The sequence below is a fragment of the Tripterygium wilfordii genome, chromosome 19, assembly GCF_013401445.1.
Source record: "Tripterygium wilfordii isolate XIE 37 chromosome 19, ASM1340144v1, whole genome shotgun sequence".
NCBI classification, from domain to species: Eukaryota; Viridiplantae; Streptophyta; class Magnoliopsida; order Celastrales; family Celastraceae; genus Tripterygium; species Tripterygium wilfordii.
In genome coordinates, this window is record NC_052250.1 from 6,027,441 (window position 1) to 6,099,529 (window position 72,089).

Here is a 72,089-nt window from a genome sequence, read left to right on the forward strand (position 1 = left end):
AAGCTCGTCTAAAAAGAGAGTTGAGCGATCCCAAAGCTTTAAAGTGGACCGTTGTACTCTATTTAGTGTCCTTAAAAGTCTAACATGCTAGTTTAGCCTTCGTGCAATGTTTCATAGGGTAAACATACGAATTGATCAATTAATGTTTAAAATTGCACGAAAACGTGAATCGCTAGTCTATGGAGAGAGTTGAGCAATTCCAAAGCATCAAATTGGACCATTGTACTCTATTTAGTGTTCTTAGAAGTCTAACATGCGAGTTTACCCTTCGTGCAAGGTTTTGTGAGGTAAAGATGCGAATAGACCAAGTTATGTTGAAATTGCACAAAAAAGTGAAAAGCTCGTCTATGGAGAGAGTTGAGCAATTCCAAAGCATCAAAGTCCACCACTGTACTCCATTTAGTGTTCTTAGAAATCTAACATGCTAGTTTAGCCTTCATGCGTTGTTCCGGAAGGTAAAGATGCGAATGGACCAAGTTATGTTTGGAATGGCACAAAAACATGTAAAGCTCGTCTATGGAGAGAGTTGAGCAATTCCAGAGCTTCAAAGTGGACCGTTGTACTCTATTTAGTATCCTTAGAAGTCTAACATGCCAGTTTAGCCTTCGTGCAATGTTTCGCAAGGTAAAGATACGAATAGATCAAGTAATGTTTGAAATTGCAAAAAAACGTGTAAATCTCGTGTATCGAGAATGTTGAGCAATTCCAAGGCATCAAAGTGAACCCTTGTACTCTATTTAGTGTTCTTTGAAGTCTAACTTGCTACTTCAGCTTTCATGCAACGTTTCGTCAGTTAAAGAAGCGAATAGACCAAGTTATGTTTGAAATTGCTCAAAAACGTAAATCGCTCGTCTATGGAGAGAGTTGAGCAATTCCAAAGCATCAAAGTGGACTGTTGTACTCTATTTTTTGCTCTTAGAAGTCTAACTTGCTAGTTTAGCGTTCGGCAACGTTTTGCAAGTTAAAGATGCGAATAGAGCAAGTTATGTTTGAAATGGCACAAATGCGTGAATCGCTCCTCGATGGAGGGAGTTACGCAATTGCAAACCATCAAAGTGGACCGTTGTACTCTATTTTGCGCTCTTAGAAGTCTAACTTGCTAGTTTAGCGTTCAGCAACGTTTCGTAAGTTAAAGATGCGAATGGACCAAGTTATGATCGAAATGGCACAAAAACGTGAATTGCTCGTCTATGGAGAGAGTTGAGCAATTCCAAAGCATCAAAGTGCACCGTGGTATGCTATTTTGTGCTCTTAGAAGTCTAACATGCTAGTTTAGCATTCGTCAACGTTTCGTAAGCTAAAGATGTGAATGGACCAAGTTATGACTGAAATGGCACAAAAACGTGAATTGCTCATCTATGGAGAGAGTTGAGCAATTCCAAAGCATCAAAGCGGACCGTTGTACTCTATTTTGTGCTCTTAGAAGTCTAACTTGCTAGTTTAGTTTTCGTGCAATGTTTGGTAAGGTAAAGATGCAAGTAGACCAAGTTATGTTTGAAATGGCACAGAAACGTGTAAAGCTCGTCTCTCTCGAGAGTTGAGCAACCCCAATGCATCAAATTGGACCGTTGTACTCTATTTTGTGTTCTTAGAAGTCTAACATGCTAGTTTAGCCTTCGTGCAATGTTTCGTAAGGTAAATATGTGAATAGATCAAGTAATGTTTGAAATTGCACAAAAACGTTTAAATCTCGTCGATGGAGAGTGTTGAGCAATTCCAAAACATCAAAGTGGACCGTTGTACTCTATTTAGTGTTGTTAGAATTCTAACTTGCTAGTTTTGCTTTCTTGCAATGTTTCATAAGTTAAAGATACGAATAGACGAAGTTATGTTTGAAATTGCACAAAAACGTGTAAAGCTCGTCTATGGAGAGAGTTGAGCAATTCCAAACATCAACTTGGACCATTGTACTCTATTTATTGTTCTTATAAGTCTAACATGCTAGTTTAGCCTTCGTGCAAGGTTTCGTGAGGTAAAGATGCGAATAGACGAAGTTATGTTGAAATTGCACAAAAACGTAAAAAGCTCGTCTAAAAAGAGAGTTGAGCGATCCCAAAGCTTTAAAGTGGACCGTTGTACTCTATTTAGTGTCCTTAAAAGTCTAACATGCTAGTTTAGCCTTCGTGCAATGTTTCATAGGGTAAACATACGAATTGATCAATTAATGTTTGAAATTGCACGAAAACGTGAATCGCTAGTCTATGGAGAGAGTTGAGCAATTCCAAAGCATCAAATTGGACCATTGTACTCTATTTAGTGTTCTTAGAAGTCTAACATGCGAGTTTACCCTTCGTGCAAGGTTTTGTGAGGTAAAGATGCGAATAGACCAAGTTATGTTGAAATTGCACAAAAAAGTGAAAAGCTCGTCTATGGAGAGAGTTGAGCAATTCCAAAGCATCAAAGTCCACCACTGTACTCCATTTAGTGTTCTTAGAAATCTAACATGCTAGTTTAGCCTTCATGCGTTGTTCCGGAAGGTAAAGATGCGAATGGACCAAGTTATGTTTGGAATGGCACAAAAACATGTAAAGCTCGTCTATGGAGAGAGTTGAGCAATTCCAGAGCTTCAAAGTGGACCGTTGTACTCTATTTAGTATCCTTAGAAGTCTAACATGCCAGTTTAGCCTTCGTGCAATGTTTCGCAAGGTAAAGATACGAATAGATCAAGTAATGTTTGAAATTGCAAAAAAACGTGTAAATCTCGTGTATCGAGAATGTTGAGCAATTCCAAGGCATCAAAGTGAACCCTTGTACTCTATTTAGTGTTCTTTGAAGTCTAACTTGCTACTTCAGCTTTCATGCAACGTTTCGTCAGTTAAAGAAGCGAATAGACCAAGTTATGTTTGAAATTGCTCAAAAACGTAAATCGCTCGTCTATGGAGAGAGTTGAGCAATTCCAAAGCATCAAAGTGGACTGTTGTACTCTATTTTTTGCTCTTAGAAGTCTAACTTGCTAGTTTAGCGTTCGGCAACGTTTTGCAAGTTAAAGATGCGAATAGAGCAAGTTATGTTTGAAATGGCACAAATGCGTGAATCGCTCCTCGATGGAGGGAGTTACGCAATTGCAAACCATCAAAGTGGACCGTTGTACTCTATTTTGCGCTCTTAGAAGTCTAACTTGCTAGTTTAGCGTTCAGCAACGTTTCGTAAGTTAAAGATGCGAATGGACCAAGTTATGATCGAAATGGCACAAAAACGTGAATTGCTCGTCTATGGAGAGAGTTGAGCAATTCCAAAGCATCAAAGTGCACCGTGGTATGCTATTTTGTGCTCTTAGAAGTCTAACATGCTAGTTTAGCATTCGTCAACGTTTCGTAAGCTAAAGATGTGAATGGACCAAGTTATGACTGAAATGGCACAAAAACGTAAAAAGCTCGTCTAAAAAGAGAGTTGAGCGATCCCAAAGCTTTAAAGTGGACCGTTGTACTCTATTTAGTGTCCTTAAAAGTCTAACATGCTAGTTTAGCCTTCGTGCAATGTTTCATAGGGTAAACATACGAATTGATCAATTAATGTTTGAAATTGCACGAAAACGTGAATTGCTAGTCTATGGAGAGAGTTGAGCAATTCCAAAGCATCAAATTGGACCATTGTACTCTATTTAGTGTTCTTAGAAGTTTAACATGCTAGTTTAGCCTTCATGCAATGTTTCGTAAGGTAAAGATACGAATAGATCAAGTAATGTTTGAAATTGCACAATAATGTGTAAATCTCATCGATGGAGAGTGTTGAGCAATTCCAAAATATCAAAGTGGACCGTTGCACTCTATTTAGTGTTCTTAGAATTCCAACTTGCTAGTTTAGCTTTTGTGCAATGTTTCATAAGTTAAAGATACGAATAGACGAAGTTATGTTTGAAATTGCACAAAAACGTGTAAAGCTCGTCTATGGAGAGAGTTGAGCAATTCCAAAGCATCAAATTGGACCATTGTACTCTATTTATTGTTCTTAGAAGTCTAACATGCTAGTTTAGCCTTCGTGCAAGGTTTCGTGAGGTAAAGATGCGAATAGACCAAGTTATGTTGAAATTGCACAAAAACGTAAAAGGCTCATCTAAAAAGGGAGTTGAGCGATTCCAAAGCTTCAAAGTGGACCGTTGTACTCTATTTAGTGTCATTAAAAGTCTAACATGCTAGTTTAGCCTTCGTGCAATGTTTCGTAAGGTAAAGATACGAATAGATCAAGTAATGTTTGAAATTGCAAAAAAACATGTAAATCTCGTCTATGTAGAGGGTTGAGCAATTCCAAAGCATCAAAGTGGACTGCTGTACTCTATTTTGTGTTCTTAGAAGTCTAACTTGCTACTTTAGATTTCCTGCAATGTTTCGTAAGTTAAATATGTGAATAGACCAAGTTATGTTTGAAACGGCACAAAAACGTGTAAAGCTCGTCTATCGAGATAGTTGAGCAATTACAAACCATGAAAGTGGAACGATGTACTCTATTTTATGTTATTTGAAGTCCAACTTGCTAGTTTTGTTTTCGGCCAATGATTCGTAAGTTAAAGATGCGAATAGACCAAGTTATGTTAGAAATTGCACAAAAACTTGTAAAGCTCGTCTATGGAGAGAGTTGAGCAATTCCAAAGCATCAAAGTGGACCATTGTACTCTGTTTTGTGTTATTAGAAGTCTAAGTTGCTAGTTTAGCTTTCATGCAACGTTTCCTAAGTTAAAGATGCGAATAGAACAAGTTATGCTTGAAAATGCACAAAAACGTGAATTGCTCGTCTATGGAGAGAGTTGAGCAATTCCAAACCATCAAATTGGACCATTGTACTCTATTTATTGTTCTTAGAAGTCTAACATGCTAGTTTAGCCTTGGTGCAAGGTTTCGTGAGGTAAAGATGCGAATAGACCAAGTTATGTTGAAATTACACAAAAACGTGAAAAGCTCTTTGATGGAGAGTGTTGAGCAATTCCAAAGCATCAAAGTGGACTGTTGTACTAACTTGCTAGTTTAGCTTTCGTGCAACGTTTCAGAAGTTAAAATTCGAATAGACCAAGTTATGTTTGAAATTACACAAAAACGTGTAAAGCTCGTCTATGGAGAGAGTTGAGCAATTCCAAAGCATCAAAGTGGACCGTTGTACTCTGTTTTGTGTTATTAGAAGTCTAAGTTGCTAGTTTAGCTTTCATGCAACGTTTCCTAAGTTAAAGATGCGAATAGAACAAGTTACGTTTGAAAATGCACAAAAACGTGAATTGCTCGTCTATGGAGGGAGTTGAGCAATTCTAAAGCATCAAATTGGACCATTGTACTCTATTTATTGGTCTTAGAAGTCTAACATGCTAGTTTAGACTTGGTGCAAGGTTTCGTGAGGTAAAGATGCGAATAGACCAATTTTTGTTGAAATTACACAAAAACGTGAAAAGCTCGTTGATGGAGAGTGTTGAGCAATTCCAAATCATCAAAGTGGACCGTTGTACTAACTTGCTAGTTTAGCTTTCGTGCAACGATTCGGAAGTTAAAATTCGAATAGACCAAGTTATGTTTGAAATTGCACAAAAAGGTGTAAAGCTCGCCCATGGAGAGAGTTGAGCAATTCCAAAGCATCAAAGTGGACCCTTGTACTCTATTTAGTGTTCTTAGAAGTCTAACTTGCTCTTTTTGCTTTCGTGCAATGTTTCGTCAGTTAAAGATGTGAATAGACCAAGTTATGTTGAAATTACACAAAAACTTGACAAGCTCGTCTGTGGAGAGAGTTGAGCAATTTCAAAGCATCAAATTGGACCATTGTACTCTATTTATTGTTCTTCAAAGTCTAACATGCTAGTTTAGCCTTGGTGCAAGGTTTCATGAGGTAAAGATGCGAATAGACCAAGTTATGTTGAAATTGCACAAAAACGTGAAAAGCTCGTCTATGGAGAGAGTCGAGCAAGTCCAAAGGATAAAATTTGTCCATTGTACTCTATTAACTGTTCTTATAAGTCTAACATGCTAGTTTAGCCTTCGTGCAAGGTTTCGTAAGGTAAACATGCGAATAGACCAACTTATATTAAAATTGCACAAAAACGTGAAAAGCTCGTCTATGGAGAGAGTAGAGCGATTCCAAAGCATCAAAGTGTATCATTGTACTCTATTTTGTGTTCTTAGAAGTCTAACTTGCTACTTGAGCTTTCGTTTAACGTTTCGTAAGTTAAAGATGCGAATAGACCAAGTTATGTTTGAAATTATACAAAAATGTGTATTGCTCGTCTATGGAAAGAGTTGAGCAATTCCGAAGAATCAAATTGGACCATTGTACTCTATTTAGTGTTCTTAGAAGTCTAACTTGCTACTTTAGCTTTCGTGCCACGTTTGGTAAGTTAAACATGCGAATAGACGAAGTTATGTTGGAAATTGCACAAAAACTTGTAAAGCTCGTCTATGGAGAGAGTTGAGCAATTCCAAAGCATCAAAGTCCACCACCGTACTCTATTTACTGTTCTTAGAAATCTAACATGCTAGTTTAGCCTTCGTGCAAGGTTTCGTGAGGTAAAGATACGAATAGGCCAAGTTATGTTGAAATTGCACGAAAACGTGAAAAGCTCGTCTATGGAGAGAGTTGAGCAATTCAAAAGCTTCAAGTTGGACCATTGTACTCTATTAAGTGTTCTTAGAAGTCTAACATGCTAGTTTAGTCTTTCTGCAAGGTTTCGTGAGGTAAAGATGCGAATAGACCAAGTTATGTTGAAATTACATAAAAAAGTGAAAAGCTCGTATATGGAGAGAGTTGTGTTGGGATTATGTCCTAAAAACATACCATGTATGACAGTTCTGAGGTTTATTGATGAATATTTAATATTGCATTATGTGTATTAGATGTCTTTTCATTTATGTATGAATGTTCCATCAATGTCTAGAGATGTTATTTATAGTAATCTTGGATACTCAGATACATTTTATGTGTGAGTGCAGACAGACACAAGATTCACTATTACATCCGAAATAAATTAGTCACAACCAGATTAACAAAGTTAGGCACTTTGTTGATATAGGTTGTAGTGCATGGACATCTCCAAATAGGGGAGTGGTTTGTCTTGATCACTCGAGAGGAGTCTCGGATTGGTGCACTGGTGTATGTAAGGAAACATACATTGACGGACTTACATAGGAAAGAACAACCAGAAAAGTACTATCAATGAGTTGTTCATCCTATAGCTGTGAGAGTACGATATCTCTTAAGCTTGAGTAGGTCAATACTTTCATACTTATAGCGTGTGCGTTTTGATTCATCAATGAGTGAGACACACACTATTGTCAATATACTCGATGGATTGGATGTATGCCACTAGGGTGTGGGAGCATACCTACAAAATAGTCATTCATGTACTTTCGGGATACGGAAGTGTAAGCACCCACCTGAGAGGTTCAAATTAATCTACCCAGAAACTCTGTAGAGTGATCCTTATGGATCAAGCGTTGGCATCTAGATTGATCGACGGGTCAATCTAATACGCTTAGTGGATAGATATAAGGGAACTGAGAACTCAGGGGAAATATGAACTTTGCAGTGTTTGATAGTACACAAACTCTCACTTCAACTTACCGGGTGTTGCATGGAGGATATATTCGTACACATCTCACAGGTCAGGGACAGGTTTCTAATAAGGAAAAGCCTCGATGTAAGTATCGTACATCTCTGGGAGTTCATCCATAGTTCAGGTGGTGTCAGACGAACATTGGATTGAAGTATTATTCCTAGTCATAGGGCTTGGCGGTAAAGAATAATATTTTGGGAGCCTAGATTTGTATGTCCTGTGGAGTCCCCTTGGTAGCCTCATTTTAGTCTCTCGTCCTATTAAAGGAAGATCGGCAAATTTCACCATATCACAATGGTCATTGGGATATTTACAAGAATAGAATTTGTATGACAAATAGATATAATTTTATTGGGTTTTGGATTTCCAAAGATAACCCTAAGATGAAATTATTTTTGTTAAGATATACAAAATTCTTGTAAGTGTATTTATGATAAAATAATAAGTCCCGAATTCTTGAATTCTTGAAGTATACAAAATTATTTTTGTTAAGATATACAAAATTCTTGATTTTAATTGTAAAATAAATATTTTACATAATCAAAATTAAAGTCAAGAATGGACTAAGGATCAAAATAATATTTGAGCCTTGAATTCTTGAAGTATTGGGCCAAGCATGCTTTGCATTGCAAAAACATGGACAGCCCAATGAGAAGTAAAAGAGGCGTCAATTATAAGTAGTTGACAAGGTCTCCTTTATTGGTTTTCCTAATTCCCATTGGATTAGTAAAACTAAACCTAATAGGGACTCTATTATTTTTATATAAATACAACATGTGCTCTACGATTTACTCAATTCTTAGGCAGCACAATTGTGGCACAACCGTGTCCTATTAAATACAAAGAAAAACAAAGTATTGAGTTTTAAAAAAGGTGTTGGCCGTATAGTTGATTTTTGGTTCACCACCAATCGGTGATTCTTTGCTTTGCACGTTCGCAATGAGATTAAGGGGAATACCAAGGAAACGACGTAGCCATTCCAAGTTGGTAGAGATCAAGCCGGTGGTTCGTGCGTTCAAGAAAAGAAGAAAGCTTAGGACCTCGATTTTGAAGAGGTTGGTTAATCCATAACTTTCTTGATGCCATGTTGTGTGTGCTTGATCTTGTTTTAATAATTGCTAGGATATAAACCTAGAAGCATGCTAGGATTATTTACAAAGATTAAAACTTGATCTTGTGTGTTTGATTAACATGTTAAAATAAGATTTGAGATCAAATAAATTTTTAGAAGCATGTTAGGCAAAAACACGCTATGGCCGTAGGGCATCGTTTCTTAAATTTTGATTTATACCTATGCTAAGACGATCCTAGTTAGCTTCCGCTGCATGTCTAAAATTAGTTTTAGCAACCAACAAATGGTATCGGAGCAAACTTAGTATGTATTAAGTCAAGATTAACACAAAGATTCATAAGAAAAACAATTGCGCGCTAGATTGGTGCCTAGGGTGTGCGATTGATTTTGTGAATTTTTGGATGCCACTAACACTTGTTTTGCAGCCTTGAGATACTGTGCTAAGCTGGTATTAATTTATTTAATTTTATTGTTTTGGGTTGTAACCCATAGGCTCGCGTTTAGAGTCTATGGGATATTTTTTGTAAAGCTGCTTTTTTTTTTTCAGATTTGTAGTTTCCATGCTTTGTAAATTCATTAGAATCACTTGTAAGCCTTCCCCAAGGCATAGGATTTTTGTACTAGTACTTAGTGATGTTATGAATAGAAAAGCATGAATAAATCGCGAAGAAACACCGCTGAAAAATTGCAGCAGCCAAGACAAGTTGTGTGCGCGACAGATTTTCCAGATTTGTGCTTGGAGTGTTCCTAAGGGGTATTTCGGGTTGTACCTCAATTTTTTTGGGTAACCAAAATATTTCTGGACTAGGGACACCCCTGGACAGCCTCTGGAAGTCGCGAACGCAGGTTCGTGATGGAGTTCGACACAAAGAAAATTCCCGAAAGTGAAGCAGACTCACGGCCCACGGCTAGGGTTTCTCCCTAGTCTTCGAGTCACGATTGGAGATGGATATCTGCATGTTGGACACCATGAAGAACAGCTTAGATACAGTATCATATGTGTTTATTATGTTTGTTTATTTTGCTTTATTCAATTATGCTTTTACTTATGTGAATGGATGTATGATTAAATTGGCATATAAACAAGCCTTGGCACCGGGCTTATTAGGAATCACCTTTCGACATCTTATAAGCTACATGTAATTACATGATTAGATGAACTTTCGTGGCATAATTTAATAGATTAAAGATTTAGGTTAATCACCTAATTAACTATTGGGAATAATTATGAGTTTAATCACGTGGAATTACATAATTGGTTAACGATTAAAGGTTGATTCGAGCCACTAGGATCTAAGGTAATCTTCAACCAGAAAAACCCTAATAATAAATTATTGAGTGGGAGAGGGTTATATCTAATGACATGACCCACGGCTTCCCAAAGGTTAATCCTCACTAGGGTATATAAACTTACTCGTGTTGCATGCGCAACCCCCCTCTGGGATGGAGTTTATATGCCAGGTCTAGTGGGAGGATTTCAAGTGGAAATTTTGATTCTTACTTGTAGATGGGTACTTACTCATGTTGCATGCGCAACCCCCCTCTAGGATGGAGTATCCATTAGTTGCAATAGTAGAATTGAAAGCTGATAACTTATGACACGCTTGTATGAAAGCTTACTCGTGTTGCACGCGCAACCCCCCTCCGGGATGGAGTTTTCACATGAGCAAGTTCCAGTAGGTTAAACCTTGGTTTACACTCAACCTACAAAGGAGCCAAATAAATAGTGATCAAGAAATTCAAGAGGCCCAAAAGGCTAGACGCTTGAATTTATTTGACTGAGTTAGACTTGGGTCAACTAGGCAAGCAATTGTTGTTGGTTGATATGCTATTACATTTTATTTAGTAAATGTTTGGGTTTTTATTACTTAGTAGATATGTAAAAAGATTAAATAATTGGAGCATTCATCTGATGCATTTTAAATGTTCTAAATTTCAGATGTCGTTTTCTCCACTTATTTCCATATTGAATGAAAACAAACTATCTGGACCGAATTATGTTGACTGGAAACGAAACTTGGACATAGTGCTCACCTCAGGTGGGTACAAGTATGTTCTGATCGAGGATTGTCCTGAGTTGGGCCCTGACCCAACAGATGAGGACAGATTGGCTCGGCAAAAATGGATCAATGCCAATGACATGGCCAAGTGCTATATCTTAGCGTCTTTATTGCCAGTCTTACAGAAACAACATGAGAGCATGCAGACAGCTGGAGACATGATCTTCAGTCTGCAAGAAATGTTCCAACAAAGCACTCGTCCTGCAAGGCAGCAAGCGATAAAGAAGTTGATGAACGCCAAGCAGGCCGAGGGTACTCCCGTGAGAGAGCATATGCTCAAGGTCATGGAGTACCTCTATGAAGCCTTGGATCTTGGTGCTGAAATCGATGGACAAACACAGATGGATATGGTCTTGGAGACCTTGTCAAGCTCATTCTCCCAGTTCAAGTTGAACTTCAACATGAACAAGATGGAGATGTCTCTTCCAATGCTTATGAAGGAACTTCAATCCGCTGAGCAGATAATGGGAAAGGAGAGGCAAGTCCATTTTGTTAAAGTTTCTAATTCTGGGCCCAAAAAGCCTAAGAATAAGAAGAAGCAAGCCACTGCTGCCAAAGGCCCAAAGATAAAGAAAAAGGGCAAGGTTGTGAAGGGGAAAGGCAAATGCTTTCATTGCAACCAGAAAGGGCACTGGAAAAGTGATTGCCCAAAGCTTCTAGCAAAGAAGCAGATTGAGGGTAATATTCTATTTATTGAGACTTGTTTAGTGGTTGATTCTACTGTATCCTGGATTGTAGACTCTGGAGCCACTAATCATGTTTGCAATTCATTGCAGGGGTTTCAGGAAACCAGGAAACTTAATAAAGGGGAAATCACTTTGAGGACTGCTTCAGGAGTCATAGTAGAAGCTACTAAAGTATGAATAGTTAATTTATATTTTGGATGTAATAAGATTTTAACATTGAATGATTGCCTTTATGTTCTGGATATTAGACGAAATTTAATTTCAGTTTCAAGTTTAATGTCAGAAGGGTATCATTTATCTTTCCTTTCTAATGTTACAATTAGTAGATATGGAAAGGAAATATGCTCTGGAACTATGAATGGAAATCTGTTTTATTTACATCCAAATTCCTACTCTGGTAATAATTGTGATATTATGCATGCTGAATCTAGAAAGAGAAAGGCCATATCCAATGAGGAAACCCTTTGGCACTTACGACTTGGCCATATTAACCAAACAAGAATCAATAGGCTAGTTCATGATGGGTCACTCGGCCCATTAGATATGAACAGTATGCCACAATGTAGGTCTTGTTTAGAAGGTAAAATGACTAAGAGGTCGTTCAAGTCCAAAGGCCTTAGGGCTAATGATTTGCTTGCGTTGGTGCATACAGACGTATGTGGACCGATGACGGTACAAGCCCGAGGAGGTTTTGAGTACTTCATTACTTTTACTGATGATTACTCTAGGCATGGATGAATTTATCTAATGCGCCGCAAGTCTGAGGCTTTTGACAAGTTCAAAGAGTTTAAGGCTTTTGCGGAGTACCAATTGGATAAACGCATCAAAGCTATACGGTCTGACCGTGGTGGCGAATACATGCCAGATGAGTATAAACAGTATCTCACGGATAATGGCATTGTTACTCAGCTTTCTGCACCTAGAACGCCTCAACAAAATGGGGTAGCAGAAAGGAGAAACAGAACTCTACTGGATATGGTAAGATGCATGATGTGTCATGCAACTCTTCCTGAATCTTTTTCGGGATATGCCCTAGAAACTGCCATGCACATCTTGAATTTAGTACCGTCTAAGTCAGTATCAAAGACACCTCATGAGATGTGGACTGGACGCAAGTCTGATCCTAGAAATCTAAAAGTTTGGGGATGTTCGGCTTTTGTACTGGCAGATAAGACAACTAAATTTGGACCAAGATCTGTGTTGTGCTATTGGGTTGGATTTCCTAAAAGGACTCGTGGTGGCTATTTTTACAATCCTGATAGTCAAAAAGTATTCATTAGCACGAATGCTAGATTCTTAGAAGAGGATTGTATCAACAGCAGTGAACCAAGGAAGATAATCCTTGAAGAACAAAATCTTGATGGTTCAACTTCCGGTCCAACAGAAAATGTTGAGAATGAACAAATAACCGAAACAATTTTGGATGAACACTAGAGCTTCGTCGTAGTGGGAGGGTCTCACGACCTCTTGAAAGGTTCATGTACTTTGGAGAGTCAGTTTTGGTAGTGTCTGACGAACTTGAACCAGATCCCACTAGTTACGAAAAAGCAGTTTCTGATGTTGATGCAGATCATTGGCTCAAAGCGATGGAATCTGAATTAGAGTCTATGTATTCTAATGAAGTGTGGGATCTTGTAGACATACCCGACGGAATAAAACCCATAGGGTGCAAATGGGTCTACAAAAGGAAAAGAGGAGTAGATGGAAAGGTTGAAACCTTTAAAGCAAGGTTGGTGGCGAAGGGCTATACTCAGAAAGAGGGTATAGACTATGAGGAGACTTTCTCACCTGTAGCCATGCTTAAGTCCATCAGAATACTTCTCGCCATATCAGCTCATTTTGATTATGAGATATGGCAGATGGATGTCAAGACGACTTTCCTCAATGGCCATCTAGACGAAAGCATTTATATGATGCAACCCACTGGATTCGTTACTGAAAGTCAGCAAAATATGGTTTGCAAGCTTAAATCCTACGGATTTGATCAAAACCCTGATGAACCGTGTGTATACAAGAGATTGGACGGCGGGATAATTGTGTCCTTAATTCTCTACGTTGATGACATATTGCTCATCGGAAATGATACTGCAACTTTATCAGCGGTCAAGATATGGTTATCCAATCAGTTTAACATGAAAGACCTAGGAGAAGCAAGCTATGTTCTAGGCATCAAGCTTATGCGAGATCGCGGAACTAGAACATTAGCTCTCTCCCAAGCCACATACATAGAGAAGATTCTAGTCAAGTACGCATTGCATGACTCCAAGAAAGGTCTTTTACCTTTTAGACATGGAGTACCTCTTTCGAAGGACAACTGTCCTAAGACGGAAGAAGAGAAGCGTGAAATGAGTAAGGTGCCATATGCTTCCGCAGTTGGCAGTCTCATGTACGCTATGCTTTGTACTAGGCCAGACATCTGCTATGTAGTAGGATTGGTTAGTAGATATCAATCTAACCCTGGCTTGCATCACTGGACGGCGGTCAAACATATATTCAAGTATCTTCGTAGAACGAAAGATTATATGCTTGTTTACCATAGTGATGAAATCGTTCCAGTGGGTTATACTGATTCGGATTTCCAAGCAGACAAGGACTCTAGAAGGTCCACATCCGGTTACGTGTTTACACTTGGTGGTGCAGCCATAAGTTGGAGGAGTGTGAAGCAAACTTGCATCGTAGACTCCACCATGGAAGCCGAATATGTGGCAGCTTCAGAAGCCGCTAAAGAGGCAATTTGGTTGAGAAAGTTCCTTATGGAATTAGAGGTAGTCCCTAGCGTTGAGAGACCTATCACTTTATATTGTGACAATATGGGTGCAATAGCTCAAAGCAAGGAACCTCGTTACCACAGTAAAGGAAAACACATAGAACGTAAGTTCCATTTGATAAGGGAGTTCGTGCAGCGAAAGGAAGTGGAGATACTAAAGATTGCGTCATTACACAACTTGGCGGATCCATTCACCAAGGCCCTTACTGGAAAGAGTTTCAAAGCTCATGTAGAGGGAATGGGTGTTAGGATGCTTTAGGGAGTATGTTCTTTAGTCCAAGTGGGAGTTTATTGGGATTATGTCCTAAAAACATACCATGTATGACAGTTCTGAGGTTTATTGATGAATATTTAATATTGCATTATGTGTATTAAATGTCTTTTCATTTATGTATGAATGTTCCATCAATGTCTAGAGATGTTATTTATAGTAATCTTGGATACTCAGATACACTTTATGTGTGAGTATAGACAGACACAAGATTCACTATTACATCCGAAATAAATTAGTCACAACCAGATTAACAAAGTTAGGCACTTTGTTGATATAGGTTGTAGTGCATGGACATCTCCAAATAGGGGAGTGGTTTGTCTTGATCACTCGAGAGGAGTCTCGGATTGGTACACTGGTGTATGTAAGGAAACATACATTGACGGACTTACATAGGAAAGAACAACCAGAAAAGTACTATCAATGAGTTGTTCATCCTATTGCTGTGAGAGTACGATATCTCTTAAGCTTGAGTAGGTCAATACTTTCATACTTATAGCGTGTGCGTTTTGATTCATCAATGAGTGAGACACACACTATTGTCAATATACTCGATGGATTGGATGTATGCCACTAGGGTGTGGGAGCATACCTACAAAATAGTCATTCATGTACTTTCGGGATACGGAAGTGTAAGCACCCACCTGAGAGGTTCAAATTAATCTACCCAGAAACTCTGTAGAGTGATCCTTATGGATCAAGCGTTAGCATCTAGATTGATCGACGAGTCAATCTAATACGCTTAGTGGATAGATATAAGGGAACTGAGAACTCAGGGGAAATATGGACTTTGGAGTGTTTGATAGTACACAAACTCTCACTTCAACTTACCGGGTGTTGCATGGAGGATATATTCGTACACATCTCATAGGTCAGGGATAGGTTTCTAATAAGGAAAAGCCTCGATGTAAGTATCGTACATCTCTGGGAGTTCATCCATAGTTCAGGTGGTGTCAGACGAACATTGGATTGAAATATTATTTCTAGTCATAGGGCTTGTCGGTAAAGAATAATATTTTGGGAGCCTAGATTTGTTTGTCCTGCGGAGTCCCCTTGGTAGCCTCATTTTAGTCTCTCGTCCTATTAAAGGAAGATCGGCAAATTTCACCATATCACAACGGTCATTGGGATATTTACAAGAATAGAATTTGTATGACAAATAGATATAATTTTATTGGGTTTTGGATTTTCAAAGATAACCCTAAGATGAAATTATTTTTGTTAAGATATACAAAATTCTTGTAAGTGTATTTATGATAAAATAATAAGTCTCAAAATTTTGATTTGGATTGTAAAATAAAGATTTTACATAATCAAAATTAAAGTCAAGAATGGGCTAAGGATCAAAATAATATTTGAGCCTTGAATTCTTGAAGTATTGGGCCAAGCATGCTTTGCATTGCAAAAACATGGACAGCCCAATGAGAAATAAAAGAGGCGTCAATTATAAGTAGTTGACAATGTCTCCTTTATTGGTTTTCCTAATTCCCATTGGATTAGTAAAACTAAACCTAATAGGGACTCTATTATTTTTATATAAATACAACATGTGCTCTACGATTTACTCAATTCTTCGACAGCACAATTGTGACACAACCGTGTCCTATTAAATACAAAGAAAAACAAAGTATTGAGTTTTAAAAAAGGTGATGGCCGTATAGTTGATTTTTGGTTCACCACCAATCGGTGATTCTTTGCTTTGCACGTTCGCAATGAGATTAAGGGGAATACCAAGGAAACGACGTAGACATTCCAAGTTGGTAGAGATCAAGCCGGTGGTTCGTGCGTTCAAGAAAAGAAGAAAGCTTAGGACCTCGATTTTGAAGAGGTTGGTTAATCCCTAACTTTCTTGATGCCATGTTGTGTGTGCTTGATCTTGTTTTAATAATTGCTACGATATAAACCTAGAAGCATGCTAGGATTATTTACAAAGATTAAAACTTGATCTTGTGTGTTTGATTAACATGTTAAAATAAGATTTGAGATCAAATAAATTTTTAGAAGCATGTTAGGCAAAAACACGCTATGGCCGTAGGGCATCGTTTGTTAAATTTTGATTTATACCTATGCTAAGACGATCCTAGTTAGCTTCCGCTGCGTGTCTAAAATTAGTTTTAGCAACCAATAAATGGTATCGGAGCAAACTTAGTATGTATTAAGTCAAGATTAACACAAAGATTCATAAGGTTAGCCTTGGTGCAAGGTTTCGTGAGGTAAAGATGCGAATAGACCAAGTTATGTTGAAATTACACAAAAACATGTAAAGCTCATCTATGGAGAGCGTTGAGCAACTCCAAAGCATCAAAGTGGACCGTTGTACTCTATTTAGTGTTCTTTGAAGTCTAATGTGCTAGTTTAGCCTTGGTGCAAGGTTTCGTGAGGTAACGATGCGAATAGACCAAGTTATGTTGAAATTACACAAAAACGTGTAAAGCTCATCTATGGAGAGTGTTGAGCAATTCCAAAGCATCAAAGTGGACCGTTGTACTCTATTTAGTGTTCTTAGAAGTCTAATGTGCTAGTTTAGCCTTCGTGAAAGGTTTTGTGAGGTAAAGATGTGAATAGAAAAAGTTATGTTGAAATTGCACAAAAACGTGAAAAGCTCGTCTATGGTGAGAGTTGAGCAATTCCAAAGCATAAAATTTGACCATTATACTCTATTAACTGTTCTTAAAAGTCTAACATGCTAGTTTAGCCTTCGTGCAAGGTTTCGTAAGGTAAAGATGCGAATAGACCAACTTATATTAAAATTGCACAAAAACATGAAAAGCTCGTCAATGAAGAGAGTAGAGCAATTCCAAAGAATCAAGGTGTATCATTGTACTCTATTTTACGTTCTTAGAAGTCTAACTTGCTACTTAAGCTTTCGTTTAACGTTTCGTAAGTTAAAGATGCGAATATACCAAGTTATGTTTGAAATTATACAAAAACGTGGATTGCTCGTCTATGGAAAGAGTTGAGCAATTCCAAAGCATCAAATAGGACCATTGTACTCTATTTAGTGTTCTTAGGAGTCTAACTTGATACTTTAGCTTTTGTGCAACGTTTTGTAAGTTAAAGATGCGAATAGATGAAGTTATGTTCGAAATTGCACAAAAACGTGTAAAACCCATCTACGGAGAGAGTTCAGCAATTCCAAAGCTTCAAAGTGGACCGTTGAACTCTATTTGGTATTCTTAGAAGTCGAACTTGCTACTTTAGCTTTTGTGCAACGATTAGTAAGTTAAAGATGCGAATAGATGAAGTTATGTTTGGAATTGCACAAAAACTTGTAAAGCTCGTCTATGGAGAGAGTTGAGCAATTCCAAAGCATCAAAGTCCACCACCGTACTCTATTTACTGTTCTTAGAAATCTAACATGCTAGTTTAGCCTTCGTGCAAGGTTTCGTGAGGTAAAGATGCGAATAGACCAAGTTATGTTGAAATTGCACAAAACGTGAAAAGCTCATCTATGGAGAGAGTTGAGCAATTCCAAAGCTTCAAGTTGGACCATTGTACTCTATTTAGTGTTCTTAGAAGTCTAACATGCTAGTTTAGTCTTTCTGCAAGGTTTCGTGAGGTAAAGATGCGAATAGACCAAGTTATGTTGAAATTACATAAAAAAGTAAAAAGCTCGTCTATGGAGAGAGTTGAGCAATTCGAAAGCTTCAAAGTGGACCGTTGTACTCTATTTAGTGTTCTTAGAAGTCTAACTTGCTACTGTAGCTTTCGTGCAACGTTTCGTAAGTTAAAGATGCGAATAGACGAAGTTATGTTTGAAATTGTCCAAAAACGCGTAAAGCTCGTCTATGGAGAGAGTTGAGCAATTCCAAAGCGTCAAGGTCCACCACTGTACTCTATTTAGTGTTCTTAGAAATCTAACATGTTAGTTCAGCCTTCGTGCATTGATCCGGAAGGTAAAGATGCGAATAGACCAAGTTATGTTTGGAATGACATAAAACGTGTAAAGCTCATCTATGGAGAGAGTTGAGCAATTCCAAAGCATCAAATTGGACCATTGTACTCTATTTATTGTTCTTTGAAGTCTAACGTGCTAGTTTAGCCCTGGTGCAAGGTTTCGTGAGGTAAAGATGCGAATAGACCAAGTTATGTTGAAATTACACTAAAACGTGTAAAGCTCATCTATGGAGAGCGTTGAGCAACTCCAAAGCATCAAAGGGGACCGTTGTACTCTATTTAGTGTTCTTTGAAGTCTAACGTGCTAGTTTAGCCTTGGTGCAAGGTTTCGTGAGGTAAAGATGCGAATAGACCAAGTTATGTTGAAATTACACAAAAACGTGTAAAGCTCATCTATGTAGAGTGTTGAGCAATTCCAAAGCATCAAAGTGGACCGTTGTACTCTATTTAGTGTTCTTAGAAGTCTAACGTGCTAGTTTAGCCTTCGTGCAAGGTTTTGTGAGGTAAAGATGTGAATAGAAAAAGTTATGTTGAAATTGCACAAAAACGTCAAAAGCTCGTCTATGGAGAGAGTTGAGCAATTCCAAAGCATAAAATTTGACCATTATAATCTATTAACTATTCTTAGAAGTCTAACATGCTAGTTTTGCCTTCGTGCAAGGTTTCATAAGATAAGGATGCGAATATATCAACTTATATTAAAATTGCACAAAAACGTGAAAAGCTCGTCAATGGAGAGAGTAGAGCAATTCCAAAGAATGAAGGTGCATCATTGTACTCTATTTTGCGTTTTTAGTAGTCTAACTTGCTACTTAAGCTTTCGTTTAACGTTTCGTAAGTTAACGATGCGAATGTACCAAGTTATGTTTGAAATTATACAAAAACGTGGATTGCTCGTCCATGGAAAGAGTTGAGCAATTCCAAAGCATCAAATAGGACCATTGTACTCTATTTAGTGTTCTTAGAAGTCTAACTTGATACTTTAGCTTTTGTGCAACGTTTTGTAAGTTAAAGATGCGAATAGATGAAGTTATGTTCGAAATTGCACAAAAACGTGTAATACACATCTATGGAAAGAGTTGAGCAATTTCGAAGCTTCAAAGTGGACCGTTGAACTCTATTTGGTGTTCTTAGAAGTCGAACTTGCTGCTTTAGCTTTTGTGCAACGATTCGTAAGTTAAAGATGCGAATAGATGAAGTTATGTTCGGAATTGCACAAAAACTTGTAAAGCTCGTCTATGGAGAGAGTTGAGCAACTCCAAAGCATCAAAGTCCACCACGTACTCTATTTAGTGTTCTTAGAAATCTAACATGCTAGGTTAGCCTTCGTGCATTAATCCGGAAGGTAAAGATGCGAATAGACCAAGTTATGTTTAGAATGGCACAAAAACGTGTAAAGCTCATCTATGGAGAGAGTTGAGCAATTTCAAAGCATCAAATTGGACCATTGTACTCTATTCAGTGTTCTTAGAAGTCTAACATGCTAGTTTAGTCTTCGTGCAAGGTTTCATGAGGTAAAGATGCGAATAGACCAAGTTATGTTGAAATTACATAAAAACGTGAAAAGCTCGTCTATGGAGATAGTTGAGCAATTCCAAAGCTTCAAAGTGGGCCATTATACTCTATTTAGTATCCTTAGATGTCTAACATGCTAGTTTAGCCTTCGTGCAATGTTTCGTAAGGTAAAGATACGAATAGATCAAGTAATGTTTGAAATTGCTCAAAAACGTGCAAATCTCGTCTATGGAGAATGTTGAGCAATACCAAAGCATCAAAGTGGACCCTTGTACTCTATTTAGTGTTCTGAGAAGTCTAGCTTGCTACTTTAGCTTTTGTACAACGTTTTGTTGTCAGTTAAAGATGCGAATAGACCAAGTTACGTTTGAAATGGCACAAAAACGTGTAACGCTCGTCTATCGAGAGAGTTGAGAAATTCCAAAGCGTCAAAGTGGACCGTTTACTGTATTTTGTGTTCACAGAAGTTTAACTTGGAACTTGAGCTTTCGTGCAACGTTTCGTAAGTTAAAGATGTGAATAGACCAAGTCATGTTTGAAATTATACAAACACGTGAATTGCTCGTCTATGGAGAGAGTTGAGCAATTGCAAAGCATTAAATTGGAGCATTGTACTCTATTTAGTGTTTTTAGAAGTGTAACACGCTAATTTAGCCTTCGTGCAAGGTTTCGTGAGGTAAAGAAGCGAATAGACCAAGTTATGTTGAAATTGCACAAAAACTTCAAAAGCTCGTCTATGGAGAGAGTTGAGCAATTCCGAAGCTTCAAAGTGGACCGTTGTACTCTGTTTAATGTCCTCAGAAGTCTAACATGCTAGTTTAGCCTTCGTGCAATGTTTCGTAAGGTAAAGATACGGATTGATCAAGTAATGTTTGAAATTGCACAAAAACACGAATTGCTAGTCTATGGAGAGAGTTGAGCAATTCCAAACCATCAAATTATACCATTGTACTCTATTTAGTGTTCTTAGAAGTCTAACGTGCTAGTTTAGCCTTCGTGCAAGGTTTCGTGAGATAAATATCCGAATAGACCAAGTTGTGTTGAAATTGCACAAAAACGTGAAAAGGTCATCTATGGAGAGAGTTGAGCAATTCCAAAGCATCAAATTGGACCATTGTACTCTATTTATTGTTCTTAGAAGTCTAACATGCTAGTTTAGCCTTGTTGCAAGGTTTCGTGAGGTAAAGATGCAAATAGACCAAGTTATGTTGAAATTACACAAAAACGTGAAAAGCTCGTCTATGGAGAGTGTTGAGCAATTCTAAAGCATCAAAGTGGACCGTTGTACTCTATTTAGTTTTCTTAGAAGTCTAACTTGCTAGTTTAGCTTTCGTGCAACGTTTCGTAAGCTAAAGATGCGAATAGACCATGTAATGTTTGAAATTGCACAAAAATGTGAAAAGCTCGTCTATCGAGAGAGTTGAGCAATTCCAAAGCATCAAAGTGGACCGTTGTACTCTATTTAGTATTCTTAGAAGTCTAACATTTTAGTTTTGCCTTCGTGAACGGTTTTCTGAGGTAAAGATGCGACTAGACCAAGTTATGATGAAATTGCACAAAAACGTGAAAAGCTCGTCTATGGAGAGAGTTGAGCAATTCCAAAGCATAAAATTTGACCATTGTACTCTATTAACTGTTCTTAGTCTAACATGCTAGTTTAGCCTTCGTGCAAGATTTCGTAAGGTAAAGATGCGAATGGACCAAGTTGTATTAAAATTGCACAAAAATGTGAAAAGCTAGTCTATGGAGAGACTAGAGCGATTCCAAAGCATCAAAGTGGATCGTTGTACTCTATTTTGTGATCTTAGAAGTCTAACTTGCTACTTGAGCTTTCGTTCAACGTTTCATAAGTTAAAGATGCGAATAGACCAAGTTATGTTTGAAATTATACAAAAACGTGGATTGCTCGTCTATGGAAAGAGTTGAGCAATTCCAAAGAAATTGGACCATTGTACTCTATTTAGTGTTCTTAGAAGTCTAACTTGCTACTTTAGCTTTCGTGCAACGTTTCGTAAGTTAAAGATGCGAATAGACCAAGTTATGTTTGAAATGCCACAAAAACATGTAAAGCTCTTCTATCGAGAGAGTTGAGCAATTCCAAAGCATCAAAGTGGACCGTTGCACTCTATTTAGTCTCCTTAGAAGTCTAACATGCTAGTTTAGCCATCGTGCAATGTTTCGTAAGGTAAAGAGACGAACAGATCAAGTAATGTTTGAAATTGTACGAAAACGTGTAAAGCTCGTCTATGGAGAGAGTTGAGCAATTCTAAAGCATCAAATTGGACCATTGTACTCTATTTAGTGTTCTTAGAAGTCTAACGTGCTAGTTTAGCCTTCGTGCAAGGTTTCGTGAGATAAATATGCGAATGGACCAAGTTATGTTGAAATTGTACAAGAATGTGAAAAGGTCATCCATGGAGAGAGTTGACCAATTCCAAACCTTCAAAGTTTACCGTTGTACTCTATTTAGAGTTCTTAGAAGTCTAACATGCTAGTTTAGTCCTCGTGCAATGTTTCCAAAATTAAAGATGTGAATAGACCAAGTTATGTTTGAAAATGCACAAAAATGAGAATTGCTCGTCTATGTAGAGAGTTGAGCAATTCCAAAGCATCAAATTGGACCATTGTACTCTATTTATTGTTCTTAGAAGTCTAACATGCTAGTTTAGCCTTGGTGTAGGGTTTTGTGAGGCAAAGTTCCGAATAGACCAAGTTACCCTGAAATTACACAAAAAGTGAAAAGCTCGTCTATGGAGAGTGTTGAGCAATTCCAAAGCATCAAAGTGGACCGTTGTACTCTATTTAGCGTTCTTCTAACTTGCTAGATCAGCTTTCGTGCAACGTTTCATAAGTTAAATTGCGAATAGACCAAGTTATGTTTGGAATTGCCCAAAAAGTGTAAAGCTCATCTATGGAGAGAGTTGAGGAATGCCAAACCATCACAGCGGACCCTTGTACGCTATTTAGTGTTCCTAGAAGTCTAACTTGCTACTTTAGCTTTCGTGCAACGTTTCGTCAGTTAAAGATGCGAATAGACTAAGTTATGTTTGAAATGCCACAAAAACGTGTAAAGCTCTTCTATCGAGAGAGTTGAGCAATTCCAAAGCATCAAAGTGGACCGTTGCACTCTATTTAGTCTTCTTAGGAGTCTAACATGCTAGTTTAGCCTTCGTGCAACGTTTTGTGAGGTAAAGATGCGAATAGACCAACTTATGTTGAAATTGCCCAAAAACTTGAAAAGCTCATCTATGGAGAGAGTTGAGCAATTCCAAGGCTTCAAAGTGGACCGTTGTACTCTATTGAGTATCCTGAGAAGTCTAACATGCTAGTTTAGCCATCGTGCAATGTTTCGTAAGGTAAAGATACGAATAGATCAAGTAATGTTTGAAATTGTACGAAAACGTGTAAAGCTCGTCTATGGAGAGGGTTGAGCAATTCTAAAGCATCAAATTGGACCACTATACTCTATTTAGTATTCTTAGAAGTCTAACGTTCTAGTTTAGCCTTCGTGCAAGGTTTCGTGAGATAAATATGCGAATAGACCAAGTTATGTTGAAATTGTACAAAAACAAGAAAAGGTCGTCCATGGAGAGAGTTGACCAATTCCAAACCTTCAAAGTGGACCGTTGTGCTCTATTTAGTGTCATTAGAAGTCTAACATGCTAGTTTAGTCCTCGTGCAATGTTTCCTGAATTAAAGATGCGAATAGACCAAGTTATGTTTGAAAATGCACAAAAATGAGAATTGCTCGTCCATGGAGAGAGTTGAGCAATTCCAAAGAATCAAATTGGACCATTGTACTCTATTTATTGTTCTTAGAAGTCTAACATGCTAGTTTAGCCTTGGTGCAAGGTTTCGTGAGGTAAAGATGCGAATAGACCAAGTTATGTTGAAATTACACAAAAACGTGAAACTCTCATCTATGGAGAGTGTTAAGCAATTCCAAAGCATCGAAGTGGACCATTGTACTCTATTTAGTGTTCTTCTAACTTGCTAGTTATGCTTTTGTGCAACGTTTCATAAGTTAAAATGCGAATAGGCCAAGTTCTGTTTGAAATTGCACAAAAACGTGTAAAGCTCATCTATGGAGAGAGTTGAGGAATTCCAAAGCATCACAGTGGACCCTTGTACTCTATTTAGTGTTCTTAGAAGTCTAACTTGCTACTTTAGCTTTCGTGCAACGTTTCGTCTGTTAAAGATGCGAATAGAGGAAGTTATGTTTGAAATGGCACAAAAACGTGTAAAGCTCTTCTATCGAGAGAGTTGAGCAATTCCAAAGCATCAAAGTGGACCGTTGTACTCTAGTTAGTCTTCTTAGGAGTCTAACATGCTAGTTTAGCCTTCGTGCAACATTTTCTGAGGGAAAGATGCGAATAGACCAAGTTATGTTGAAATTGCACAAAAACGTGAAAAGCTCGTCTATGGAGAGAGTTGAGAATTTCCAAAGCATAAAATTTGACCATTGTACGCTATTAACTGTTCTTCGAAGTCTAACATGCTAGTTTAGCCTTCGTGCAAGGTTTCGGAAGGTAAAGAAGCGAATAGACCAAGTTGTATTAGAATAGCACAAAAACGTGAAAAGCTCGTCTATGGAGAGAGTACAGCAATTCTAAAGCATCAAAGAGGATCGTTGTACTCTATTTTACGTTCTTGGAAGTCTAACTTGCTACTCGAGCTTTCGTTCAATGGTTCGTAAGTTAAAGATGCGAATAGACGAAGTTATGTTTGAAATTGCACAAAAATGTGTAAAGCTCCTCTATGGAGAGAGTTGAGCAATTCCAAAGCTTCAAAGTGGACCATTGTACTCTATTTAGTGTTCTTAGAAATCTAACATTCTAGTTTAGCCATCGTACAATGTTTCGTAAGGTAAAGTTACGAATAGATCAAGTAATGTTTGAAATTGCACGAAAACATGCAAATCTGGTCTATGGAGAATGATGAGCAATTCCAAAGCATCAAAGTGGACCCTTGTACTCTATTTAGTATTCTTAGAAGTCTAACTTGCTACTTTAGCTTTTATGCAATGTTTCCTCAGTTAAAGATGCGAATAGACCAAGTTATTTTTGAAATGGCACAAAAACGAGTAAAGCTCGTCTATCGAGAGAGTTGAGAAATTCCAGAGCATCAAGGTGGACCGTTGTACTCTATTTTGTGTTCTTAGAAGTATAACTTGCTACTTGAGCATCGTGCAACGTTTCGTAAGTCAAAGATGCGAATAGACCAAGTCATGTTTGAAATTATACAAAAACGTGAATTGCTCGTCTATGGAGAGAGTTGAGCAATTCCAAAGCATCAAATTTGACGATTGTACTCTATTAACTATTCTTAGAAGTCTAACATTGGACCATTGTACTCTATTTAGTGTTCTTCTAACTTGCTAGTTCTGCTTTTGTGCAACGTTTCATAAGTTAAAATGCGAATAGGCCAAGTTCTGTTTGAAATTGCACAAAAACGTGTAAAGCTCATCTATGGAGAGAGTTGAGGAATTCCAAAGCATCACAGTGGACCCTTGTACTCTACTTAGTGTTCTTAGAAGTCTAACTTGCTACTTTAGCTTTCGTGCAACGTGTCGTCTGTTAAAGATGCGAATAGAGGAAGTTATATTTGAAATGGCACAAAAACGTGTAAAGCTCTTCTATCGAGAGAGTTGAGCAATTCCAAAGCATCAAAGTAGACCGTTGTACTCTAATTAGTCTTCTTAGGAGTCTAACATGCTAGTTTAGCCTTCGTGCAACATTTTCTGAGGGAAAGGTGCGAATAGACCAAGTTATGTTGAAATTGCACAAAAACGTGAAAAGCTCGTCTATGGAGAGAGTTGAGAAATTCCAAAGCATAAAATTTGACCATTGTACCCTATTAACTGTTCTTCGAAGTCTAACATGCTAGTTTAGCCTTCGTGCAAGGTTTCAGAAGGTAAAGATGCGAATAGACCAAGTTGTATTAGAATAGCACAAAAACGTGAAAAGCTCGTCTATGGAGAGAGTAGAGCAATTCCAAAGCATCAAAGTGGATCGTTGTACTCTATTTTGCGTTCTTGGAAGTCTAACTTGCTACTCGAGCTTTCGTTCAACGGTTCGTAAGTTAAAGATGCGAATAGACGAAGTTATGTTTGAAATTGCACAAAAACGTGTAAAGCTTGTCTATGGAGAGAGTTGAGCAATTCCAAAGCTTCAAAGTGGACCATTGTACTCTATTTAGTGTTCTTAGAAATCTAACATTCTAGTTTAGCCATCGTACAATGTTTCGTAAGGTAAAGTTATGAATAGATCAAGTAATGTTTGAAATTGCACGAAAACATGCAAATCTAGTCTATGGAGAATGATGAGCAATTCCAAAGCATCAAAGTGGACCCTTGTACTCTATTTAGTGTTCTTAGAAGTCTAACTTGCTACTTTAGCTTTTATGCAATGTTTCCTCAGTTAAAGATGCGAATAGACCAAGTTATTTTTGAAATGGCACAAAAACGAGTAAAGCTCGTCTATCGAGAGAGTTGAGAAATTCCAGAGCATCAAGGTGGACCGTTGTACTCTATTTTGTGTTCTTAGAAGTTTAACTTGCTACTTGAGCATCGTGCAACGTTTCGTAACTCAAAGATGCGAATAGACCAAGTCATGTTTGAAATTATACAAAAACGTGAATTGCTCGTCTATGGAGAGAGTTGAGCAATTCCAAAGCATCAAATTTGACCATTGTACTCTATTAACTGTTCTTAGAAGTCTAACATTGGACCATTGTACTCTATTTAGTGTTCTTAGAAGTGTAACTTGCTAGTTTACCATTCGTGGGGTAAAGATGCGAATAGACCAAGTTATGTTGAAAATGCACAAAAACGTGAAAAGCTCGTCTATGGAGAGAGTTGAGCAATTCCAAAGCTTCAAAGTGGACCGTTATACTCTATTTAGTGTTCTTAGAAGTCTAAAGTGCTTGTTGAGCCTTCGTGCAATGTTTCGTGAGATAAATATGGGAATAGACCAAGTTATGTTGAAATTGCACAAAAACGTGAAACGGTCATCTATGGAGAGATTTGACCAATTCCAAACCTTCGAAGTGGACCATTGTACTCTATTTACTGTTCTTAGAAGTCTAACATGCGAGTTTAGCCTTCGAGCAAGGTCTCGTGAGGTAAAGATGCGAATAGACCAATTTATGTTGAAATTACATAAAAATGTGAAAAGCTCGTCGATGGGGAGAGTTGAGCAATTCCAGAGCTTCAAAGTGGACCGTTGTACTCTATTTAGTATAGTATCCTTAGAAGTCTAACATGCTAGTTTAGCCATCGTGCAATGTTTCGTAAGGTAAAGATACGAATAGATCAAGTAATGTTTGAAATTGCACAAAAACGTGTAAATCTTGTCTATGGAGAATGTTGAGCAATTCGAAAGCATCAAAGTGGACCCTTGTACTCTATTTAGTGTTCTTAGAAGCCTAACGTGCTACTTTAGCTTTCGTGCAACGTTTCGTCAGTTAAAGATGCGAATAGACCAAGTTATGTTTGAAATTGCACAAAAACGTGTAAAGCTCGCCTATCGAGAGAGTTGAGAAATTCTAAAGCGTCAAGGTGGACCGTTGTGCTCTATTTTGTGTTCTTAGAAGTTTAACTTGCTACTTGAGCTTTCGTCCAACGTTTCGAAAGTCAAAGATGCGAATAGACCAAGTCATGTTTGAAATTATACAAAAACGTGAATTGCTCGTCTAAGGAGAGAGTTAAGCAATTCCAAAGCATCAAATTTGACCATTGTACTCTATTTAGTGTTCTTATAAGTGTAACATGCTAGTTTGGCCTTCGTGCAAGGTTTCGTGAGGTAATAATGCGAATAGACCAAGTTATGTTGAAATTGCACAAAAACGTGAAAAGCTCGTCTACGGAGAGAGTTGACCAATTCCAAACCTTAAAAGTGGACCGTTTTGCTCTATTTAGTGTCCTTAGAAGTCTAACATTCTAGTTTAGCCTTCGTGCAAGGTTTCGAAAGGTAAAGATGCGAATAGACCAAGTTATATAAAAATTGCACAAAAAGTGAAAAGCTCATCTATGGAGAGAGTAGAGCAATTCCAATGCTTCAAAGTGGATCGTTGTACTCTATTTTGCGTTCTTAGAAGTCTAACTTGCTACTTGAGCTTTCGTTCAACGTTTCGTATGTTACAGATGCGAATAGACGAAGTTATGTTTGAAATTGCACAAAAACGTGTGAAGCTCATCTATGGAGAGAGTTGAGTAATTCCAAAGCATCAAAGTCAACCACCGTACTCTATTTAGTGTTCTTAGAAATCTAACATACTAGTTTGGCCTTCGTGGAAGGTTTCGTGAAGTAAAAATGCGAATAGACCAGTTATGTTGAAATTCCACAAAAACTAGAAAAGCTCGTCTATGGAGAGAGTTGAGCTATTCCAAAGCTTCAAATTGGATCATTGTACTCTATTTAGTGTTCTTAGAAGTCTAACGCACCAGCTTAGCCTTCGAGCAAGGTTTCGTGAGGTAAAGATGCGAATAGACCAAGTTATGTTGAAATTACATAAAAATGTGAAAAGCTCATCTATGGAGAGAATTGAGCAATTCCAGAGCTTCAAAGTGGACAGTTGTACTCTATCTAGCATCCTTTGAAGTCTAACATGCTAGTTTAGCCATCGTGCAATGTTTTGTAAGGTAAAGATACAAATAGATCAAGTAATGTTTGAAATTGCACAAAAACGTGTAAATCTCGGCTATGGAGAATGTTTAGCAATTCCAAAGCATCAAAGTGGAACCTTGTACTCTATTTAGTGTTCTTAGAAGCCTAAGATGTTACTTTAGCTTTCGTGCAACGTTTCGTCTTTTAAAGATGCGAATAGACCAAGTTACGTTTGAAAAGGCACAAAAACGTCTAAAGCTCGCCTATCGAGAGAGTTGAGAAATTCCAAAGCGTCAAGGTGGACCGTTGTGCTCTATTTTGTGTTCTTAGAAGTTTAACTTGCTACTTGAGCTTTCGTGCAACGTTTCGAAAGTCAAAGATGCGAATAGACCAAGTCATGTTTGAAATTATACAAAAACGTGAATTGCTCGTCTAAGGAGAGAGTTGAGCAATTCCAAAGCATCAAATTTGACCATTGTACTCTATTTAGTGTTCTTATAAGTGTAACATGCTAGTTTGGCCTTCGTGCAAGGTTTCGTGAGGTAATAATGCGAATAGACCAAGTTATGTTGAAATTGCACAAAAACGTGAAAAGCTCGTCTACGGAGAGAGTTGACCAATTCCAAACCTTAAAAGTGGACCGTTTTGCTCTATTTAGTGTCCTTAGAAGTCTAACATTCTAGTTTAGCCTTCGTGCAAGGTTTCGAAAGGTAAAGATGCGAATAGACCAAGTTATATAAAAATTGCACAAAAAGTGAAAAGCTCATCTATGGAGAGAGTAGAGCAATTCCAAAGCTTCAAAGTGGATCGTTGTACTCTATTTTGCGTTCTTAGAAGTCTAACTTGCTACTTGAGCTTTCGTTCAACGTTTCGTATGTTACAGATGCGAATAGACGAAGTTATGTTTGAAATTGCACAAAAACGTGTGAAGCTCATCTATGGAGAGAGTTGAGTAATTCCAAAGCATCAAAGTCAACCACCGTACTCTATTTAGTGTTCTTAGAAATCTAACATACTAGTTTGGCCTTCGTGGAAGGTTTCGTGAAGTAAAAATGCGAATAGACCAGTTATGTTGAAATTCCACAAAAACTAGAAAAGCTCGTCTATGGAGAGAGTTGAGCTATTCCAAAGCTTCAAATTGGATCATTGTACTCTATTTAGTGTTCTTAGAAGTCTATCGCGCCAGCTTAGCCTTCGAGCAAGGTTTCGTGAGGTAACGATGCGAATAGACCAAGTTATGTTGAAATTACATAAAAATGTGAAAAGCTCATCTATGGAGAGAGTTGGGCAATTCCAGAGCTTCAAAGTGGACCGTTGTACTCTATCTAGCATCCTTAGAAGTCTAACATGCTAGTTTAGCCATCGTGCAATGTTTTGTAAGGTAAAGATACGAATAGATCAAGTAATGTTTGAAATTGCACAAAAACGTGTATGGAGAATGTTTAGCAATTCCAAAGCATCAAAGTGGAACCTTGTACTCTATTTAGTGTTCTTAGAAGCCTAAGATGCTACTTTAGCTTTCGTGCAACGTTTCGTCTGTTAAAGATGCGAATAGACCAAGTTACGTTTGAAAAGGCACAAAAACGTCTAAAGCTCGCCTATCGAGAGAGTTGAGAAATTACAAAGCGTCAAAGTGGACCGTTGTACTCTATTTTGTGTTCTTAGAAGTTTAACTTGCTACTTGAGCTTTCGTACAACGTTTCGTAAGTCAAAGATATGAATAGACCAAGTCATGTTTGAAATTATACAAAAACGTGAATTGCTCGTCTATGGAGAGAGTTGAGCAATTCCAAAGCATCAAATTTGACCATTGTAATCTATTAACTGTTCTTAAAAGTCTGACATTTGACCATTGTACTCTATTTAGTGTTCTTAGAAGTGTAACATGCTAGTTTAGCCTTCGTGCAAGGTTTCGTGAGGTAATGATGCGAATAGACCAAGTTATGATGAAATTGCACAAAAACGTGAAAAGCTCATCTATTGAGAGAGTTGAGCAATTCCAAAGCTTCAAAGTGGACCATTGTACTCTATTTAGTGTCCTTAGAAGTCTAACATGCTAGTTTAGACTTCGTGCAATGTTTCGTCGGCTAAAGATACGAATTGATCAAGTAATGTTTGAAATTGCACAAAAACGTGAATTGCTAGTCTATGGAGAGAGTCGGGCAATTCCAAAGCATCAACTTGGACCATTGTACTCTATTTAGTGTTCTTAGAAGTCTAACGTGCTAGTTTAGCCTTCGTGCAAAGTTTCGTGAGATAAATATGCGAATAGACCAAGTTATGTTAAAATTGCACAAAAACGTGAAAAGGTCGTCTATGGGGAGAATTGACCAATTCCAAAACTTAAAATTGGACCGTTTTGCACTATTTAGTGTCCTTGGAAGTGTAACATGCTAGTTTAGCCTTCGTGCAATGTTTCGTAAGGTAAAGATACGAATTGATCAAGTAATGTTTGAAATTGCACAAAAAGTGAATTGCTAGTCTATGGAGAGAGTCGAGCAATTCCAAAGCATCAACTTGGGCCATTGTACTCTATTTAGTGTTCTTAGAAGTCTAACGTGCTAGTTTAGCCTTCGTGCAATGTTTCGTGAGATAAATATGCGAATAGACGAAGTTAAGTTGAAATTCTACAAAAACGTGAAACGGTCGCCTATGGAGAGACTTGACCAATTCCAAACCTTCAAAGTGGACCATTTTACTCTATTAACTGTTCTTAGAAGTCTAACATGCTAGTTTAGCCTTCGTGCAAGGTTTGAAAGGTAAAGATGCGAATAGACTAAGTTATATCCAAATTGCACAAAAAGTGAGAAGCTCGTCTACGGAGAGAGTAGAGCAATTCCAAATCATCAAAGTGGATCGTTGTACTCTATTTTGCGTTCCTAGAAGTCTAATTTTCTACTTGAGCTTTCGTTCAACGTTTCGTAAGTTAAATATGCAAATAGACGAAGTTATGTTTGAAATTGCACAAAAACGTGTAAAGCTCATCTATGGAGAGAGTTGAGCAATTCCAAAGCATCAAAGTCCACCACCATACTCTATTTAGTGTTCTTAGAAATCTAACATACTAGTTTAGCCTTCGAGCAAGGTTTCGTGAAGGAAAAATGCGAATAGACCAAGTTATGTTGAAATTCCACAAAAACTTGAAAAGCTCATCTATGGAGAGAGTTAAGCTATTCCAAAGCTTCAAATTCGATCATTGTACTCTATTTAGTGTTCTTAGAAGTCTAACGCGCCAATTTAGCCTTCGAGCAAGGTTTCGTGAGGTAAAGATGCGAATAGACCAAGTTATGTTGAAATTACATAAAAATGTGAAAAGCTCGTCTATGGAGAGAGTTAAGCAATTCCAGATCTTCAAAGTGGACCGTTGTACTCTATTTAGTATCCTTAAAAGTCTAACATGCTAGTTTAGCCATCGTGCAATGTTTTGTAAGGTAAAGATACGAATAGATCAAGTAATGTTTGAAATTGCACAAAAACGTGTAAATCTCGGCTATGGAGAATGTTGAGCAATTACAAAGCATCAAAGTGGACCCTTGTACTCTATTTACTGTTCTTGGAAGCCTAACATGCTACTTTAGCTTTTGTGCAACGTTTCGTCAGTTAAAGATTCGAATAGACCAAGTTATGTTTGAAATGACACAAAAACGTGAAAAGCTCGCCTATCGAGAGAGTTGGGAAATTCCAAAGCGTCAAGGTGGACCGTTGTACTCTATTTTGTGTTCTTAGAAGTTTAACATGCTACTTGAGCTTTCGTGCAACGTTTCGTAAGTCAAAGATTCGGATAGACCAAGTCATGTTTGAAATTATACAAAAACGTGAAATGCTCGTCTATGGAGAGAGTTGAGCAATTCCAAAGCATCAAATTTGACCATTGTACTCTATTAACCATTCTTAGAAGTCTAACATTGGACCATTGTACTTTATTTAGTGTTCTTAACAGTGTAACATGCTAGTTTAGCCTTCGTGCAAGGTTTCGTGAGGTAATGATGCGAATAGACCAAGTTATGTTGAAATTGCACAAAAACATGAAAAGCTCGTCTATGGAGAGAGTTGAGCAATTCCAAAGCTTCAAAATGGACTGTTGTACTCTATTTAGTGTCCTTAGAAGTCTAACATGCTAGTTTAGCCTTCGTGCAATGTTTCGTCAGTTAAAGATACGAATTGATCAAGTAATGTTTGAAATTGCACAAAAACGTGAATTGCTATTCTATGGAGAGAGTCGAGCAATTGCAAAGCATCAATTGGGACCATTGTACTCTATTTAGTGTTCTTAGAAGTCTAACGTGCTAGTTTAGCCTTCGTGCAATGTTTCGTGAGATAAAAATGCGAATAGACCAAGTTATGTTGAAATTGCACAAAAACGTGAAACGGTCGTCTATGGAGAGAGTTGACCAATCCCAAACCTTCAAAGTGGACCATTGTACTCTATTAACTGTTCTCAGAAGTCTAACATGCTAGTAGTCTAACATGCTCGTTTAGCTTTCGTACAGGGTTTCGAAAGGTAAAGATGCGAATAGACCAAGTTATATCAAAATTGCACAAAAAGTGAAAAGCTCGTCTATGGAGAGAGTAGAGCAATTCCAAAGCATCAAAGTGGAACGTTGTACTCTATTTTGCGTTCTTAGAAGTCTAACTTGCTACTTGAGCTCTCGTTCAACGTTTCGTATGTTAAAAATGCGAATAGACGAAGTTATGTTTGAAATTGCACAAAAACGTGTAAAGCTCATCTATGGAGAGAGTTGAGCAATTCCAAAGCATCAAAGTCCACCACCGTACTCTATTTGGTGTTCCTAGAAATGTAACATACTAGTTTAGCCTTCGTGCAAGGTTTCGTGAAGTAAAAATGCGAATAGACCAAGTTATGTTGAAATTCCACAAAAACTTGAAAAGCTCATCTATGGAGAGAGTTGAGCTATTCCAAAGCTTCAAATTGGATCATTGTACTCTATTTAGTGTTCTTAGAAGTCTAATGCGCCAGCTTAGCCTTCGAGCAAGGTTTCCTGAGGTAAAGATGCGAATAGACCAAGTTATGTTGAAATTACATAAAAATGTGAAAAGCTCGTCTATGGAGAGAGTTAAGCAATTCCAGAGCTTCAAAGTGGACCGTTGTACTCTATCTAGCATCCTTAGAAGTCTAACATGCTAGTTTAGCCATCGTGCAATGTTTCGTAAGGTAAAGATACGAATAGATGAAGTAATGTTTGAAATTGCACAAAAACGTGTAAATCTCGGCTATGGAGAATGTTGAGCAATTCCAAAGCATCAAAGTGGACCCTTGTACTTTATTTAGTGTTCTTAGAAGCCTAACATGCTTCTTTAGCTTTCGTGCAACGTTTCATCTGTTAAAGATGCGAATAGTCCAAGTTACGTTTGAAATGGCACAAAAACGTGTAAAGCTCGCCTATCGAGAGAGTTGAGAAATTCCAAAGCGTCAAGGTGGACCGTTGTACTCTATTTTGTGTTCTTAGAAGTTTAACTTGCTACTTGAGCTTTCGTACAACGTTTCGTAAGTCAAAGATGCGAATAGACCAAGTCATGTTTGAAATTATACCAAAACGTGAATTGCTCGTCTATGGAGAGAGTTGAGCAATTCCAAAGCATCAAATTTTACCATTGTACTCTATTAACTGTTCTTAGAAGTCCAACATTGGACCATTGTACTCTATTTAGTGTTCTTAGAAGTGTAACATGCTAGTTTAGCCTTCGTGCAAGGTTTCGTGAGGTAATGATTCGAATAGACCAAGTTATGTTGAAATTGCACAAAAACGTGAAAAGGTCGTCTATTGAGAGAGTTGAGCAATTCCAAAGCTTCAAAGTGGACCGTTGTACTCTATTTCGTGTCCTTAGATGTCTAACATGCTAGTTTAGCCTTCGTGCAATGTTTCGTCAGGTAAAGATAAGAATTGACCAAGTAATGTTTGAAATTACACAAAAACGTGAATTGCTAGTCTATGGAGAGAGTCGGGCAATTCCAAAGCATCAACTTGGACCATTGTACTGTATTTAGTGTTGTTAGAAGTCTAACGTGCTAGTTTAGCCTTCGTGCAATGTTTCGTGAGATAAATATGCGAATAGACCAAGTTATGTTAAAATTACACAAAAACGTGAAAAGGTCGTCTATGGGGAGAGTTGACCAATTCCAAAACTTAAAAGGGGACCGTTTTACTCTATTTAGTGTCCTTAGAAGTCTAACATGCTAGTTTAGCCTTCGTGCAATGTTTCGTAAGGTAAAGATACGAATTGATCAATTAATGTTTGAAATTGCATAAAAAGTGAATTGCTAGTCTATGGAGAGAGTCGAGCAATTACAAAGCATCAACTTGGACCATTGTACTCTATTTAGTGTTCTTAGAAGTCTAACGTGCTAGTTTAGCCTTCGTGCATTGTTTCGTGAGATAAATATGCGAATAGACCAAGTTAAGTTGAAACTGCACTAAAACGTGAAACGGTCATCTATGGAGAGACTTGACCAATTTCAAACCTTCAAATTGGACCATTTTAGTAGTCTAACATGCTAGTAGTCTAACATGCTAGCTTAGCCTTCGTGCAACGTTTCGTAAGTCAAAGATGCGGATAGACCAAGTCATGTTTGAAATTATACAAAAACGTGAGTTGCTCGTCTATGGAGAGAGTTGAGCAATTCCAAAGCATCAAATTTGACCATTGTACTCTATTAACCGTTCTTAGAAGTCTAACATTGGACCATTGTACTCTATTTAGTGTTCTCAGAAGTCTAACATGCTAGTTTAGCCTTCGTGCAAGGTTTCGAAAGGTAAAGATGCGAATAGACCAAGGTATATCAAAATTGCACAAAAAGTGAAAAGCTCGTCTATGGAGACAGTAGAGCAATTCCAAAGCATCAAAGTGGATCGTTGTACTCTATTTTGCGTTCTTAGAAGTCTAACTTTGTACTTGAGCTTTCGTTCAACGTTTTGTAAGTTAAAGATGCGAATAGACGAAGTTATGTTTGAAATTGCACAAAAACGTGTAAAGCTCATCTATGGAAAGAGTTGAGCAATTCCAAAGCATCAAAGTCCACCACCGTACTCTATTTAGTGTTCTTTGAAATCTAAGATACTAGTTTAGCCTTCGTGCAAGGTTTCGTGAAGTAAAAATGCGAATAGACAAAGTTATGTTGAAATTCCACAAAAACGTGAAAAGCTCGTCTATGGAGAGAGTTGAGCTATTCCAAAGCTTGAAATTGGATCATTGTACTCTATTTAGTGTTCTTAGAAGTCTAACGCGCCAGTTTAGCCTTCGAGCAAGGTTTCGTGAGGTAAAGATGCAAATAGATCAAGTTATGTTGAAATTACATAAAAATGTGAAAAGCTCGTCTATGGAGAGAGTTGAGCAATTCCAGAGCTTCAAAGTGGACCGTTGTACTCTATCTAGCATCCTTAGAAGTCCAACAAGCTAGTTTAGCCATCGTGCAATGTTTCGTAAGGTAAAGATACGAATAGATGAAGTAATGTTTGAAATTCCACAAAAACGTGTCAATCTCATCTATGGAGAATGTTGAGCAATTCCAAAGCATCATAGTGGGCCCTTGTACTCTATTTAGTGTTCTTAGTAGCCTAACATGCTACTTTAGCTTTCGTGAAACGTTTCGTCAGTTAAAGATGCGAATAGATCAAGTTATGTTTGAAATGACACAAAAACGTGTAAAGCTCGCCTATCGAGAAAGTTGAGAAATTCCAAAGCGTCAAGGTGGGCCGTTTTACTCTATTTTGTGTTCTTAGAAGTTTAACTTGCTACTTGAGCTTTCGTGCAATGTTTCGTAAGTCAAAGATGCGAATAGACCAAGTCATGTTTGAAATTATACAAAAACGTGAATTGCTCGTTTATGGAGAGAGTTGAGCAATTCCAAAGCATCAAATTTGACCATTGTACTCTATTAACCGTTCTTAGAAGTCTAACATTGGACCATTGTACTCTATTTAGCGTTCTTAGAAGTGTAACACGCTAGTTTACCCTTCGTGCAAGGTTTCGTGAGGTAATGATGCGAATAGACCAAGTTATGTTGAGATTGCACAAAAACGTGAAAAGCTCGTCTATGGAGAGATTTGAGCAATTCCAAAGCTTCAAAGTGGACCGTTGTACTCTATTTAGTGTCCTAAGAAGTCTAACATGCTAGTTTAGCCTTCGTGCAATGTTTCGTCAGGTAAAGATACGAATTGATCAAGTAATGTTTGAAATTGCACAAAAACGTGAATTGCTAGTCTATGGAGAGAGTCGAGCAATTCCAAAGCATCAACTTGGACATTGTACTCTATTTAGTGTTCTTAGAAGTCTAACGTGCTAGTTTAGCCTTCGTGCAATGTTTCGTGAGATAAATATGCGAATAGAACAAGTTATGCTAAAATTGCACAAAAACGTGAAACGGTCGTCTATGGAGAGAGTTGACCAATTCCAAACCTTCAAAGTGGACCATTGTACTCTATTAACTGTTCTCAGAAGTCTAACATGCTAGTTTAGCCTTCGTGCAAGGTTTCGAAAGGTTAAGATGTGAATAGACCAAGTTTTATCAAAATTGCACAAAAAGTGAAAAGCTCGTCTATGGAGAGAGTAGAGCAATTCCAAAGCATCAAAGTGGATCGTTGTACTCTATTTTGCGTTCTTAGACGTTTAACTTGCTACTTGAACTTTTGTTCAACTTTTCATAAGTTAATGATGCGAATAGACGAAGTTATGTTTGAAATTGCACAAAAACGTGTAAAGCTCATCTATGGAGAGAGTTGAGCAATTCTAGAGCTTCAAAGTGGACCGTTGTACTCTATTTAGCATCCTTAGAAGTCTAACATGCTAGTTTAGCCATTGGGCAATGTTTCGTAAGGTAAAGATACGAATAGATCAAGTAATGTTTGAAATTGCACAAAAACGTGTAAATCTCGTCTATGGAGAATGTTGAGCAATTCCAAAGCATCAAAGTGGACCCCTGTACTCTATTTAGTGTTCTTATAAGCCTAACATGCTACTTTAGCTTTCGTGCAACGTTTCGTCAGTTAAAGATGCGAATAGGCCAAGTTATGTTTGAAATGGCACAAAAACGTGTAAAGTGTTGGTTGCTAAAACTAATTTTAGACACACAGCGGAAGCTAACTAGGATCGTATTAGCATAGGTATGAATCAAAATTTAACGAACGATGCCCTACGGCCATAGCGTGTTTTTGCCTAACATGCTTCTAAAAATTTATTTGATCTCAAATATTATTTTAACATGTTAATCGAACACGTAAGATCAAGTTTTAATATTTGTAAATAATCCTAGCATACTTCTAGTTTTATATCCTAACAATTATTAAAACAAGATCAAGCACACACAACATGGCATCAAGAAAGTTAGGGATTAACCAACCTCTTCAAAATCGAGGTCCTAAGCTTTCTTCTTTTCTTGAACGCACGAACCACCGGATTGATCTCTACCAACTTGGAATGCCTACGTCGTTTCCTTGGTATTCCCCTTAATCTACTTGCGAACGTGCAAAGCAAAGAATCACCGATTGGTGGTGAACCAAAAATCAACTATACGGCCATCACTTTTTTTTTTTAAACTCAATACTTTGTTTTTCTTTGTATTTAATAGGACACGGTTGTGCCGCAATTGTGCTGCCTAAAAATTGAGTAAATCATAGAGCACATGTTGTATTTATATAAAAATAATAGAGTCCCTATTAGGTTTAGTTTTACTAATCCAATGGGAATTAGGAAAACCAATAAAGGAGACCTTGTCAACTACTTATAATTGACGCCTCTTTTATTTCTCATTGGGCTGTCCATGTTTTTGCAATGCAAAGCATGCTTGGCCCAATACTTCAAGAATTCAAGGCTCAAATATTATTTTGATCCTTAGTCCATTCTTGACTTTAATTTTGATTATGTAAAATATTTATTTTACAATCCAAATCAAAATTTCGAGACTTATTATTTTATCATAAATACACTTACAAGAATTTTGTATATCTTAACAAAAATAATTTCATCTTAGGGTTGTCTTCGGAAATCCAAAACCCAATAAAATTATATCTATTTGTCATACAAATTCTATTCTTGTTAATATCCCAATGACCGTTGTGATATGGTGAAATTTGCCGATCTTCCTTTAATAGGACGAGAGACTAAAATGAGGCTACCAAGGGGACTCCGCAGGACATAGAAATCTAGGCTTCCAAAATATTATTCTTTACCGCCAAGCCCTATGACTAGGAATAATATTTCAATCCAATGTTCGTCTGACACTACCTGAACTATGGATGAACTCCCAGAGATGTACGATACTTACATCGAGGCTTTTCCTTATTAGAAACATGTCCCTGACCTATGAGATGTGTACGAATATATCCTCCATGCAACACCCGGTAAGTTGAAGTGAGAGTTTGTGTACTATCAAACACTCCAAAGTCCATATTTCCCCTGAGTTCTCAGTTCCCTTATATCTATCCACTAAGCGTATTAGATTGACCCGTCGATCAATCTAAATGCTAACGCTTGATCCATAAGGATCACTCTGCAGAGTTTCTGGGTAGATTAATTTGAACCTCTTAGGTGGGTGCTTACACTTCCGTATCCCGAAAGTGCATGAATGACTATTTTGTAGGTATGCTCCCACACCCTAGTGGCATACATCCAATCCATCGAGTATATTGACAATAGTGTGTGTCTCACTCATTTGTTGAATCAAAACGCACACGCTATAAGTATGAAAGTATTAACTTACTCAAGCTTAAGAGATATCGTACTCTCACAGCTATAGGATGAACAACTCCTTGATAGTACTTTTCTGGTTGTTCTTTCCTATGTAAGTCCGTCAATGTATGTTTCCTTACATACACCAGTGCACCAATCCGAGACTCCTCTCGAGTGATCAAGACAAACCACTCCCCTATTTGGAGATGTCCATGCACTACAACCTATATCAACAAAGTGCCTAACTTTGTTAATCTGGTTGTGACTAATTTATTTCGGATGTAATAGTGAATCTTGTGTCTGTCTATACTCACACATAAAGTGTATCTGAGTATCCAAGATTACTATAAATAACATCTCTAGACATTGATGGAACATTCATACATAAATGAAAAGACATCTAATACATATAATGCAATATTAAATATTCATCAATAAACCTCAGAACTGTCATACATGGTATGTTTTTAGGACATAATCTCAACATAAAGCTCTCCTATCGAGAGAGTTGAGAAATTCCAAAGCGTCAAGGTGGACCGTTGCACTCTATTTTGTGTTCTTAGAAGTTTAACTTGCTACTTGAGCTTTCATGCAACGTTTCGTAAGTCAAAGATGCGAATAGACCAAGTCATATTTGAAATTATACAAAAACGTGAATTGCTCGTCTATGGAGAGAGTTGAGCAATTCCAAAGCATCAAATTTGACCATTGTACTCTATTAACTGTTCTTATAAGTCTAACATTGGACCATTGTACTCTATTTAGTGCTGTTAGAAGTCTAACGTGCTAGTTTAGCCTTCGTGCAATGTTTCGTGAGATAAATATGCGAATAGACCAAGTTATGTTGAAATTGCACAAAAACGTGAAACGGTCGTCTATGGAGAGAGTTGACCTATTCCAAACCTTCAAAGTGGACCATTGTACTCTATTAACTGTTCTCCGAAGTATAACATGCTAGTTTAGCCTTCGTGCAAGGTTTCGTGAGGTAATGATGCGAATAGACCAAGTTATGTTGAAATTGCACAAAAACATGAAAAGCTCGTCTATGGAGAGAGTTGAGCAATTCCAAAGCTTCAAAATGGACCGTTGTACTCTATTTAGTGTCCTCAAAAGTCTAACATGCTAGTTTAGCCTTCATGCAATGTTTCGTCAGGTAAAGATACGAATTGATCAAGTAATGTTTGAAATTACACAAAAACGTGAACTGCTAGTCTATGAAGAGAGTCAAGCAATTCCAAAGCATCAACTTGGACCATTGTACTCTATTTAGTGTTGTTAGAAGTCTAACGTGCTAGCTTAGCCTTCGTGCAATGTTTCATGAGATAAATATGCGAATAGACCAAGTTATGTTGAAATTACACAAAAACGTGAAACGGTCGTCTAAAGAGAGAGTTGACCAATTCCAAACCTTCAAAGTGGACCATTTTAATCTTTTAACTGTTCTCAGAAGTCTAACATACTAGTTTAGCCTTCGTGCAAGGTTTCGAAAGGTAAAGATGCGAATACACCAAGTTATATCAAAATTGCACAAAAAGTGAAAAGCTCGTCTATGGAGAGAGTAGAGCAATTCCAAAGCATCAAAGTGGATCGTTGTACTCTATTTTACGTTCTTAGAAGTCTAACTTGCTGCTTGAAATTTCGTTCAACGTTTCGTAAGTTAAAGATGCGAATAGACGAAGTTATGTTTGAAATTGTACAAAAACGTGTAAAGCTCATCTATGGAGAGAGTTGATCAATTCCAAAGCATCAAAGTCCACCACCGTACTCTATTTAGTGTTCTTAGAAATCTAACATACTAGTTTAGCCTTCGTGCAAGGTTTCATGAAGTAAAAATGCGAGTAGACCAAGTTATGTTGAAATTCCACGAAAACTTGAAAAGCTCGTGTATGGAGAGAGTTGAGCTATTCCAAAGCTTCAAATTGGATCATTGTACTCTATTTAGTGTTCTTAGAAGTCTAACGCGCCAGTTTAGCCTTCGAGCAAGGTTTCGTGAGGTAAAGATGCGAATAGACCAAGTTATGTTGAAATTACATAAAAATGTGAAAAGCTCGTCTATGGCGAGAGTTGAGCAATTCCAAAGCTTCAAAGTGGACCGTTGTACTCTATTTAGTGTCCTCAGAAGTCTAACATGCTAGTTTAGCTTTCGTGCAATGTTTCGTCTGGTAAAGATATGAATTGATCAAGTAATGTTTGAAATTGCACAAAAACGTGAATTGCTAGTGTATGGAAAGATTCGAGCAATTCCAAAGCATCAACTTGGACCATTGTACTCTATTTAGTGTTCTTAGAAGTCTAACGTGCTAGTTTATCCTTCGTGCAATGTTTCGTGAGATAAATATGCATATAGACCAAGTTATGTTGAAATTGCACAAAAACGTGAAACGGTTGTCTATGGAGAGAGTTGACCAATTCCAAACCTTCAAAGTGGACCATTGTACTCTATTAACTGTTCTCAGAAGTGTAACATGCTAGTTTAGCCTTCGTGCAAGGTTTCGTGAGGTAATGATGTGAATAGACCAAGTTATGTTGAAATTGCACAAAAACATGAAAAGCTCATCTATTGAGAGAGTTGAGCAATTCCAAAGCTTCAAAGTGGACCGTTGTACTCTATTTAGTGTCCTGAAAAGTCTAACATGCTAGTTTAGCCTTCGTGCAATGTTTCGTCAGGTAAAGATAAGAATTGATCAAGTAATGTTTGAAATTGCACAAAAACGTGAATTGCTAGTCTATGGAGAGAGTCGAGCAGTTCCAAAGCATCAACTTGGACCATTGTACTCTATTTAGTGTTCTTAGAAGTCTAACGTGCTAGTTTAGCCTTCGTGCAATGTTTCGTGAGATAAATATGCGAATAGACCAAGTTATGTTGAAATTGCACGAAAACGTGAAACGGTCGTCTATGGAAAGAGTTGACCAATTCCAAACCTTCAAAGTGGACCATTGTACTCTATTAACTATTCTCAGAAGTCTAACATGCTAGTTTAGCCTTCGTGCAAGGTTTCGAAAGGTAAACATGCGAATAGACCAAGTTATATCAAAATTGCACAAAAAGTTAAAAACTCGTCTATGGAGAGAGTAGAAACCACACTGATTGTAAGGTTTTGGTGTTTGGCTTCAAAACACTAGTTGTATGAGTTCCGCTTGACTCGGTTGAACAAGCCATAGTGGAGAGTTTCAAATTCCCAAGGGTGACTTGGGGAGTGGAGTAGGCTTGGGTTAAGCCAAACCACTATAAATCTCTTTGCCCTCTTCACTTTACAGCAATTTCATTTTAGCATATCATAGTTGCATTGCATACTTGAAATTGGACATCTAGGGTGATAGAATCAAGCTTGTGCATACATTTGTTGAATCTGATTTTGTGCTTCATTACAACCTGTTTTGGTGTGTGATATTCATTTTTGATCATTTGACTTGATTATTGTTGTTAAGTTTGCTTTATGTGATTATCTTTGCCTACATTTACATTCAACTTATTTAAATTGCTTCCGCTTAGGATGAAACTCAATTGAAACAGAAAAAGAGGTGACTTAGTCTAAATTTGATTAAGACCACAATTCACCCCCCTCTTGTGGTGCCATCCGATCCAACAAAAGATGCGAATAGACGAAGTTATGTTTGAAATTGCACAAAAACGTGTAAAGCTCATCTATGGAGAGAGTTGAGCAATTCCAAAGCATCAAACTCCACCACCGTACCCTATTTAGTGTTCTTAGAAATCTAACATACTAGATTAGCCTTCGTGCAAGGTTTCGTGAAGTAAAAATGCGAATAGACCAAGTTATGTTGAAATTCCACAAAAACATGAAAAGCTCGTCTATGGAGAGAATTGAGCTATTCCAAAGCTTCAAATTGGACCATTGTACTCTATTTAGTGTTCTTAGAAGTCTAACATGCCAGTTTAGCCTTCGAGCAAGGTTTCGTGAGGTAAAGATGCGAATAGACCAACTTATGTTGAAATTACATAAATATGTGAAAAGCTCGTCTATGGAGAGAGTTGAGATATTCCAGAGCTTCAAAGTGGACAGTTGTACTCTATTTAGTATCCTTAGAAGTCTAACATGCTAATTTAGCCATCGTGCAATGTTTCGTAAGGTAAAGATACGAATAGATCAAGTAATGTTTGAAATTACACAAAAATGTATAAATCTCGTCTATGGAAAATGTTGAGCAATTCCAAAGCATCAAAGTGGACCCTTGTACTCTATTTAGTGTTCTTACAAGCCTAACAAGCTACTTTAGCTTTCGTGCAACGTTTCGTCAGTTAAAGATGTGAATAGCCCAAGTTATGTCTGAAATGGCTCAAAAACGTGTAAAGCTCGCCTATCGAGAGAGTTGAGAAATTCCAAAGCGTCAAGGTGGACCATTGTACTCTATTTTGTGTTCTTAGAAGTTTAACTTGCTACTTGAGCTTTCGTGCAATGTTTCGTCAGTCAAAGATGCGAATAGACTAAGTCATGTTTGAAATTATACAAAAACGTGAATTGCTCATCTATGGAGAGAGTTGAGCAATTCCAAAGCATCAAATTTGACCATTGTACTCTATTAACTGTTCTTAGAAGTCTAACATTGGACCATTGTGCTCTATTTAGTGTTCTTAGAAGTGTAACATGCTAGTTTAGCTTCGTGCAAGGTTTCGTGAGGTAATGATGCGAATAGACCAAGTTATGTTGAAATTGCACAAAAACGTGAAAAGCTCGTCTATGGAGAGAGTTGAGCAATTCCAAAGCTTCAAAGTGGACCGTTGTACTCTATTTGGTGTCATTAGAAGTCTAACATGCTAGTTTAGCCTTCGTGCAATGTTTCATCTGGTAAAGATACGAATTGATCAAGTAATGTTTGAAATTGCACAAAAACATGAATTGCTAGTCTATGGAGAGAGTCGAGCAATTTCAAAGCATCAACTTGGACCATTGTACTCTATTTTGTGTTCTTAGAAGTCTAACGTGCTAGTTTAGCCTTCGTGCGATGTTTCGTGAGATAAATATGCGAATAGACCAAGTTATGTTAAAATTGAACAAAAACGTGAAAAGGTCATCTACGGAGAGAGTTGACCAATTCGAAACCTTAAAAGTGGACCGTTGTGCTCTATTTAGTGTCCTTAGAAGTCTAACATACTAGTTTAGCCTTCGTGCAATGTTTCGTCAGGTAAATATACGAATTGATCAAGTAATTATTGAAATTGCACAAAAAGTGAATTGCTAGTCTATGGAGAGAGTCGAGCAATTCCAAAGCATCAACTTGGACCATTGTACTCTATTTAGTGTTCTTAGAAGTCTAACGTGCTAGTTTAGCCTTCGTGCAATGTTTCATGAGATAAATATGCCAATAGACCAAGTTATGATGAAATTGCACAAAAATGTGAAACGGTCGTCTATGGAGAGAGTTGACCAATTCCAAACCTTCAAAGTGGACCATTGTACTCTATTAACTGTTCGAAAAAGTCTAACATGCTAGTTTAGCCTTCGTGCAAGGTTTTGAAAGGTAAAGATGTGAATATACCAAGAAATATCAAAATTGCACAAAAAGTGAAAAGCTCGTCTATGGTGAGAGTAGAGCAATTCCAAAGCATCAAAGTGGATCGTTGTACTCTATTTTGCGTTCTTAGAAGTCTAACTTGCTACTTGAGCTTTCGTTCAACGTTTCGTAAGTTAAAGATGTGAACAGACGAAGTTATGTTTGAAATTGCACAAAAACGTGTAAAGCTCATCTATGGAGAGAGTTGAGCAATTCCAAAGCATCAAAGTCCACCACTGTACTCTATTTAATGTTCTTAGAAATCTAACATACTAGTTCAGCCTTCGTGAAGTAAAAATGTGAATAGACCAAGTTATGTTGAAATTTCACAAAAACGTGAAAAGCTCATCTATGGAGAGAGTTGAGCTATTCCAAAGCTTCAAATTGGGTCATTCTACTCTATTTAGTGTTCTTAGAAGTCTAACACGCCAGTTTAGCCTTCGAGCAAGGTTTTGTGAGGTAAAGATGCGAATAGACCAACTTATGTTGAAATTAAATAAAAATGTGAAAAGCTCGTCTATGGAGAGAGTTGAGCAATTCCAGAGCTTCAAAGTGGACCGTTGTACTCTATTTAGTATCCTTAGAAGTCTAACATGCTAGTGTAGCCATCGTGCAATGTTTCGTAAGGTAAAGATACGAATAGATCAAGTACTGTTTGAAATTGCACAAAAACGTGTAAATCCCGTCTATGGAAAATGTTGAGCAATTCCAAAGCATCAAAATGGACCCTTGTACTCTATTTAGTGTTCTTAGAAGCCTAACATGCTACTTTAGCTTTCGTGCAATGTTTCGTCAGTTAAAGATGCGAATAGACCAAGTTATGTTTGAAATGGCTCAAAAATGTGTAAAGCTCTCCTATCGAGAGAGTTGAGAAATTCCAAAGCGTCAAGGTAGACCGTTGTACTCTATTTTGTGTTCTTAGAAGTTTAACTTGCTACTTGAGCTTTCTGCTACGTTTCGTATGTCAAAGATACGAATAGACCAAGTCATGTTTGAGCAATTCCAAAGCATCAAATTTGACCATTGTACTCTATTAACTGTTCTTAGAAGTCTAACATTGGACCATTGTACTCTATTTAGTGTTCTTAGAAATGGAACATGCTAGTTTAGCCTTCGTGCAAGGTTTTGTGAGGTAATCATGCGAATAGACCAAGTTATGTTGAAATTGCACAAAAACGTGAACAGCTCATCTCTGGAGAGAGTTGAGAAATTCCAAAGCTTCAAAGTGGACCGTTGTAGTCTATTTAGTGTCCTTAGAAGTCCAACATGCTAGTTTAGCCTTCGTGCAATGTTTCGTAAGGTAAAGATACGAATTGATCAAGTAATGTTTGAAATTGCACAAAAATGTGAATTGCTAGTCTATGGAGAGAGTCGAGCAAGTCCAAAGCATCAACTTGGACCATTGTACTCTATTTAGTGTTCTTAGAAGTCTAGTTTAGCCTTCGTGCAATGTTTCGTGAGGTAAAGATACGAATAGATCAAGTAATGTTTGAAATTGAACAAAAATATGTAAATCTCGTGTGTGGAGAGTGTTGAGCTACTCCAAAGCATCAAAGTGGACCGTTGTACTCTAGTTAGTGTTTTTAGAACTTTAACTTGCTAGTTTAGCTTTCGTGCAATGTTTAATAAGTTAAAGATGCGAATAGACCAAGTTATGTTTGAAATTTGACAAAAACCTGAATTGCTCGTCTATGGAGAGATTTGAGCAATTCCAAAGCATCAAGTTGGACCATTGTACTCTATTTAATGTTCTTAGAAGTCTAACATGCTAGTTTAGCCTTTGGGCAAGGTTTTTCGAGGTAAAGATGTGAATAGACCAAGTTATGTTGAAATTGCACAAAAACGTGAAAAGCTCGTCTATGGAGAGTGTTGAGCAATTCCAAAGCGTCAAAGTGGACCGATGTACTCTATTCAGTGTTCTTAGAAGTCTAACTTGTAAGTTTAGGTTTTGTGCAACGTTTCGCAAGTTAAAGGTGTGAATAGACCAAGTTATGTTTGAAATTGCACAAAAACTTGTAAAGCTCGTCGATTGAGAGAGTTGAGCAATTCCAAAGCATCAAAGTGGACTGTTGTACTCTATTTTGTGTTATTAGAAGTCTAAGTTGCTAGTTTAGCTTTCGTGCAATGTTTAATAAGCTAACGATGCGAATAGACCAAGTTATGTTTGAAATTGCTCAAAAACGGAAATGCTCGTGTATGGAGAGAGTTGAGCAATTACAAAACATCAAATTCGACCATTGTACTCTGTTTAGTGTTCTTAGAAGTCTAACATGTTAGTTAAGCCTTCGTGCAAGGTTTCGTGAGGTAAAGATGCAAATAGACCAACTTATGTTGAAATTACACAAAAACGTGAAAAACTCGTCTATGGAGAGAGTTGACCAATTCCAAACCTTCAAAGTGGACCGTTGTACTATATTTAGTGTCCTTAGAAGTCCAACATGCTAGTTAAGCCTTCGTACAATGTTTCGTAAGCTAAAGATATGAATCGAACAAGTAATGTTTGAAATAAACAGAAACGTGAATTGTTCATCTATGGAGAGAATTAAGCAATTCCAAAGAATCAAATTAGACCATTGTACTCTATTTAGTGTTCTTAGAAGTCTAAAATGCTAGTTTAGCCTTCGTGCAAGGTTTTGCGAGGTAAAGATGCGAATAGACCTAGTTATGTTGAAATTGCACAAAAACTTGAACAGCTCGTCCATAGAGAGAGCTGAGCAATTGCAAAGCTTCAAAGTAGACCGTTGTACTCTATTTAGTGTCCTTAGAAGTCTAACATGCTAGTCTAGCCTTCATGCAATGTTTCGTAAGTTAAAGATATGAATAGATCAAGTAATGTTTAAAATTACATAAAAACGTGTAAATCTCATCTACGGAGAGTGTTGAGCAATTCCAAAGCGTCAAAGTTGACTGTTGTACTCTATTTAGCGTTCTTAGAAGTCTAACATGCTAGTTTAGCCTTCGTGCAATGTTTCGTAAGGTAAAGATGCTAATAGACCAAGTTACGTTTGAAATGATGCAAAAAGGTGTAAGGCTCGTCTATCGAGAGAGTTTGAGCAATTTCAAAGCATCAAAGTGGACCGTTGTGCTCTATTTTGTGTTATTCGAAATCTAAGTTGCTAGTTTTGCTTTCGTGCAATGTTTCATAAGGTAAAGATCCGAATAGACCAAGTCATGTTTGAAATTGCATAAAAACGTGTAAAGCTCTTTTATGGAGAGAGTTGAGCAATTCCAAAGCATCAAAGTGGACCATTGTACTCTATTTAGTGTTCTTAGAAGTCTAACATGCTAGTTTAGCCTTGGTGCAATGTTTCGTAAGGTAAAGATACGAATAGATCAAGTAATATTTGAAATTACACAAAAACATGTAAATCTTGGCAATGGAGAGTGTTGATCAATTCCAAAGCATCAAAGTGGACCGTTGTACTCTATTTAGTGTTCTTAGAAGTCTAACTTTCTAGTTTAGTTTTCGTGCAGCATTTCGTAAGTTAAAGATGCGAACAGACCAAGTTATGTTCGAAATTGCACAAAAACTTGTAAAGCTCGTCTATGGAGAGAGTTGAGCAATTCCAAATCATCAACGTCGACCGTTGAACTCTATTTAGTGTTGTTAGAAGTCTAACTTGCTACTCTAGCTTTCGTGCAACGTTTCGTCAGTTAAAGATGCGAATAGACCAAGTTATGTTTGAAATGCCCTAGAAACGTGTAAAGCTCATCTATCGAGAGAGTTGAGCAATTCCAAAGCATCAAAGTGGACCTTTGTATTCTATTTTGCATTATTAGAAGTCTAAGTTGCTAGTTTAGCTTTCGTGCAATGTTTAATAAGTTAAAGATGCGAATAGACCAAGTTATGTTTGAAATTACACCAAAACGTGAATTGCTCATCTCTGGAGAGAGTTGAGCAATTCCAAAGCATCAAATTGGACCATTGTACTCCGTCTAGTATTCTTAGAAGTCTAACATGCTAGTTTAGCCTTCGGGCAAGGTATCGTGAGGTGAAGATGCGAATAGACTAAGTTATGTTAAAATTGCACAAGAACGTGAAAAGCTCTTCTATGGAGAGAGTTGAGCGATTTCAAAGCTTTAAAGTGGACCGTTGTACTCTATTTAGTGTCCTTAGAAGTCTAACTTGATAGTTTAGCCTTCGTGGAATGTTTCGTAAGATAAAGATACGAATAGATCAAGTGATGCTTCAAATTGCACAAAAACATGTAAATCTCGTCTATGGAGAGTGTTGAGCAATTCCAAAGCATCAAAGTGGACCGTTGAATTCTATTTTGTGTTATTAGAAGTCTAACAAGCTAGTTTAGCTTTCGTGCAACGTTTCGTAAGCTAAAGATGCGAATAGACCAAGTTTTGTTTGAAATTACACAAAAACGTGAATTGTTCGTCTATGGAGACAGTCGAGCAATTACAAAACATCAAATTGGACCATTGTACTCTATTTAGTGTTCTTAGAAGTCTAACATGCTAGTTTGGCCTTCGTGAAAGATTTCACGAGGTAAAGATGCGAATAGACCAAGTTATGCTGAAATTGCACAAAAACGTTAAAAGCTCGTCTATGGAGAGAGTTGAGCAATTCTAAAGTTTCAAAGTGTACGGTTGTACTCTATTTAGTGTCCTTAGAAGTCTAACATGCTAGTTTAGCCTTCGTGCAATGTTTCGTAAGGTTAAGATATGAATAGATCATGTAATGTTTGAAATTGCACAAAAACATGTAAATCTCATCTATGGAGAGTGTTGAGAAATTCCAAAGCATCAAAGTGGACCATTGTACTTTATTTGGTGTTCTTAGAAGTCTAACATGCGAGTTTTGCCTTCGGGCAAGGTTTCATGAGGTAAAGATACGAATAGACCAAGTGATGTTGAAATCGGACAAAAACGTGAAAAGCTCGTCTATGGAGAGAGTTGAGCAATTCCAAAGCTTCAAAGTGGACCGTTGTACTCTATTTAGTGTTCTTAGAAGGCTAACATGGTAGTTTAGCCTTCGTGCAATGTTTCATAAGGTAAAGATGCGAATAGACCAAGTTATGTTAGAAATGGCGTAAAAACGTGTAAAGCTCGTCTATCGAGAGAGTTTGAGCAATTCCAAAGCATCAAAGTGGACCTTTGTGCTCTATTTTGTGTTATTAGAAGTATAAGTCGCTAGTTTAGCTTTCATGCAACGTTATGTAATTTAAAGATGCGAATAGAACAAGTAATGTTTGAAATTGGACAAAAACTTGGAAAGCTCGTCTATGGAGAGAGTTAAGCAATTCCAAAGCATCTAAGTGGACCATTGTACTCTATTTTGTGTTATTAGAAGTCTAAGTTGCCCGTTTAGATTTTGTGCAACGTTTCGTAAGGTAAAGATGCGAATAGACAAGTCATGTTTGAAATTTCATAAAAACGTGTAAAGCTCATCCATCGAGGGAGTTGAGCAATTCCAAAGCATCAAAGTGGACGATTGTGCTCTATTTTGTGTTATTAGAAGTCTAAGTTGCTAGTTTAGATTTCGTGCAACGTTTCTTAAGGTAAAGTTGCGAACAGATCAAGCAATGTTTGAAATTGCATAAAAACGTGTAAATCTCATCTATCGAGAGAGTTGACCAATTCCAAAGCATCATAGTGGACCGTTGTACTATATTTTGCGTTATTAGAAGTCTAAGTTGCTAGTTTAGCTTTCGTGCAACGTTTCATATGTTAAAGATGTGAATAGACCAAGTTATGTTTGAAATTGCACAAAAACGTGAATTGCTCGTCTATGGAGAGAGTTGAGCAATTCCAAAGCATCAAATTGGACCATTGTACTCCATTTAGTGTTCTTAGAAGTCTAACATGCTAGTTTAGCCTTCGGGCAAGGTTTCGTGAGGTAAAGATGTGAATAGGCCAAGTTATGTTGAAATTTGACAAAAACGTGAAAAGCTCGTCCATGGAGAGAGTTCGGCAATTCCAAAGATTCAAGGTGGACCGTTGTACTCTATTTAGTGTCCTTAGAAGTCTAACATGCTAGTTTAGCCTTTGTGCATTGTTTCGTAAGGTAAAGATGCAAATAAACCAAGTTAGGTTTGAAATGGCATAAAAACGTGTAAAGCTCATCTATCGGGAGAGTTGAGCAATTCCAAAGCATCGAAGTGGACCGTTGTAGTCTGTTTTGTGTTATTAGAAGTCTAAGTTGCTAGTTTAGCTTTCGTGCAATGTTTCGTAAGCTAAAGATGCGAATGGACCGAGTCATGTTTCAAATGCATAAAAACGTGTAAAGCTCATCTATGGAGAGAGTTGAGCAATTCCAAAGGAAGTCTAACATGCTAGTTTAGCGTTCGTGCAATGTTTCGTAAAGTAAAGATCCGAATAGATCAAGTAATGTTTGAAATTGCACAAAAACTTGGAAAGCTCGTCTATGGAGAGAGCTGAGCAATTCCAAAGCATCAAAGTGGACCGTTGTACTCTATTTTGTGTTTTGAGAAGTCTAACTTGCTACTCTAGCTTTCGTGCAACGTTTCGTCAGTTAAAGATGCAAATAGACCAAGTTATGTTTGAAATGGCTCGAAAAAGTGTAAAGCTCATCTATCGAGAGAGTTGACCAATTCCAAAGACTCAAAGTGGACCATTGTACTATATTTTGTGCTATTAGAAGTCTAAGTTGCTAGTTTAGCTTTCGTGCAATGTTTCGTAAGCTAAAGATGCGAATGGACCGAGTCATGTTTCAAATGCATAAAAACGTGTAAAGCTCATCTATGGAGAGAGTTGAGCAATTCCAAAGGAAGTCTAACATGCTAGTTTAGCGTTCGTGCAATGTTTCGTAAAGTAAAGATCCGAATAGATCAAGTAATGTTTGAAATTGCACAAAAACTTGGAAAGCTCGGCTATGGAGAGAGTTGAGCAATTCCAAAGCATCAAAGTGGACCGTTGTACTCTATTTTGTGTTTTGAGAAGTCTAACTTGCTACTCTAGCTTTCGTGCAACGTTTCGTCAGTTAAAGATGCAAATAGACCAAGTTATGTTTGAAATGGCTCGAAAACGTGTAAAGCTCATCTATCGAGAGAGTTGACCAATTCCAAAGACTCAAAGTGGACCATTGTACTATATTTTGTGCTATTAGAAGTCTAAGTTGCTAGTTTAGCTTTCGTGCAACATTTCATAAGTTAAAGATGTGAATAGACCAAGTAACATTTGAAATTGCACAAAAACGTGAATTGCTCGTCTATGGAGAGAGTTGAGCAATTCCAAAGCATCAATTTGGACCATTGTACTCCATTTAGTGTTCTTAGATGTCTAACATGCTAGTTTAGCCTTCGGGCAAGGTTTCGTGAGGAAAACATGCGAATAGACCAAGTTATGTTTAAACTGCACAAAAACCTAAAATGCTCGTCTATGGAGAGAGCTGAGCAATTCCAAAGCATCAAAGTGGACCGTTGTACTCTATTTAGTGTTTTGAGAAGTCTAACTTGCTGCTCTAGCTATCGTGCAACGTTTTGTTAGTTAAAGATGCGAATAGAACAAGTTATGTTTGAAATGACACAAAAAGTGTAAAGCTCATCTATCGAGAGAGTTGACCAATTCCAAAGCATCAAAGTGGACCGTTGTACTATATTTTGTGTTATTAGATGTCTAAGTTGCCACTCTAGCTTTCGTGCAACGTTTCATAAGTTAAAGATGTGAATAGACCAAGTTATGTTTGAAATTGCACAAAAACGTGAAATGCTCATCTATGGAGAAAGCTGAGCAATTCCAAAGCATCAAAGTGGACCGTTGTACTCTATTTAGTGTTCTTAGAAGTCCAACTTGCTACTCTAGCTATCGTGCAATGTTTTGTCAGTTAAAGATGGGAATAGACCAAGTTATGTTTGAAATGGCACAAAAAGGGTAAAGCTTATCTATCGAGAGAGTTGACCAATTCCAAAGCATCAAAGTGGACCGTTGTACTATATTTTGTGTTATTAGAAGTCTAAGTTGCTACTCTAGCTTTTGTGCAATGTTTCATAAGTTAAAGATGTGAATAGACCAAGTTATGTTTGAAATTGCACAAAAACGTGAAATGCTCGTCTATGGAGAAAGCTGAGCAATTCCAAAGCATCAAAGTGGACCGTTGTACTCTATTTAGTGTTCTTAGAAGTCTAACTTGCTACTCTAGCTTTCGTGCAACGTTTCGTTAGTTAAAGATGCGAATAGACCAAGTTATGTTTGAAATTGCACAAAAACATGGAAAGCTCATCTATGGAGAGAGCTGAGCAATTCCAAAGCATCAAAGTGGACCGTTGTACTATATTTTGTGTTATTAGAAGTCTAAGTTGCTACTCTAGCTTTTGTTGGTTGCTAAAACTAATTTTAGACACACAGCGGAAGCTAACTAGGATCGTTTTAGCATAGGTATAAATCAAAATTTAACGAACGATGCCCTACGGCCATAGCGTGTTTTTGCCTAACATGCTTCTAAAAATTTATTTGATCTCAAATATTATTTTAACATGTTAATCGAACACGTAAGATCAAGTTTTAATATTTGTAAATAATCCTAGCATACTTCTAGTTTTATATCCTAACAATTATTAAAACAAGATCAAGCACACACAACATGGCATCAAGAAAGTTAGGGATTAACCAACCTCTTCAAAATCGAGGTCCTAAGCTTTCTTCTTTTCTTGAACGCACGAACCACCGGCTTGATCTCTACCAACTTGGAATGCCTACGTCGTTTCCTTGGTATTCCCCTTAATCTCCTTGTGAACGTGCAAAGCAAAGAATCACCGATTGGTGGTCAACCAAAAATCAACTATACGGCCATCACTTTTTTTAAACTCAATACTTTGTTTTTCTTTGTATTTAATAGGACACGGTTGTGCCGCAATTGTGCTGCCTAAGAATTTAGTAAATCGTAGAGCACATGTTGTATTTATATAAAAATAATAGAGTCCCTATTAGGTTTAGTTTTACTAATCCAATGGGAATTAGGAAAACCAATAAAGTAGACCTTGTCAACTACTTATAATTGACGCCTCTTTTATTTCTCATTGGGCTGTCCATGTTTTTGCAATGCAAAGCATGCTTGGCCCAATACTTCAAGAATTCAAGGCTCAAATATTATTTTGATCCTTAGTCCATTCTTGACTTTAATTTTGATTATGTAAAATATTTATTTTACAATCCAAATCAAAATTTCGAGACTTATTATTTTATCATAAATACACTTACAAGAATTTTGTATATCTTAACAAAAATAATTTCATCTTAGGGTTATCTTTGGAAATCCAAAACCCAATAAAATTATATCTATTTGTCATACAAATTCTATTCTTGTAAATATCCCAATGACCGTTGTGATATGGTGAAATTTGCCGATCTTCCTTTAATAGGACGAGAGACTAAAATGAGGCTACCAAGGGGACTCTGCAGGACATACAAATCTAGGCTCCCAAAATATTATTCTTTACCGCCAAGCCCTATGACTAGGAATAATATTTCAATCCAATGTTCGTCTGACACTACCTGAACTATGGATGAACTCCCAGAGATGTACAATACTTACATCGAGGCTTTTCCTTATTAGAAACCTATCCCTGACCTGTGAGATGTGTACGAATATATCCTCCATGCAACACCCGGTAAGTTGAAGTGAGAGTTTGTGTACTATCAAACACTCCAAAGTCCATATTTCCCCTGAGTTCTCAGTTCCCTTATATCTATCCACTAAGCGTATTAGATTGACCCGTCGATCAATCTAAATGCTAACGCTTGATCCATAAGGATCACTTTACAGAGTTTCTGGGTAGATTAATTTGAACCTCTCAGGTGGGTGCTTACACTTCCGTATCCCGAAAGTACATGAATGACTATTTTGTAGGTATGCTCCCACAAACTAGTGGCATACATCCAATCCATCGAGTATATTGACAATAGTGTGTGTCTCACTCATTGATGAATCAAAACGCACACGCTATAAGTATGAAAGTATTGACTTACTCAAGCTTAAGAGATATCGTACTCTCACAGCTATAGGATGAACAACTCATTGATAGTACTTTTCTAGTTGTTCTTTCCTATGTAAGTCTGTCAATGTATGTTTCCTTACATACACCAGTGCACCAATCCGAGACTCCTCTCGAGTGATCAAGACAAACCACTCCCCTATTTGGAGATGTCCATGCACTACAACCTATATCAACAAAGTGCCTAACTTTGTTAATCTGGTTGTGACTAATTTATTTCGGATGTAATAGTGAATCTTGTGTCTGTCTATATTCACACATAAAGTGTATCTGAGTATCCAAGATTACTATAAATAACATCTCTAGACATTGATGGAACATTCATACATAAATGAAAAGACATCTAATACACATAATGCAATATTAAATATTCATCAATAAACCTCAGAACTGTCATACATGGTATGTTTTTAGGACATAATCCCAACATAAAGCTCGCCTATCGAGAGAGTTGAGAAATTCCAAAGCATCAAGGTGGACCGTTGTACTCTATTTTGTGTTCTTAGAAGTTTAACTTGCTACTTGAGCTTTCGTGCAACGTTTCGTAAGTCAAAGATGCGAATAGACCAAGTCATGTTTGAAATTATACAAACATGTGTAACCACGTAACCGGACGTGGACCTTCTAGAGTCCTTGTCTTCTTGGAAAACCGAATCAGTATAACCCACTGGAACGATCTCATCACTACGGCAAACAAGCATATAATCTTTCGTTCTCCGAAGATACTTGAATATATGTTTGACCGCCGTCCAGTGATGCAAACCAGGGTTAGATTGATTACTACTAACCAATCCCACTGCATAGCAGATGTCTGGCCTAGTACAAAGCATAGCGTACATGAGACTGCCAACTACGGAAGCATATGGCACCTTACTCATTTCACGCTTCTCTTCTTCCGTCTTAGGAAAGTTGTCCTTCGAAAGAGGTACTCCATGTCTAAAAGGTAAAAGACCTTTCTTGGAGTCATGCAATGTGTACTTGACTAGAATCTTCTCTATGTATGTGGCTTGGGAGAGAGCTAATGTTCTAGTTCCGCGATCTCACATAAGCTTGATGCCTAGAACATAGCTTGCTTCTCATAGGTCTTTCATGTTAAACTGATTGGATAACCATATCTTGACCGCTGATAAAGTTGCAGTATCATTTCTGATGAGCAATATGTCATCAACGTAGAGAATTAAGAACACAATTTTCCCGCCGTCCAATCTCTTGTATACACACGGTTCATCAGGGTTTTGATCAAATCCGTAGGATTTAATCGTCTGATCGAATCGAATGTTCCTAGATCTAGATGCTTGCTTAAGTCCATAAATGGACTTCTTAAGCTTGCAAACCATATTTTGCTGACTTTCAGCAACGAATCCGATGGGTTGCATCATATAAATGCTTTCGTCTAGATGGCCATTGAGGAAAGCCGTCTTGACATCCATATGCCATATCTCATAATCAAAATGAGCTGATATGGCGAGAAGTATTCTGATGGACTTAAGCATGGCTACAGGTGAGAAAGTCTCCTCATAGTCTATACCCTCTTTCTGAGTATAGCCCTTCGCCACCAACCTTGCTTTAAAGGTTTCAACCTTTCCATCTACTCCTCTTTTCCTTTTGTAGACCCATTTGCACCCTATGGGTTTTATTCCGTCGGGTATGTCTACAAGATCCCACACTTCATTAGAATACATAGACTCTAATTCAGATTCCATCGCTTTGAGCCAATGATCTGCATCAGCATCAGAAACTGCTTCTTCATAACTAGTGGGATCTGGTTCAAGTTCGTCAGACACTGCCAAAACTGACTCTCCAAAGTACATGAACCTTTCAGGAGGTCGTGAGACCCTCCCACTACGACGAAGCTCTGGTGTTGCATCCAAAATTGTTTCGGTTATTTGTTCATTCTCAACATTTTCTGTTGGACCGGAAGTTGAACCATCAAGATTTTGTTCTTCAAGGATTAGCTTCCTTGGTTCACTGCTGTTGATACAATCCTCTTCTAAGAATCTAGCATTCGTGCTAATGAATACTTTTTGACTATCAGGATTGTAAAAATAGCCACCACGAGTCCCTTTAGGAAATCCAACCCAATAGCACAACACAGATCTTGGTCCAAATTTAGTTGTCTTATCTGCCAGTACAAAAGCCGAACATCCCCAAACTTTTAGATTTCTAGGATCAGACTTGCGTCCAGTCCACATCTCATGAGGTGTCTTTGATACTGACTTAGATGGTCCTAAATTCAAGATGTGCATGGCAGTTTCTAGGGCATATCCCCAAAAAGATTCAGGAAGAGTAGCATGACACATCATGCATCTTACCATATCCAGTAGAGTTCTGTTTCTCCTTTCTGCTACCCCATTTTGTTGAGGTGTTCTAGGTGCAGAAAGCTGAGTAACAATGCCATTATCCGTGAGATACTGTTTATACTCATCTAGCATGTATTCGCCACCACGGTCAGACCGTATAGCTTTGATGCGTTTATCCAATTGGTTCTCCGCAAAAGCCTTAAACTCTTTGAACTTGTCAAAAGCCTCAGACTTGCGACGCATTAGATAAATGCATCCATACCTAGAGTAATCATCAGTAAAAGTAATGAAGTACTCAAAACCTCCTCGGGCTTGTACCGTCATCGGTCCACATACGTCTGTATGCACCAACTCAAGCAAATCATTAGCCCTAAGGCCTTTGAACTTGAACGACCTCTTAGTCATTTTACCTTCTAAACAAGACCTACATTGTGGCATACTGTTCATATCTAATGGGCCGAGTGACCCATCATGAACTAGCCTATTGATTCTTGTTTGGTTAATATGGCCAAGTCGTAAGTGCCAAAGGGTTTCCTCATTGGATGTGGCCTTTCTCTTTCTAGATTCAGCATGCATAATATCACAATTATTACCAGAGTAGGAATTTGGATGTAAATAAAACAAATTTCCATTCATAGTTCCAGAGCATATTTCCTTTCCATATCTACTAATTGTAACATTAGAAGGAAAGATAAATGATACCCTTCTGACATTAAACTTGAAACTGAAATTAAATTTCGTCTAATATCCGGAACATAAAGGCAATCATTCAATGTTAAAATCTTATTACATCCAAAATATAAATTAACTATTCCTACTTTAGTAGCTTCTACTATGACTCCTGAAGCAGTCCTCAAAGTGATTTCTCCTTTATTAAGTTTCCTGGTTTCCTGAAACCCCTGCAATGAATTGCACACATGATTAGTGGCTCCAGAGTCTACAATGCAGGATACAGTAGAATCAACCACTAAACAAGTCTCAATAAATAGAATATTACCCTCAATATGCTTCTTTGCTAGAAGCTTTGGGCAATCACTTTTCCAGTGCCCTTTCTGGTTGCAATGAAAGCATTTGCCTTTCCCCTTCACAACCTTGCCCTTTTTCTTTATCTTTGGGCCTTTGGCAGCAGTGGCTTGCTTCTTCTTATTCTTAGGCTTTTTGGGCCCAGAATTAGAAACTTTAACAAAATGGACTTGCTTTTCCTTTCCCATTATCTGCTCAGCGGATTGAAGTTCCTTCATAAGCATTGGAAGAGACATCTTCATCTTGTTCATGTTGAAGTTCAACTTGAACTGGGAGAATGAGCTTGACAAGGTCTCCAAGACCATATCCACCTGCGTTTGTCCATCGATTTCAGCACCAAGATCCAAGGATTCATGGAGGTACTCCATGACCTTGAGCATATGCTCTCTCACGGGAGTACCCTCGGCCTGCTTGGCGTTCATCAACTTCTTTATCGCTTGCTGCCTTGCAGGACGAGTGGTTTGTTGGAACATTTCCTGCAGACTGAAGATCATGTCTCCAGCTGTCTGCATGCTCTCATGTTGTTTCTGTAAGACTGGCGATAAAGACGCTAAGATATAGCACTTGGCCATGTCATTGGCATTGATCCATTTTTGCCGAGCCAATCTGTCCTCATCTGTTGGGTCAGGGCCCAACTCAGGACAATCCTCGATCAGAACATACTTGTACCCACCTGAGGTGAGCACTATGTCCAAGTTTCGTTTCCAGTCAACATAATTCGGTGCAGATAGTTTGTTTTCATTCAATATGGAAATAAGTGGAGAAAACGACATCTGAAATTTAGAACATTTAAAATGCATCAGATGAATGCTCCAATTATTTAATCTTTTTACATATCTACTAAGTAATAAAAACCCAAACATTTACTAAGTAAATAAAATGTAATAGCGTATCAACCAACAACAATTGCTGCCCTAGTTGACCCAAGTCTAACTCAGTCAAATAAATTCAAGCGTCTAGCCTTTTGGGCCTCTTGAATTTCTTGATCGCTATTTATTTGGCTCCTTTGTAGGTTGAGTGTAAACCAAGGTTTAACTTACTGGAACTTGCTCATGTGAAAACTCCATCCCAGAGGGGGGTTGCGCGTGCAACACGAGTAAGCTTTCATACAAGCGTGCATAAGTTATCAGCTTTCAATTCTACTATTGCAACTAATGGATACTCCATCCCAGAGGGGGGTTGCGCATGCAACACGAGTAAGTACCCATCTACAAATAAGAATCAAAATTTCCACTTGAAATCCTCCCACTAGACCTGGCATATAAACTCCATCCCAGAGGGGGGTTGCGCATGCAACACGAGTAAGTTTATATACCCTAGTGAGGATTAACCTTTGGGAAGCCGTGGGTCATGTCATTAGATATAACCCTCTCCCACTCAATAATTTATTATTAGGGTTTTTCTGGTTGAAGATTACCTTAGATCCTAGTGGCTCGAATCAACCTTTAATCGTTAACCAATTATGTAATTCCACGTGATTAAACTCATAATTATTCCCAATAGTTAATTAGGTGATTAACCTAAATCTTTAATCTATTAAATTATGCCACGAAAGTTCATCTAATCATGTAATTACATGTAGCTTATTAGATGTCGAAAGGTGATTCCTAATAAGCCCGGTGCCAAGGCTTGTCTATATGCCAATTTAATCATACATCCATTCACATAAGTAAAAGCATAATTGAATAAAGCAAAATAAACAAACATAATAAACACATATGATACTATATCTAAGCTGGTCTTCATGATGTCCAACATGCAGATATCCATCTCCAATCGTGACTCGAAGACTAGGGAGAAACCCTAGCCGTGGGCCGTGAGTCTGCTTCACTTTCGGGAATTTTCTTTGTGTCGAACTCCATCACGAATCTGCGTTCGCGACTTCCAGAGGCTGTCCAGGGGAAGGCTTACAAGTGATTCTAATGAATTTACAAAGCATGGAAACTACAAATCTGAAAAAAAAAAAACAGCTTTACAAAAAATATCCCATAGACTCTAAACGCAAGCCTATGGGTTACAACCCAAAACAATAAAATTAAATAAATTAATACCAGCTTAGTACAGTATCTCAAGGCTGCAAAACAAGTGTTAGTGGCATCCAAAAATTCACAAAATCAATCGCACACCCTAGGCACCAATCTAGCGCGCAATTATTTTTCTTATGAATCTTTGTGTTAATCTTGACTTAATACATACTAAGTTTCCTCCGATACCATTTGTTGGTTGCTAAAACTAATTTTAGACACACAGCGGAAGCTAACTAGGATCGTCTTAGCATAGGTATAAATCAAAATTTAACGAACGATGCCCTACGGCCATAGCGTGTTTTTGCCTAACATGCTTCTAAAAATTTATTTGATCTCAAATATTATTTTAACATGTTAATCGAACACGTAAGATCAAGTTTTAATATTTGTAAATAATCCTAGCATACTTCTAGTTTTATATCCTAACAATTATTAAAACAAGATCAAGCACACACAACATGGCATCAAGAAAGTTAGGGATTAACCAACCTCTTCAAAATCGAGGTCCTAAGCTTTCTTCTTTTCTTGAACGCACGAACCACCGGCTTGATCTCTACCAACTTGGAATGCCTACGTCGTTTCCTTGGTATTCCCCTTAATCTCCTTGTGAACGTGCAAAGCAAAAAATCACCGATTGGTGGTGAACCAAAAATCAACTATACGGCCATCACTTTTTTAAACTCAATACTTTGTTTTTCTTTGTATTTAATAGGACACGGTTGTGCCGCAATTGTGCTGCCTAAGAATTGAGTAAATCGTAGAGCACATGTTGTATTTATATAAAAATAATAGAGTCCCTATTAGGTTTAGTTTTACTAATCCAATGGGAATTAGGAAAACCAATAAAGGAGACCTTGTCAACTACTTATAATTGACGCCTCTTTTATTTCTCATTGGGCTGTCCATGTTTTTGCAATGCAAAGCATGCTTGGCCCAAAACTTCAAGAATTCAAGGCTCAAATATTATTTTGATCCTTAGTCCATTCTTGACTTTAATTTTGATTATGTAAAATATTTATTTTACAATCCAAATCAAAATTTCGAGACTTATTATTTTATCATAAATACACTTACAAGAATTTTGTATATCTTAACAAAAATAATTTCATCTTAGGGTTATCTTTGGAAATCCAAAACCCAATAAAATTATATCTATTTGTCATACAAATTCTATTCTTGTAAATATCCCAATGACCGTTGTGATATGGTGAAATTTGCCGATCTTCCTTTAATAGGACGAGAGACTAAAATGAGGCTACCAAGGGGACTCCGCAGGACATACAAATCTAGGCTCCCAAAATATTATTCTTTACCGCCAAGCCCTATTACTAGGAATAATATTTCAATCCAATGTTCGTCTGACACTACCTGAACTATGGATGAACTCCCAGAGATGTACGATACTTACATCGAGGCTTTTCCTTATTAGAAACCTGTCCATCGAGTATATTGACAATAGTGTGTGTCTCACTCATTGATGAATCAAAACGCACACGCTATAAGTATGAAAGTATTGACTTACTCAAGCTTAAGAGATATCGTACTCTCACAGCTATAGGATGAACAACTCATTGATAGTACTTTTCTGGTTGTTCTTTCCTATGTAAGTCCGTCAATGTATGTTTCCTTACATACACCAGTGCACCAATCCGAGACTCCTCTCGAGTGATCAAGACAAGCCACTCCCCTATTTGGAGATGTCCATGCACTGCAACCTATATCAACAAAGTGCCTAACTTTGTTAATCTGGTTGTGACTAATTTATTTCGGATGTAATAGTGAATCTTGTGTATGTCTATGCTCACACATAAAGTGTATCTGAGTATCCAAGATTACTATAAATAACATATGTAGACATTGATGGAACATTCATACATAAATGAAAAGACATCTAATACACATAATGCAATATTAAATATTCATCAATAAACCTCAGAACTGTCATACATGGTATGTTTTTAGGACATAATCCCAACAGCTTTCGTGCAACGTTTCATAAGTTAAACATGTGAATAGACCAAGTTTTGTTTGAAATTGCACAAAAACGTGAATTGCTCATCTATGGAGAGATTTGAGCATTTCCAAAGCATCAAATTGGAACATTGTACTCCATTTACTGTTCTTAGAAGTCTAACATGCTACTTTAGCCTTCGGGCAAGGTTTCGTAAGGTAAAGATGCGAATAGACCAAGTTATGTTGAAATTGCATAAAAACGTGAAGAGCTCGTCTATGGAGAGAGTTGAGCAATTCCAAAGATTCTAAGTGGACCATTGTACTCTATTTGGTGTCCTTAGAAGTCTAACCTGCTAGTTTAGCCTTTGTGCAATGTTTCGAATAGATCCAGTTATGTTAGAAATGGCACAAAAACGTGTAAAGCTCATCTCTCGAGAGAGTTTGAGCAATTACAAAGCATCAAAGTGGACCGTTGTGCTCTATTTTGTGTTATTAGAATTCTAAGTTGCTAGTTTAGCTTTCGTGCAATGTTTCGTAAGGTAAAGATGCAAATAGACCAAGTTATGTTTAAAATGGCATGAAAACGTGTAAAGCTCATCCATAGAGAGAGTTGAGCAATTCGAAAGCATCGAAGTGGACCGTTGTACTCTATTTTGTGTTATTAGAAGTCTAAGTTGCTAGTTTAGCTTTCATGCAATGTTTCGTAATCTAAAGATGCGAATGGGCCGAGTCATGTTTGAAATGCATAAAAACGTGTAAAGCTCCTCCATGGAGAGAGTTGAGCAATTCCAAAGCATCAAAGTGGACCGTTGTACTCTATTTAGTGTTCTTAGAAGTCTAACTTGCTACTCTAGCTTTCGTGCAAAGTTCCGTCAGTTAAAGAAGTGAATAGACCAAGTTATGTTTGAAATGGCACGAAAACGTGTAAAGCTCATCTATCGAGAGAGTTGACCAATTCCAAAGCATCAAAGTGGATCGTTGTACATTATTTTGTGTTATTTGAAGTCTAAGTTGCTAGTTTAGCTTTCGTGCAACGTTTAATAAGTTAAAGATGTGAATAGACCAAGTTATGTTTGAAATTACACAAAAACATGAATTGCTCGTCTATGGAGAGAGTTGAGAAATTCCAAAGAATCAAATTGGACCATTGTACTCCATTTAGTGTTCTTAGAAGACTAACATGCTAGTTTAGCCTTCGGGCAAGGTTTTGTGAGGTAAACATGCGAATAGACCAAGTTATGTTGAAATTGCACAAAAACGTGAAAAGCTCGTCTATGCAGAGAGTTGAGAAATTCCAAAGCTTCAAAGTGGACCGTTGTACTCTATTTAGTGTCCTTAGAAGTCTAACATGCTAGTTTAGCCTTCGTGCAACGTTTCGTCAGTTAAAGATGCAAATAGAGCAAGTTATATTTGAAATGGCTCGAAAACGTGTAAAGCTCATCTATCGAGAGAGTTGACCAATTCCAAAGACTCAAAGTGGACCATTGTACTATATTTTGTGCTATTAGAAGTCTTAGTTGCTAGTTTAGCTTTCGTGCAACATTTCATAAGTTAAAGATGTGAATAGACCAAGTAATATTTGAAATTGCACAAAAACGAGAATTACTCGTCTAAGGAGAGAGTTGAGCAATTCCAAAGCATCAATTTGGACCATTGTACTCCATTTAGTGTTCTTAGAAGTCTAACATGCTAGTTTAGCCTTCAGGCAAGGTTTCGTGAGGTAAACATGCGAATAGACCAAGTTATGTTTAAACTGCACAAAAACCTGAAATGCTGGTCTATGGAGAAAGCTGAGCAATTCCAAAGCATCAAAGTGGACCGTTGTACTCTATTTAGTGTTCTTAGAAGTCTAACTTGCTACTCTAGCTTTCGTGCAACGTTTCGTTAGTTAAAGACGCGAATAGACCATGTTATGTTTGAAATTGCACAAAAACATGGACAGGTCATCAATGGAGAAAGCTGAGCAATTCCAAAGCTTCAAAGTGGACCGTTGTACTCTATTTAGTGTTCTGAGAATTCTAACTTTCTACTTTAGCTATCGTGCAATGTTTTGTCAGTTAAAGATGGGAATAGACCAAGTTATGTTTGAAATGGCACAAAAAGTGTAAAGCTCATCTATCGAGAGAGTTGACCAATTCCAAAGCATCAAAGTGGACCGTTGTACTATATTTTGTGTTATTAGAAGTCTAAGTTGCTACTCTAGCTTTTGTGCAACGTTTCATAAGTTAAAGATGTGAATAGACCAAGTTCTGTTTGAAATTGCACAAAAACATGAAATGCTCGTCTATGGAGAAAGCTGAGCAATTCTAAAGCATCAAAGTGGACCGTTGTACTCTATTTAGTGTTCTCAGAAGTCTAACTTGCTACTCTGGCTTTCGTGCAACGTTTCATCAGTTAAAGATGCGAATAGACCAAGTTATGTTTGAAATTGCACAAAAACATGGAAAGCTCATCTATGGAGAGAGCTGAGCAATTCCAAAGCTTCAAAGTAGACCGTTGTACTCTATCTAGTGTTTTGAGAAGTCTAACTTGCTACTCTAGCTTTCGTGCAACGTTTTGTCAGTTAAAGATGCGAATAGAACAAGTTATGTTTGAAATGGCACGAAAAGTGTAAAGCTCACATATCGAGAGAGTTGACCAATTCCAAAGCATCAAAGTGTACCGTTGTACTATATTTTGTGTTATTAGAAGTCTAAGTTGTTAGTTTTGCTTTCGTGCAACGTTTAATAAGTTAAAGATGTGAATAGACCAAGTTATGTTTGAAATTGCACAAAAACATGAATTGCTCTTCTATGGAGAGATTTGAGCTTTTCCAAAGCATAAAATTGGAACATTGTACTCCATTTAGTGTTCTTAGAAGTCTAACATGCTAGTTTAGCCTTCGCGCAAGGTTTCGTGAGGTAAAGATGCGAATAAACCAAGTTATGTTGAAATTGCACGAAAACGTGAAAGCTCGTCTATGGAGAGAGTTGAGCAATTCCAAAGATTCTAAGTGGACCGTTGTACTATATTTAGTGTCCTTAGAAGTCTAACATGCTAGTTTAGCCTTTGTGCAATGTTTCGTAAGGTAAAGATGCAAATAGACCAAGTTACGTTCGTAATGGCATAAAAACGTGTAAAGCTCATCTATCGATAGAGTTGACCAATTCCAAAGCATCGAAGTGGACCGTTGTACTCTGTTTTGTGTTATTAGAAGTCTAAGTTCCTAGTTTAGCCTTTGTGCAATGTTTCGTAAGGTAAAGATGCAAATAGAGCAAGTTATGTTTGAAATGGCATTAAAACGTGTAAAGCTCATCTATCGAGAGAGTCGAGCAATTCCAAAGCATCACAGTGGACCGTTGTACTCTATTTAGCGTTATTAGAAGTCTACCTTGCTACTCTAGCTTTCGGGCAACGTTTCGTCAGTGAAAGATGTGAATAGACCAAGTTATGTTTGAAATGGCACGAAAACGTGTAAGGCTCATCTATCGAGAGAGTTGACCAATTCCAAAGCATCAAAGTGGACCGTTGTACTTTTTTTGTGTTATTAGAAGTCTAAGTTACTAGTTAAGCTTTCGTGCAACGTTTAATAAGTTAAAGATGTGAATAGACCAAGTTATGTTTGAAATTGCACAAAAACATGAATTGCTCGTCTATGGAGAGAGTTGAGCAATTCCAAAGCATCAAATTGGACCATTGTACTCCATTTAGTGTTCTTAGCAGACTAACATGCTAGTTTAGCCTTCGGGCAAGGTTTCATGAGGTAAACATGCGAATAGACCAAGTTACGTTGAAATTGCACAAAAACGTGAAAAGCTCGTCTATGGAGAGAGTTGAGGAATTCCAAAGCTTCAAAGTGGACCGTTGTACTCTATTTAGTGTCCTTAGAAGTCTAACATGCTAGTTTAGCCTTCGTGCAACGTTTCGTCAGTTAAAGATGCAAATAGAGCAAGTTATATTTGAAATGGCTCGAAAACGTGTAAAGCTCATCTATCGAGAGAGTTGACCAATTCCAAAGACTCAAAGTGGACCATTGTACTATATTTTGTGCTATTAGAAGTCTTAGTTGCTAGTTTAGCTTTCGTGCAACATTTCATAAGTTAAAGATGTGAATAGACCAAGTAATATTTGAAATTGCACAAAAACGAGAATTACTCGTCTAAGGAGAGAGTTGAGCAATTCCAAAGCATCAATTTGGACCATTGTACTCCATTTAGTGTTCTTAGAAGTCTAACATGCTAGTTTAGCCTTCAGGCAAGGTTTCGTGAGGTAAACATGCGAATAGACCAAGTTATGTTTAAACTGCACAAAAACCTGAAATGCTGGTCTATGGAGAAAGCTGAGCAATTCCAAAGCATCAAAGTGGACCGTTGTACTCTATTTAGTGTTCTTAGAAGTCTAACTTGCTACTCTAGCTTTCGTGCAACGTTTCGTTAGTTAAAGACGCGAATAGACCATGTTATGTTTGAAATTGCACAAAAACATGGAAAGGTCATCTATGGAGAAAGCTGAGCAATTCCAAAGCTTCAAAGTGAACCGTTGTACTCTATTTAGTGTTCTGAGAATTCTAACTTTCTACTTTAGCTATCGTGCAATGTTTTGTCAGTTAAAGATGGGAATAGACCAAGTTATGTTTGAAATGGCACAAAAAGTGTAAAGCTCATCTATCGAGAGAGTTGACCAATTCCACAGCATCAAAGTGGACCGTTGTACTATATTTTGTGTTATTAGAAGTCTAAGTTGCTACTCTAGCTTTTGTGCAACGTTTCATAAGTTAAAGATGTGAATAGACCAAGTTCTGTTTGAAATTGCACAAAAACGTGAAATGCTCGTCTATGGAGAAAGCTGAGCAATTCTAAAGCATCAAAGTGGACCGTTGTACTCTATTTAGTGTTCTCAGAAGTCTAACTTGCTACTCTGGCTTTCGTGCAACGTTTCATCAGTTAAAGATGCGAATAGACCAAGTTATGTTTGAAATTGCACAAAAACATGGAAAGCTCATCTATGGAGAGAACTGAGCAATTCCAAAGCTTCAAAGTAGACCGTTGTACTCTATCTAGTGTTTTGAGAAGTCTAACTTGCTACTCTAGCTTTCGTGCAACGTTTTGTCAGTTAAAGATGCGAATAGAACAAGTTATGTTTGAAATGGCACGAAAAGTGTAAAGCTCACATATCGAGAGAGTTGACCAATTCCAAAGCATCAAAGTGTACCGTTGTACTATATTTTGTGTTATTAGAAGTCTAAGTTGTTAGTTTTGCTTTCGTGCAACGTTTAATAAGTTAAAGATGTGAATAGACCAAGTTATGTTTGAAATTGCACAAAAACATGAATTGAACTTCTATGGAGAGATTTAAGCTTTTCCAAAGCATAAAATTGGAACATTGTACTCCATTTAGTGTTCTTAGAAGTCTAACATGCTAGTTTAGCCTTCGCGCAAGGATTCGTGAGGTAAAGATGCGAATAAACCAAGTTATGTTGAAATTGCACGAAAACGTGAAAAGCTCGTCTATGGAGAGAGTTGAGCAATTCCAAAGATTCTAAGTGGACCGTTGTACTATATTTAGTGTCCTTAGAAGTCTAACATGCTAGTTTAGCCTTTGTGCAATGTTTCGTAAGGTAAAGATGCAAATAGACCAAGTTACGTTCGTAATGGCATAAAAACGTGTAAAGCTCATCTATCGATAGAGTTGACCAATTCCAAAGCATCGAAGTGGACCGTTGTACTCTGTTTTGTGTTATTAGAAGTGTAAGTTCCTAGTTTAGCCTTTGTGCAATGTTTCGTAAGGTAAAGATGCAAATAGAGCAAGTTATGTTTGAAATGGCATTAAAACGTGTAAAGCTCATCTATCGAGAGAGTCGAGCAATTCCAAAGCATCACAGTGGACCGTTGTACTCTATTTAGCGTTATTAGAAGTCTACCTTGCTACTCTAGCTTTCGTGCAACGTTCAGTAAGTGAGAGATGCAAATAGACCAAGTTATGTTTGAAATTGGACAAATACTTGGAAAGCTCGTCTATGGAGACAGCTGAACAATTCCAAAGCATCAAAGTGGACCGTTGTACTCTATTTAGTGTTCTTAGAAGTCTAACTTGCTACTCTAGCTTTCGGGCAACGTTTCGTCAGTGAAAGATGTGAATAGACCAACTTATGTTTGAAATGGCACGAAAACGTGTAAGGCTCATCTATCGAGAGAGTTGACCAATTCCAAAGCATCAAAGTGGACCGTTGTACTTTATTTTGTGTTATTAGAAGTCTAAGTTACTAGTTTAGCTTTCGTGCAACGTTTAATAAGTTAAAGATGTGAATAGACCAAGTTATGTTTGAAATTGCACAAAAACATGAATTGCTCGTCTATGGAGAGAGTTGAGCAATTCCAAAGCATCAAATTGGACCATTGTACTCCATTTAGTGTTCTTAGCAGACTAACATGCTAGTTTAGCCTTCGGGCAAGGTTTCATGAGGTAAACATGCGAATAGACCAAGTTACGTTGAAATTGCACAAAAACGTGAAAAGCTCGTCTATGGAGAGAGTTGAGGAATTCCAAAGCTTCAAAGTGGACCATTGTACTCTATTTAGTGTCCTTAGAAGTCTAACATGCTAGTTTAGCCTTCGTGCAATGTTTCATAAGGTAATAATGCGAATAGATCCAGTTATGTTAGAAATGGAACAAAAACGTGTAAAGCTCGTCTATCGAGAGAGTTTGAGCAATTGCAAAGCATCAAAGTGGACCGTTGTGCTCTATTTTGTGTTATTAGAAGTCTAAGTTGCTAGTTTAGCTTTCGTGCAATGTTTCGTAAGGTAAAGATGCAAATAGACCAAGTTATGTTTAGAATGGCATGAAAACATGTAAAGCTCATCTATAGAGAGAGTTGAGCAATTCCAAAGCATCGAAGTGGACCGTTGTATTCTGTTTTGTGTTATTAGAAGTCTAAGTTGCTACTTTACCTTTCGTGCAATGTTTCGTAAGCTAAAGATGCGAATGGACCGAGTCATGTTTCAAATGCATAAAAACGTGTAAACCTCATCTATGGAGAGAGTTGAGCAATTCCAAAGGAAGTCTAACATGCTAGTTTAGCGTTCGTGCAATGTTTCATAAGGTAAAGATATCAATAGATCAAGTAGTGTTTGAAATTGCACAAAAACATGTGAACCTCGTCTATGGAGAGAGCTGAGCAATTCCAAAGCATCAAAGTGGACCGTTGTACTCTATTTAGTGTTCTTAGAAGTCTAAGTTGCTACTCTAGCTTTCGTGCAACGGTTAGTCAGTTAAAGATGCGAATAGACCAAGTTATGTTTGAAATTGCACAAAAATTTGGAATGCTCGTCTATGGAGAGAGCTGAGCAATTCCAAAGCATCAAAGTGGACCGTTGTACTCTATTTTGTGTTCTGAGAAGACTAATTTGCTACTCTAGCTTTCGTGCAACGTTTCGTTAGTTAAAGATGCAAATAGAGCAAGTTATGTTTGAAATGGCTCGAAAACGTGTAAAGCTCATCTATCGAGAGAGTAGACCAATTCCAAAGACTCAAAGTGGACCATTGTACTATATTCTGTGCTATTAGAAGTCTAAGTTGCTAGTTTAGCTTTCGTGCAACATTTCATAAGTTAAAGATGTGAATAGACCAAGTAATATTTGAAATTGCACAAAAACGTGAATTGCTCGTCAAAGGAGAGAGTTGAGCAATTCCAAAGCATCAATTTGGACCATTGTACTCCATTTAGTTTTCTTAGAAGTCTAACATGCTAGTTTAGCCTTCGGGCAAGGTTTCGTGAGGTAAACATGCGAATAGACCAAGTTATGTTTAAACTGCACAAAAACCTGAAGTGCTCGTCTATGGAGAAAGCTGAGCAATTCCAACGCATCAAAGTGGACCGTTGTACTCTATTTAGTGTTCTTAGAAGTCTAACTTGCTACTCTAGCTTTCGTGCAATGTTTCGTCAGTTAAAGACGCGAATAGACCATGTTTTATTTGAAATTGCACAAAAACATGGAAAGGTCATCTATGGAGAAAGCTGAGAAATTCCAAAGCTTCAAAGTGGACCGTTGTACTCTATTTAGTGTTCTGAGAAGTCTAACTTGCTACTCTAGCTATCGTGCAATATTTTGTCAGTTAAAGATGGGAATAGACCAAGTTATGTTTGAAATGGCACAAAAAGTGTAAAGCTAATCTATCGAGACAGTTGACCAATTCCAAAGCATCAAAGTGGACCGTTGTACTATATTTTGTGTTATTAGAAGTCTAAGTTGCTAGTTTAGCTTTCGTGCAATGTTTAATAAGTTAAAGATGTGAATAGACCAACTTATGTTTGAAATTGCACAAAAACATGAATTGCTCTTCTATGGAGAGATTTGAGCATTTCCAAAGCATCAAATTGGAACATTGTACTCCATTTAGTGTTCTTAGAAGTCTAACAAGCTAGTTTAGCCTTCGGGCAAGGTTTCGTGAGGTAAAGATGCGAATAGACCAAGTTATGTTGAAGTTGCACAAAAACGTGAAAACCTCATCTATGGAGAGAGTTGAGCAATTCCAAAGATTGTAAGTGGACCGTTGTACTATATTTAGTGTCCTTAGAAGTCTAACATGCTAGTTTAGCCTTTGTGCAATGTTTTGTAAGGTAAAGATGCAAATAGACCAAGTTAGGTTCGAAATGGCATAAAAACATGTAAAGCTCATCTATCGATAGAGTTGACCAATTCCAAAGCATCGAAGTGGACCGTTGTACTCTGTTTTGTGTTATTAGAAGTCTAAGTTCCTAGTTTAGCCTTTGTGAAATGTTTCGTAAGGTAAAGATGCAAATAGAGCAAGTTATGTTTGAAATGGCATTAAAACGTGTAAAGCTCATCTATCGAGAGAGTCGAATATTTCCAAAGCATCACAGTGGACTGTTGTACTCTATTTAGCGTTATTAGAAGTCTACCTTGCTACTCTAGCTTTCGTGCAACGTTCCATAAGTTAAAGATGCAAATAGACCAACTTATGTTTGAAATTGCACAAATACTTGGAAAGCTCGTCTATGGAGAGAGCTGAGCAATTCCAAAGCATCAAAGTGGACAGTTGTACTCTATTTAGTGTTGTTAGAAGTCTAACTTGCTACTCTAGCTTTCGTGCAACGTTTCGTCAGTGAAAGATGTGAATAGACCAAGTTATGTTTGAAATGGCACAAAAAGTGTAAAGCTAATCTATCGAGAGAGTTGACCAATTCCAAAGCATCAAAGTGGACCGTTGTACTATATTTTGTGTTATTAGAAGTCTAAGTTGCTACTCTAGCTTTTGTGCAACGTTTCATAAGTTAAAGAAGTGAATAAATCAAGTTATGTTTGAAATTACACAAAAACGTGAAATGCTCATCTATAGAGAAAGCTGAGCAATTCCAAAGCATCAAAGTGGACCGTTGTACTCTATTTAGTGTTCTTAGAAGTCTAACTTGCTACTCTGGCTTTCGTGCAATGTTTCGTCAGTTCAAGATGCGAATAGACCAAGTTATGTTTGAAATTGCACAAAAACATGGAAAGCTCATCTATGGAGAGAGCTGAGCAATTCCAAAGCTTCAAAGTGGACTGTTGTACTCTATTTAGTGTTTTGGGAAGTCTAACTTGCTACTCTACCTCTCGTGCAACGTTTTGTTAGTTAAAGATGCGAATAGAACAAGTTATGTTTGAAATGGCACAAAAAGTGTAAAGCTAATCTATCGAGAGAGTTGACCAATTCCAAAGCATCAAAGTGGACCGTTGTACTATATTTTGTGTTATTAGAAGTCTAAGTTACTACTCTAGCTTTTGTGCAACGTTTCATAAGTTAAAGATGTGAATAGACCAAGTTATGTTTGAAATTGCACAAAAACGAGAAAATGCTCGTCTATAGAGAAAGCTGAGCAATTCCAAAGCATCAAAGGGGACCGTTGTACTCTATTTAGTGTTATTAGAAGTCTAACTTGCTACTCTGGCTTTCGTGCAACGTTTCGTCAGTTCAAGATGCGAATAGACAAAGTTATGTTTGAAATTGCACAAAAACATGGAAAGCTCATCTATGGAGAGAGCTGAGCAATTCCAAAGCTTCAAAGTGGACCGTTGTACTCTATTTACTGTTTTATGAAGTCTAACTTGCTACTCTAGCTTTCGTGCAACGTTTTGTTAGTTAAAGATGCGAATAGAACAAGTTATGTTAGAAATGGCACAAAAAGTGTAAACTCACATATCGAGAGAGTTGACCAATTCCAAAACATCAAAGTGGACCGTTGTACTATATTTTG

At 37.5% G+C, this 72,089-nt stretch overlaps 2 protein-coding genes across 2 annotated transcripts; one reads left to right on the forward strand and one right to left on the reverse strand.

Moving 5' to 3' along the window:
• Positions 1-10,734: 10,734 nt before the first annotated feature.
• Positions 10,735-12,078, forward strand: LOC119985520. The gene is made up of 2 exons (XM_038829808.1): positions 10,735-11,132; positions 11,907-12,078. Exons 1-2 carry the CDS (start codon positions 10,735-10,737, stop codon positions 12,076-12,078), a joined length of 570 nt encoding a protein of 189 aa, XP_038685736.1.
• A 3,861-nt stretch (positions 12,079-15,939) lies between these two features.
• LOC119985521 lies at positions 15,940-58,450 on the reverse strand. Its single transcript, XM_038829810.1, has 9 exons — positions 57,993-58,450; positions 57,054-57,117; positions 56,904-56,966; positions 56,731-56,782; positions 56,525-56,617; positions 56,211-56,410; positions 55,855-55,973; positions 55,149-55,581; positions 15,940-15,981 (listed from the first exon to the last, which is right to left on the reverse strand). The coding sequence occupies exons 1-9, from the start codon at positions 58,448-58,450 to the stop codon at positions 15,940-15,942; spliced, it is 1,524 nt and encodes a 507-aa protein (XP_038685738.1).
• Positions 58,451-72,089: the final 13,639 nt, after the last annotated feature.

Bases quoted from the DNA above. Each gene is read 5' to 3' on its own strand.
- LOC119985520 (XM_038829808.1), top strand. From the start codon at position 10,735: ATGGCCAAGTGCTATATCTTAGCGTCTTTATTGCCAGTCTTACAGAAA. The intron at 11,133-11,906 runs GCAAGTCCATTT...GCCACAATGTAG, and splicing joins CAGATAATGGGAAAGGAGAG to GTCTTGTTTAGAAGGTAAAA.
- LOC119985521 (XM_038829810.1), bottom strand. From the start codon at position 58,450: ATGGCCAAGTGCTATATCTTAGCGTCTTTATCGCCAGTCTTACAGAAA. The intron at 56,783-56,903 runs GTAGCAGAAAGG...TCTTGAATTTAG, and splicing joins GAACACCTCAACAAAATGGG to GACCATCTAAGTCAGTATCA. The intron at 56,618-56,730 runs GTCTGATCCTAG...GATTTCCTAAAG, and splicing joins GAGATGTGGACTGGACGCAA to GGACTCGTGGTGGCTATTTT.